Source organism: Natrix helvetica (assembly GCF_964273705.1).
Source record: "Natrix helvetica genome assembly, chromosome: 4".
NCBI lineage: Eukaryota > Metazoa > Chordata > Lepidosauria > Squamata > Natricidae > Natrix > Natrix helvetica.
Window position 1 is genome coordinate 57,379,268 of NC_138550.1, and position 58,120 is coordinate 57,437,387.

Here is a 58,120-nt window from a genome sequence, read left to right on the forward strand (position 1 = left end):
TACGTACCTTGTTTTTTAAGGCCTTTTCCTCTGAAGACAGATGCAAGGTAAAAGAATGGAGACGCATGACTCACATTTTGAAAGAGGTGATGCAAAGAACTAATATTCAATGTCATATTTTGAAATTCTGGATTTCTATGAATAATTGAGCATTGTTGTAATTATGAAGTCACACACACTAAACTCATAGAAGTGAAAAATGATGGGACATCCAGCTTTGGGTTTTTTTTAATATTACTGTAAAGAGTGTAGGAGAAGAGCTGTGTCAACAATAGCAAAAAATAAAATAAAATTGAAAGATTTCTTCTAGCTTCTTTTCCAACACATTTTATTAAAACACGCAAACTTTTGTGAACTACTGTTCACTTCATCACATTCATTAAGAATGGATACAAATATGATCATGGCTCAAAATAAAGACAAAGTAATATCAGAACATCTCAATCTCTCAAATGATTTATTGCAGATCTCAAAGTGACAATTGGGGGAGGGATGGAACTTTAGCAGCACCATTGGTGGAGAATGAGCCTGAAATCTTTGAGGCATGTGAGTTCATCCTACCAATCCTGATCCTCCATCTCTCAATTTCAATCCTACATTAGTTGAGCCAGTTTGTCTATCTGGTAAAGTGAACTGTAAATCCCAGAAAGTTTATGCCTTTAAAAAGAATGTCTAGGAGGGAAATATTGTATTAGTCAGATTCTTTACTGGAAAGAGGAACAAGAGAGGGAAGGAAAAGTGAAAGGCAAAACGTGGAGGTAGTTTAGGGAATCCATGAAATACCATAGATGGGTCAACTGGAGGCAGTTTTAGTCTATGAATAAATAATTCATCAATATATAGGCAGATCTTCTTTAAGGAAAAACTCTTCTTGTGCAGTCTTTCACACTTCTGCACTGCTGTGCTTCTCCTAAGAGATTTGCTGGTTAGGAAAAATGATAGTCTGTGAGTTCAGTTTTATTTTTCCCCTCTCTTAATCATAAAATGAACTTAGGCAGGCCAGTGAAGACTCAGTATTTAAAGCTTGAAGGAATAACTAAATTAACAAATATGAAATAAAACAGGTGCTCATGTCTCTACATCAATGTTTCTCAACTTCAGCAATTTTAAGATGTGTGAACCTTAACTCCCAGAATTCCCCAGCCATCATGCTGGCTGGGGAATTCTGGGAGTTGAAATTAACCCATCTTGAAGTTGCTGAGATTGAGAAACACTGCAGTGGTGGGATTAATTTTTTTTTACTACCGGTTCTGTGGGCGTAGCTTGGTGGGTGTGGTGTGGCTTGTGGGCATGGCAGGGGAAGGATACTGCAAAATCCCCATTCCCTCCCGATCAGCTGGGACTCGGGAGGCAGAGAATAAATGGAAGCGGGGCCAGTCAGAGGTGGTATTTACTGGTTCTCTGAACTACTCAAAATTTCCGCTACCAGTTCTCCAGAACTGGTCAGAACCTGCTGAATCCCACCACTGAAACACTGGTCTAGAAAAAGGGACACTCCTATGACACTGCATATCTGGATTTAAGGCATTCCTCTTTAATTTACAAACAGTTCCTTGATATACTATCAACCTTTGCAACACTCTTTTCCACTGACAGTTTTATTAAAAAGCTATGCTAATGGCTAACTTTGTTCCTACAGGTCCCAAAATGCCTGAATAAGCTTACTGTTTGAACATGCTCAGGATTTTCTGTGGCAATGAAAAAGAATGTTGATTCATTATTAACAACCCTGTAGGCAAATCTCAACTCTTTCATTCATAACCTTTTTGTTGCACAATCTGGACTCTGCAAGACAGGTTTACCAGAAAAACCAGACTCATGCAAGGTTGTTTTAAAAACCAAGATACCGTGTTGGAGATCTTGGTGGAGACTATAATATGCAAAGGCCACCATTCAAAAAGCAAGATAGCAGCCAATGATGACAAGTGAAGAAGGGAAACAATTATTAGAGTTATTTATGTGTACTTCAAGGCTCAGGGAAGAATGAATGGGAAATATACTTTCTTTAACATGGCCCATTGCTTTTGCAGCAGCTTGTTCTAGTTAACATTAGTCCCTTTGTCGACATTTGAACAAAGTATTAAAATGACAAGCATTTTCATCAAAGTATATAAAATAAAGGAACTTTTCTATCATCCCACTAAGGATGTTTCACACTTTTTATGTTAAGCTGGTTTTATATTTTTAAGGACAATTTTTTTCCGCCTTTCCTAAACATTTCTTTATATTTAGGAATTACAACTGATTCTTTGAGCTACTTATAAGCAACCAACACAATTATGGGATATATGGACATATATCTAAACTATGTGCATTATGTCTTAAGTTAGTACTAACCGTAATCTATTACTTACCTTCAGTTCCACTGCTCTTGTAACTAAAAGATTATATTGATCAATTTGGGGGTCCAGTTTGATCTACCTGAGATCTTCCCCTCCCATAATCATGAGTTTATTGGCATCAACAATGTATCATAACAACTCTGTCTGGCACCAATTGAAGCAGCAACACTCTTGCATAACATGTTTAAGCAACTGGTGACGCCATGTAACTGATGAATAAGGCAGAGTGCCCAGAAATTTCAGTCTTGGAAATTACGTATGCGATGAGAATTAGGGAATAGGTCTTCACATAGGAACTTTCTACATTGGTGTATTTTTCCCACCACAAAGTTAAACGTACTCTTGGGAAATCCACAAGATGTTTGCTGAAATTAAGCAGTTATTGTACTGAAATGTGAAGCACATGCCTGATATTATTAAAGATAACCTAGAAATTTATTCACGAGAAATTTAATCCTTCCATAATTGACAGTATGGCACCATTCCTTAAACCCAATTTAAATTTTTAACACCCTCTCCCCAATCCTATACTAAGCAACAATAAAAACAAAGCATAATCTTTTTTTTTCAATTACCATTTTATTTAAGAGGATGTTGAAATTCATAGTTTATTATGAGCAGTCTCCACGCAGTCTGCTGCTTTCTATAGCTAGTATTCTTGAGTAGCTAGGAAAAGATCCAAACTATCACTAACCTGCTGACTCTTACTGGTGGCAAAATAAAATGTGTTTTGTTAGGAACAGCATTCTCACATTTCCAAATCACTATTCAATCAGCTAACTGAATTCTTGTTAAACCAAAGATGAGAATCCATGTAGTTATATTGTTTCTAGCTGATTTGGAACAGCCTTCCTAATCTGATATATTCCAGGTTTATTGACTATGACCAATATCACGCTTTTATTGTGTGTATATATTGTTCTTGTCTTGGTATAAATGCCCAGTTTGGTTTAAGATGGGTGGCTATATAAATGTCTTAAATAAAATAAATCATCTCAATTGAACCATTGGCTATACTGGTAGGGCATATTAAGAATTATAATCAAACATATTTGATTAGTGGGGCACCAGTTTTGGAAAGTGATCATTAGAGCATACAATGGACAGTCAAGTCTCATTCTATAAGGCGGGATTATTTCCTGGCAAAATATTTCTGGCAGGGATGTGTTTATGATGTAAGGAAACAAAAATAAAGTTATAACACACAACTGTTCTTTAAAAATAAATCACAACTCTTTTCTCAAAAGCCATTTTGCAACTTATTTTATTGGTAAAACAGATCAAATGTGAACTTCTGAAAACAATGAACACTACAAAAGGTGTATTAAAACATACCCAGACCTAAAAAGCCTCCATTTTCTTCTGTAGAAAAAAGAGCATGCAATGTCCTAAATTATATACACAGTATATTTTTATATTAGTCTATTATACATGATACATCTATTTTGTAGACATTGCTATACCTGTGGTTCAGTAATTTACACACTTGAAAAGAAACATACAGACACAATCTATTCTTACATTTAATGAAATAAAATGTTCATGTGCTTATGCACACTTGTACAAATGTTATTGTACTTGTGCTATCTTCCATTTAATCACATATTGAATGTTGAAATATTATGCATATACACTGTATATATACAGAAGCTGGTACTGCATATTAGAAATGATTTTCTAATTAACACAGGGATGCTCACAATTGTTATTGTAATCATAAGCTGATAATAACGATCATGGAAAAACTGACCATCAGAGAACTAGAAATGTGTAGTTTTGAAATAGGCACTAACTTTTTTTTCAATAATAAAACTGGGATTTTAATTTCTATGTGACTTTAGGACAATTATCCCTGCAGTACTTTTTCAGGAATGCAGATACTTGTATTGATTCATGCATCTTGCAAATAGTCAAGGAAAAATCAATTTTAAAAAAAACATTCGAGTGACAATTAAAGATACCTCACCCATTGAATGTAAAGAATGATTGAAATATTAGAAACTGACTTTACACTGAAAAGAACAAGGGATAACCCTCTCTCTTTTTAAAATCTCTTCGTATCATCTTTCCAGTGAGCCAACACCCATGTTGAATTATGGGGAAAGAACATCATGTCTTCACCGAAGGCTTACTCAGCGCTCCTTTACACGGAAGTGTGAGATCGAACCCAGAACCTTATGACTCTTACTCCCTTGCCTGCTCAGTTTATTAGACAGAATTGCCACATCAAGAAGTAGCTTCTGTTAACATGAAAGTCAGACTTATATGTGAAGTTGAAGCAGGTACTCATGCTACGGTCATCATTAGCCTGTCCTACACTTATTAGAAAGCAAACACCTATCTCTGGCTGAGCAGTGTGATAATAGTGTTGCTCCCATTTTGTTTAGCTAACTGCAGTGGGGTCTGAAATGCAAAGTTCTGCATACTGATGCAGGCACCATGGTTTAGCAGAACTTCAGCTGTTTGTGTGTGTCCACCTTTTGCAGCAAGATGCAGAGCCACCAACCCTTCCTCGTCTGAATCATTTATATTTTCTCGGTTGACAAGGACCTTTACCACCTCATCATGTCCATTTTCAGCAGCAAGATGCAGTGCTGTTCTGTTTAAAGGACCCCTTGCCAGCATATTAGAACCTTCTTCCATCAACAGCTTGGTTGTGGATACATGGCCATTACGAGCTGCGAGGTGAAGGGCAGTACAGCCTTCTGCTGTTGTTGCTTCTATATCTGCCCCACGATTAAGAAGCAGCCTGGAAGTGCTAGTATGGCCAGTTTCAGCAGCTACATGAAGGGCAGTGTGAAAAAATGCATTTCTTATGTTGACATCTGACTGCAGTTCTACTAGTATTCGAGCAACTCTGTAATGTCCTCTCTGGGCTGCCAAATGAAGAGGGGTCCTTCCATCTACAGTCTGTGCATTCACATTGACTCCAGGCTGCTTGGCCAAAAGCTTCACAATGGCTAAGTGGCCTTGCCATGCAGCGTAATGCAAAGGCACCCAATTATCCTTTCCTCTGACATCGACATAAATCCCTTTTCTCAGAAAGATGCGCACTACAGTCTCTTGACCATGTTGGCAAGCAACATGGATTGGTGCTCTTCCTTCAAAGTCCACTTCATTCAGCAAGGCATTCTTCTCAAGCAACATTCTTGTGATTAGTTCATCCCCATTTTGCGCTGCAAAATGAAGAGCTGTCCACTGATCTTCATCTTTGGCATTCACATTAATTTTCCTTGTGAGAAGCAGCTCAATAATGCTTTTGTTCTTCTTCTCTACTGCAATATGGAGGGGTGTAGAGCTTTTCCTATTCGTCAGATTGGGATTGGCATTGTTCAGAAGTAGCCACTTTACACATTCTTCTTGGCCTGATTCAATGGCCAAATGCAGAAGGCCACCATTCCCATCCAAAATGAGGTCTACATCTTGAGGCTGAAGAATCTTCATCAGTTTACTAGTATCTCCAGATGTGATAGCCTCAGCCAGCTTTCTTTTCTGGATATCTGTGGTACCAATGTCTGGAGAAACAAAAAACAAAATGTTCTATTTCAGTCCAGTTTTCACAGAAGCACAAAAGGCCCAAGTGTTCCATTAGATAAAATATGAGAGTTTCTTTGCAGGTACTTTCAATTGAGAAATTCTGTACTAATCCACACACTTTTTTTGAACTCTGGGCAAATTTTCTATGCTTTTATCTCGCTATTCATTCTTTTTGGCTTGTTGACCTCTATATCCTCAAATTAGTTTGCACATGGAAGAAGGCACACGCTCACCCACAGAACTAAAGTTAGTTTAGCTTTTTGATACATTCTTAAATATTGAAGTATAAGTAATATTCTAATATTCAGTATTTTTCATTCAGTTGTATCCAATTCCCAGAAACTAGTGGGACAAGTCCCAGCAGTTTTCTTGGCAAGGTTTTTCAGAAGAGGTTTGCCCTTGCTTCCTTCCAAGGGCTGAGGGAAAGTGGCTAACCCAAAGTCACCCAGCTGGCTGTGTGCCTAAAGTAGAACTAGAACTCATGGTCTCTAGCCTGATCCCTTAACCACCACACCAAACTGGCCCTAAATATTCAATATAGGTAAACATTTGATCAGAGTTACGTTTTCTTCATTGTTTGGTGCCTCAAGTGTCTGTTTACAGCCTTAGCTGGAAAACCCATATATTGCATCGATCGTGAACAGTGCTCTCAAAAACTAAAGAAGAAACTACAACATATCTGATATATTTAAATTAAGTAGTTCAGGCAGCAAACCTTAGTAACTACCCCTATTTTCTTAAAGGTATGGAAAGCTAATATAGAGACATTTGACGTAAATCAATATATAACCTCTCCTTGCATTGAAACACTTTTCCTATAACTCCTATTTAGCTAATTAATTGCCAAGATCATAGTCCATAACATGACAGGAAATGCATTTAGGAATTCATATGCAACATGTCAAGCAATTCATACAGCCAGCTGTCATGTTAAAAAAAAAAAAAGACCAGAGGGTGCTTTGTGCTGCCTCCATCATACCGGTTACCATCTCTTTCTGAATTATTTTGCCCCTAGTTCAAATATATACATCGGACTACATTTTGCCCAACAAAACTTACCACTTCCAGAATTCTCTCTCTCAAACGAGAGTGACAGGGAACCTCGTGAAGAAAAGGCAGAGTCTACAGAAGACACTCCTGACAGCCTCTTGTCACTGGTGGCAAGCCTAGATTCAGATGCACTGCGACTGAGCTCCTCCGTCTGCTCCGTCTGTGAAATTCCCGAGTCCAGCTGGGACAACAATTCAGACAGGCTGTAATCTTTAACTGATGCAGGATCAGGTTCTTGTTTTAGCTGGGAAATACTGGACATCTCCTGGGAAAAAAGGAGGTGGGGAAAAGAAAACATTTCCAATTAAAACATACCGTAAATTGAGTGAACGATAAGAGAACATATTAAAGTTCACCCTGTTTTTGCTCGAATAAATACCTTAGGATAGGTCTGAGAAGCCTTTGCGTCCTCCTCGACGGTCATTTCCTTATTCTCATAATCTGGTTTTTCACAGAGCTCTTCTGTTTCAGAAGTAATTTCTAAAAAAAAAAAAAAGATACAATTTATTTTCTTCACACTTGCTGTAGGCCTCCCTTTTCACTAAAGAGATATTTTACAGATAATTCAGATAATGGTCAGTTTTTGGCCTTGCCTAGTAGCTCCCTTCACTTCTCCAATAACAGCAAATACACAAAGGAACAGCCATTTTCCCAGCTCAATACACACCTTCCCACCATTGCTTATTTTAAAAAAAATCCCTCTCAACACAGAACAGTGAAGAATATCTGCACTATACATATAATACAATGCAATCCTGATTTATTCAACTGAAGCAAAATACTGAATGCCAATTCCACATTTTAAAAAGAAATGTACAGCCATATTTTAATCTGTTCCACAAACTGGGGATCAGGGAAGATCGATAATTGCAGAAGCATCAAAGTTTATTTCAACTTTAAGCATTTTTAGAAAGAGGTAATACTGTTAGAAAAGTATTTAGAAATACTTTTCTGGCTCTTATTCCCGCTCCCCCCTCAAAAGATATTTGAAAGATAACTGCAATGCTAGCTTTCTGTCATCCAGAATGAGACAGCTGCCCTGGGCAGCAGATGCTGCATTTTATGGAGGAGGCAATTGTGCAGCTCCCTACTTTTCCTTTTAATTGAAAAAAAAGATAGACTCAAATGCCAATTAAGTACATGGATTGGAGGGCAAGAATCTCACCTCAGGTTTGTTTGGCCCTGCTATGGCATCTCAATGCTTTTTAAACATCTAGAACTAATTGGCACCACTGAAGCCAGAATCATAAATAAGGCTTCTAATATGTTTGCTTTGTGTTGAATATATTGTAGCAAAGCTAATTCAGATTAGAAAGTTCCACCCTAGGCAATAATATGGGGAGTTAACTAGATTGGTACATCATCTGATGCCTAAATCAACTATTCATGTTTAGACAAGTTCTCCTGTAATCCTTTTCCTGTAATAGGATGTTCCCTGACTATTGCCAGCACAATAATGCATTGTGTATATTTTATATTTATCGTTTTTAACAAGATTTTGGTGGGGCACCACTGGGGATTAATACAGGCTTTTACCCTAAAATGACTCATTATTTTACCAAGGAATTTGATTAGAAGCAAAGTTTATTTATTTATTTATTTATTTATATTTGGTGCTTCTAGACCGCCCCCTCTCCCAGAAGGGACTCTGTTCTTTCTTTAGACATTACCTTTAAATGTTGGCCTCTTGCTAGGGTCATCTTGCCAGCACTTTTGCATCAGTTTGATCAAGTTATTACATGCACGAGGTCTGGATTTGGAGACAGGTGGAAGTTCTGGGCGATGACCATTAACCACTTTCACCATAATGTGCAGAATGTTATTTTCTTCTACAGATAGAAAGCAGAAAATACATATCTGGTAGGTGCTTCCTTTTAAGATTCCCAGTCTAGTGCTAGGGCAGACAGACATTTTATCACCCATTAGATTCTTTTTTTTTTTAACCTCTAATCTTTCAGCATGTAGTAACATGCTATACATGTTACACTATCTATAAATAGGCTGTTCTGGATAGTTTTCTTACCCTATTTGAACAGGATGAAGCAAAATGATGAACAGTATTCATGGCTGTATTAAAAGAATCAGAGGCTCAGTGTTGGAGCCAGAGATGGAAAATGCACCTAGTGCAGTGATGGCGAACCTATGGCACGCGGAGCCATTTGTCAGGGCATGTGAGGCGCTGCCCTGTCAGCTGGCCAGCGCACATGCCAGCTGAGTTCATCCTTTTTTAAAGCCATTTTTCGCCCTCCCCAGGGTCCAGAGGCTTTATAGGAGCCTGGGGAGGGCGAAAAGAGCCCCCCCGCCCCCCCACAGGCTTCATGAGCTTCCCTGAAACCTCCAGAGCACAAAAAACTGGCCCTATGGGCAAACCGGAAATTCAGGAATGCATTTCCAGTTTGTTCAGAGGTCATTTTGAGAGCTCCGAAGGCTTCAGGGAAGCCTCTTGACAGTCCCTGAAGCCTTCGGAGCGCTTAAAACGACCCTCCGAGCAAACCGGAAGTGACTTCCGGTTTGCTTGCAGGGTCATTTTGAGCGCTCCGAAGGCTTCAGGGAAGTCTCTTGACGGTCCCTGAAGCCTTCGGAGCGCTTAAAACGACCCTCCGAGCAAACCGGAAGTGACTTCCAGTTTGCTTGGAGGGTCGTTTTGAGCGCTCCGAAGGCTTCAGGGAAGTCTCTTGACAGTTTGCTCGGAGGGTCGTTTTGAATGCTTCAGAGGCTTCAGGGAAGCCTCCTGAAGGTCCCTGAAGCCTCTGGAGGGCTTCCCGGGGGGGCGGGTGAGGCTGTTTTCACCCTCCCCATGCTCCTATAAAGCCTCTGGAGCTTGGGGAGGGTGAAAAAAGCATGCAAAAATGGAGGGGGTCGCGCCTGTAGTGCGCGCATGCGCACTGGGTGTGTGTGTCATGTATTGCCTTATGGGTGCGGCAAGCCTGCACACGACCCCCCTGCGCTCCCCCACTTATGGCACGCGAGCCAAAAAAGGTTCGCCATCGCTGACCTAGTGCATTTCTTTTCAATAGCTGTAAATCACAATCCTTAAAGTAATAAGGTCTAGAGCTAACACTGATGGCAGAAGTCACTTATTTGGCTTTTTTACATGCTATCCCACGTTATGAGCAACTCCATATAATTCAGCTGTTCTTTCTTTAGAGATTTCATCTCATATACCTCCATGTCTAGCATGAATGGTAAAAGCAATACTCCTTTCTGGAATTTCTTTCATCTGATTGCTCCCAGGATAGGTTTTAAGAGAAAAGCAATAGCAGGAAAACCATTCTCATATGATATGGACAATATTTTAGTAGTTGGAATGGGTGAATGCAATCAGTTATTACTGCTGGATACTTTGAAGAGTAAACATATCACAATAAACACATTTTGTCCAGGGAGGAATTCTGCCTAACGTAGTCATTTACACTTATGATTCACAAGAAGAGATGTTTTGCTTACCTGAAAAAGGCTTCTTCTGTGTCAGAACTCCCCAGATAACAATGGAAAAGCTGCAAAGACAAAATCAACACCTTTATAAAACTATTAATGCATATTGCATGCTGTATTTACAGTTACATCCTCTAAAGCTCATTACATCTGATTATCAGATCCGAAATGGCAACACTTGTCAAGATTTCAAGAACGTAAGAATTCTCTTGCAATAGTCTGTATGGTGGCCCTTCCAGTTCAAAGATGACATGCTGGTGTGCAGTTCACTTCTGGAAACAGAAATGGCTCTACAATCCCAGACTGCAAGCACAGAGTCTAATACAATGGAGGCAACTGGAAATCCACTGTTGCAGTAACTATGGGTGTTATTCTGTGATTCCAGTCACAGTTTTTAAATCAGCTTTTGGAAGCAACTGTCTTCAAAGCTGGTGAAGGTTTCATAGCACCAGGCTTGCTACAGGTTGAATTATCCCACAATCTATCCAGCACAGTTATATTTAATTTAAGATATGTAGGCTGTGGCTAGCAGCTACCAATGAGAAATAGATACAACAAGGAAAGAAAAGGGGAAAAAAACAGAATACTGTAGACACGTACCTATATATGTCATGTGTTGTATCAAAGTATCTATTCTTCTCTTTAATTCGTTCTGGAGGCAGATATGCAATAGTGCCACAAAGTCCATCCATGCTGAGATCATGAGAATGAGAAAGCCCATTGCATTTGGCCAATCCAAAGTCTGAAATCTGATAAAAATGAGAGGTTTCATTTTTTCCAAATATTCTACCTTCCTATTTTGCATTCCTAGACTACTGTGTAAAACTGGAAAGCAAAAATGTGAACCCAACCTGTTGCCATGACGTCCATAATTGGCAAAAACCAATCAACAAACCAACTAAAGTAGATGACTAATAGCAGAAATAGCCTATTCAAATAATTATCAAGCCAATGTTGTCAAAAGAATAATTTTGGTTACTTCCTAGTGTGTTCACATTTTAAATTCTTCTGATAATCATAGGGAATGTTATAGTTCCCATCTTATTACAAGGCAAACGCCTATGAATATATCACAATATACAAGTATACAACCCTAACCCAGCGCTAAACTAAGATATATAGAATGCTGATAGATGCATATGTATTCAAGTCAAAATACAATAATGCCCAGTTATTTATCATCAATGCATTTTTGCCTTCCACATAAGACAAAAAGGCAGTGATAATAACCTCCCATCAAAAATGAAAATATCCCTCCTTCAAGTGAAGAACACTTAAACTTCTGTACTGCTGCTATCTTAAATAAAGGAACCCCAAGCAGAAATTTCAACATAAAATAAGTGAGCTATAATTTCTCAAACAGGGACAAAGGTTGTGTGTGTATTTTATTACATAACGTTACATGAGTTAATCAGCCAATCAATGCAAACATGCATGTTTGTGATTTCAAAGTGCAATGGTTTTGTAAAAAGCACCTACCATTGCCTTTTGCATTTCATTTCCCACACTTCCAGTTTCTTCCATTTGTCTATTGTGTGTGTGTGTGTGTGTGTGTGTTTGTGTGTGTGTGTGTGTATACACACCATCCAGAAAACCATCCAGGCAGAAAACCATATTTTTATTTTTAATGTTGCCTTTTTATATTTGTGTTGTATTTGTGCTGATAAAGTCTCCCTTTATGTATTTATCAGCACAAATATAAAAAGGCAACATTAAAAATAAAAATATGGTTTTCTGCCTGGATGGTTTTCTGTGATGAGCCGAAGGACAGAAAGAGGGAGTAGTGAGCTTCCTCCCATATTTGGGCATACCAGGGGTTGTAACACAAAAACACAAACACACACACACATATATATGTTGTATTTGTGCTGATAAATAAATAAAGGGAGACTAGTATAGATCTATTTCAAGCTTGAATTAGATCTATACTAGTCTCCCTTTATTTATTTATCAGCACAAATACAACACAAATATAAAAAGGCAACATTAAAAATATGGTTTTCTGCCTGGATGGTCTCCTTCAGTGAGCCGATAGACAGAAAGGGAGAGTAGTGAGTTCCCTCCCATATTTGGGCATACTAGGGGTTGTAACACATACATACATACATACATACATACATACATACATACATACATACATACATACATACATACATATATTTTTTTTGTGTGTATGTGTGTGTTATTTGATGTAGCTTTTCAAGTAATTGGTAAACTAGCAAATTATACAATTTGTCCTTGTGATGCCAAAAATGTTTCCCCCCTTTTACCACAACAAGCACATCTTGTCCAGTACAAGTCCAGCCAAAATTAAAACAGTTTTTTGAAGGGAGAAATCAAATACTGAGATTATTTGGTCTTAAATGCTTAATTTTAGTTAGATTCCCAATTTCACTCTTCCTCAAAAATTAATGCTGCTTTTTCCCTCCAAGCAATAAGCATTTCAAAAACACATGACAGATTTTAAGAGGTTAAGTGAATGGTTTGATTAAGAAAAGATCAACTTAGAAGGATAAATTTTGCCTAAATGGTAGCCTTATTCCAGAGAATAAACAAAAAGTTTTATTATAAGGAAAAAAGAACTTCCTGCCCCTCTATAGCCAGCCCAGTGTCAGAGAATTATTTTGTAAAATCTGAACAATATTTCTCCAAACTTGTACTTGATTTCTTTAAGTTTCAAAATAAAAGTATAATCTGTGTTCCCAATACAGAAGATTTTTTAAAGGTGAAAAAGAAACAATTCAGCAGTCTCAAAATAACTGCTGTTAATCGTCCATGCTTCTATAACCATTGTGCAGAAATATTGCCCTTTACATTCTCTATATCCTAAGAATTTGTTTACTAAAGCTCTCTGCCAGCATATCAACTAATGGTATCTTGTACAGCTTTCTATTTCCTGAGTATATAAAGAAATAAACCCTTCTTATAAGACTCAACTATAAAGTTAAATATTTAGGATAAAATGATGTGCAGAAGTCATACCAGTAAAACATGTCTATTCAGAAACCCTGTGAAATTAAATTCAACTGATTTCACATACAGTTGTTCATTTTGTGACTGTTCAAAAGCTATAATGGCACTAATAAAAGTGATTTATTATCATTTTTCACAATTAATGAACTTTATAGCATTCCCACGGTCACATAATCCAAATTCAGATGCTTGGCAACTGACACATATTTATGACGGTTGCAGTGTCCCAGGGTCATGTGGTCCCCTTTTGCGACCTTCCGACAAGCAAAGTCAATGGGGAAGCCAGATTCATTTAACAACCATATTACTGACTTAACAACTGCAGTGATTCACTTAACAACTACGGCCGGAAAGATTGTAAAATGGGGCAAAACTCACTTAACAAATGTCTTGCTTAGCAACAGAAATGTTGGGCTTAATTGTGATCGTAGGTCGAGGCCTACCTGTATATGTATGGACTGCAATCTGGAGGCAATAAGAGTCAGAGACGAGAAAAAACAGAATGTTCTGGCAACTGCTGATTAAGGACTATTTATTCTGACTTGTAATTAATCATCCCAGTTAGGATAAATAATAATATATATACATTATTGCAAATCACTTAGCACATAAAACTTTGTATCAGAACAAGGGCATCTTTGTCACCACTAATCCTTCAGAAAATAATGTTTAAGATATTTTCTTAATTTATTTACCTAAGATATGGATTTTTTAAAGTTAGCCAGATGTTAGAAGAGCCATTATTAGCTAATGATTAAGTGCTGTTTACAGAGTAAATGGCTTGGGGAACTAAAACACATTTAATTATAAATGAACAACAAGAAAGTAGCAAATGTAGTGAGAGCAGAAAGGAAGAAAGGAAAGAGATAATGGGTATAAATATATTCGAACTTCACTGTTTTTGTAAAGAGTTTAGATTATAAAAAATGATGAGGAAAAATTAGAAAAAAATTAGGGAAACTTAAATTACATTGTGCTTCTGGTTGGTGAAAGAAAGAAAAAGGATTTAAAATGATATAATCCCCCCCCCCGCGCTTTTGCTAGTTAAATAGCAAAAAAATAGCCTCATCAAAAACACCATGAAATTTGATTCCTACTCAGAACAGAACGCGTACAACCAGTTATAGTGGTTCATATATTTTGAGAAAGCCATTAAGAATCATTGAGCATTTACCATGAATCTATATTTTAAAGCACAGGCTTGTAACATGTGATTCCCAAGCTCAAGTTGGACATCCCTACATATCTAGATGCACTGACAAATGAAGCACGTGAAGTATTCGGTGTCTTTTGTAATGCACCCACACATTAACAAAAAGAGCAATGTCCTAAGGGACATTGGGAACCATGGCTGGCTCAGGAATTCTGGTGGTTGACGTCCACAAGTCCTAAAAGGACCACAGTTTCTTACCCCTGTTCTAAGAGCTCTGTAGTTTTAAAATTGGTTGCCTTGAATATTTTTCTTTTATAGTATATGTATTTACACATATATCCCCTGTTAAGAGTAGGCGATATATGACTGCCTCTCTTTCTCTCTTTCTCTCTCTCCCTCCCTTCCTCTCTCCGTCTCTGTCTCTCTCTCACACACACACACAATTTAAATTAGACTACAATTTGACAGAGTCAAAAGCAGTGATTCAAGATTTTGCATTCAACATAAAATACAAGATTTCCAAATTTTACTCAATAGCACAATTCTTTCAAAATGAGACCAAAAAAAATTATTGGAAGAAATATGATGATGCAACCTACACAATGTACTAGATACATTATTCATATACAATGGAAGGAAACCTATCACATAAAACTTTATATCAGAACAAGGGCATCTGTGTCGCCACTAATCCTTCAGAAAATAATTTTTAAGATTCTTAATTTGTTTACCTGATATCATTTTTAAAAAGCCTGAGTCAGTTTTCTACAAGCTCAGGATGGACAATATGTCCCCTCCAAATGTCCCAAAGATGCAACTGGACTTTCTGTTTTTTTTCTTTGAAGATGTTTCGCTTCTCATCCAAGAAGCTTCTTCAGCTCTGACTGGATGGTGGAGAATGAAATCCTTCCATTCCCCACCATCCAGTCAGAGCTGAAGAAGCTTCTTGAATGAGAAGTGAAATGTCTTCAAAGAAAAATCAGAAAATCCAGTTGCCTCTTGGAAAAAAGCACCTTTGGGACAACCGTGACCTGGATGACTAAGAATCTTCATAGACATCCCCTCCAAATGTTACTGAACTACAAATCCCAGCTTCTTTCATCATCTCTCAGTCACTCAGATAGAGACAATAGAAAATTGAGTTCAACCATACAAGCTTACTTAAAGAGGAAGTGGTTAACAATTCTAGACATCAACTAGATTGCTGTTGGGAAATACCAGCTACATCTTAGTGACTCTTTATATAGGATTATAATGAAGGAAGTATTGTTTGGCAAATAATAAACTTTGATTAAAAAGTAAGCCGTTGCTATGACTTCTGTTTATTTAGTTGCCAGATATAACTACGCAAATGAGAGATAGGGCATAGAATTGGATCCAGGATCTCGCCTGCTTCCTTTTCTCTTTCAACTTTATTACATTCTTGTAAATGCATATTTCCATTTTTTTTTTTACTTGCATTTGTGTTCTGTTTTGAAACTAGAGTTTTCACAAACCCAAGCTAGGCCAGACAAAATGCACATGTGATGACTTTAATTTATGAATATCCCCATTAATGTAATTTTTCAATTTTAACAATGGCCTGGACAGTAAATATTCAACAAATTTAAAGGCTAAGGCACTTAGTGGGGAACAACAGGCATCAACTGAAGCCTTGAGTTGCTGTGAGTGCGGGGCTCTTTTCTCTCAAGGGCTTTAGCTTCTTTGGTCCTGGATGGGGTTGCAGTGCCCCAGTTGGACCTAGTGCACAATTTGGGATCCTCCTAGACTCACAACTCCTTCATGTTGTGGGTCAATTGCATCCTTTCATGTACTGGGAACCCTTTCTCTTTGTCATTCATGCCCTGGTCATCTTCTACATGGATTACTGCAAGATGTTCTACATTGGAGCTACTCTTGAAAGGTTTCCAGAAGCTGCAGCTGGTGCAGAGCTGGTGGCATGCATAGTTATGGGTATCACTAGCACTGCACATGAAACACCTCTGCTGTGTATATTTGTTTTGAGTGCTGGTTTGCTTCCAGGTCCAATTCAAGGTGTTGGTTATGACCTTTAAAGCTCTTCCTAGCATGGGGCCAGATTACTTGAGGAACCATCTCATCTCAATCACATTGAACCATTTTACACAGGCCAGCAAGAAGGGCCTCATCAGCTGAAGCATTTTGACTGCCAAGGCCTAGGAGGAGAGCCTTTTCTGCCATTGGGCCCTGTCCTATGAAACACCTGGCCCTTGAAGGTAAGGTTGGCGCCCACTTTTGCGGTCTTCCAGAAGAACACTAAGAGCTGGCTTGGTGTCAAACTAGCATGGGAATTCAATAGTGGTAAACAGCCCTGGGAATGGTTGGTGATTTGACAATGCTCTCTCAGATTTTTATATTTGGTAAGGATTTAAATGATTTTTTTTTACTTGTCAGCTGCTCAGAATCACTTATATAGTGAGATTTACACAGTATAAATTTGATCAATAAATACAATAAATACATTTTTTAAAAGATGGTGGTAAGTGAATGTGCTTTTTCTTCGGAATAAATGCTTTTATGGGCAAGGTAAATGCCATCCTTTTTTTCACTCCAATTTATTTTAATTAATTTGTAAAGTAACTGTAGGTGTTCTTAGCCCATTCATTGGTTTCTTTAAGTTTGCTACTAAGCTTACAAACAAGTGTTGCATGACAACTGCAAATTTATATTAAGCGAATCTTCCCTCTCATCCTGAACCGATTGGTAAAAAAATGGGGAATCATATTCTGAAAGACTGTGACCTACCTTAACATGATAGTGGGCATCAAGCAGGATGTTTGCTGGCTTAAGATCCAGGTGAAGTAAAGGTGGAGACATGCAGTGAAGGAAGTTCATGCCTACAGCTGTTTCGTGAATGATTCGAAAACGTAGCTCCCAGGGAAGCGGTTCAGAGGCCAGGAGCTTCTCCAAAGATCCCGTTTCCATGTATTCCATGACCAACCCTACAGGCTCTTTACAAATGCCATACACTGGAAGAATGTAACGAAATTTTGCCATTTCCATTTTCTTTGCTTCCTCCAATAGTTCCATACGCTCCCTAGACAGAAAATGCAAAATGCACGATTTAGTTTACCGGTATGGTACTTGGTTTTTAGTAGCTTTGATATTTTGAATAAAACTTTTAAAATTTTAATGGAAATTTCATCTACAAAAACAGGGACTTATTCATTCATGCTATTATTTAAAGAGCCGAACATCAAATGTGGTTGATAACCCAAATCTAGCTGCAAACTAAACCCATAAGTCCATTCATCAATAATAAATTCTGCTGAAACATTTTGTCTGTATCTGTGTTTAGATTTGGAAGAACTTCGTCCAACTTGAGAAAGGGCAGAAGAGATTTAAGCAAATGACCATTGGCTTACCTGAAGGGTCCTTTTCTGTACACCGCGGGAGAGTCCAAGCAATGGGTTAATTCAGTCTGCTTGCCCTTAGGACTGAGGAACTATTTTTCCTTAAGCCACACCTCCTCCTGGTGTGCTCAATCCCCCAGAATTCTTTGAAGGAGTCAGTTCGTGCGGACGGAGCGAAGCGTCCAAGATGATGTACTGTTGACACGAGGAACCCGAATCCCGGCCTTGAGAGCCAGGGTGGGTTGGACTCTCCCGCGGTGTACAGAAAAGGACCCTTCAGGTAAGCCAATGGTCATTTTCCTGTACACCGCTTGGAGAGTCCAAGCAATGGGACATACCAAAGTTATTGTCCATCTGGGTGGGCAGAAGAAGGCTCCCGGGATTCGGTCTCTGACACAACCGCCTGGAGCACACGCCTGCCGAAAGACGCCTCAGCCGAGGCGAAAATGTCCAGTTTATAGTGTCGCACAAATGGAGAAGGAGAGGACCACGTAGCGGCCCTGCAGATGTCCAGGATCGAGGCCTGGGTGGCCCAGGCCGCTGAGGTAGCAGCACTTCGTGTGGAGTGTGCAGTGATGCCGCGCGGAACGGCCTTGGATTGACTTTCATAGGCAGTCGCAATGCAAGCGCGAAGCCACCTGCCAATTGTGGAGGAAGTGACCTTCTTCCCTAGGGAACCGGGCTGGAAGGAGAGAAAAAGAGCCTCTGACTTCCTGAATTCCGCAGTACGAGCGATGTAGACCTTCAGGGCCCTCCTGACATCAAGATTGTGCCAGGATCGCTCTCTGGGATGCGACGGATGAGGACAAAAATTTGGCAACACAATGTCTTGCGCTCTATGGAACCATGAGTTTACTTTGGGGGTAAAGGTCGGGTCCAGCCTCAAAATGACCCTGTCAGGGTGGATGACGCACAGATCCTGGCGAACAGAGAGAGCCGCCAGCTCCGAAATCCGGCGAGCTGACGTGATGGCAATCAAGAAGGCCGTCTTCAGCGTCAGGAATCGAAGAGAAGTAGTGCGTAAAGGCTCGAATGGGGGGCCAGAGAGGGCCCGCAGGACCACGGACAGCTGCCAAGTAGGGTAGCGATGAACGGTGGGAGGGCGAAGGTTAGAAGCGCCCTTGAGGAAAAGACGCACCTTCGGGATTTTGCTGAGAGGCAAAAGGTGGTCGCCCGACCAGACAGTAGACAAAGCCGCCACTTGACGTCGAAGGGTGTTCGGGGCCAGGCCCCTGTTGAGTCCCGCTTGAAGGAAGTCAAGCACTCTGGGAACAGGCGCGGTCGTCGGCTCGATGAGCAGCTCCTCACACCACTTGGCGAAGGCGGCCCAGGACGCATCATAAATCCTAGTGGTTGAAGGGCGTCTAGCCGCCTGAATGGTGTTCACTACCTCCTCCGACAGGCCTTGGCCTTTCAGTTGGTCCCCCTCAAGTGCCAGACGGCCAACTGGAGCCACTGGGGCTCTGGGTGAATCACGGCCCCCTGGCTGAGGGAGATCTGGTCCGGAGGAATGCGCCACGGAGGAGACACCGACAGGTGGACAAGGTCGGCAAACCACGACCTGCGGGGCCAATGCGGGGCCACGAGAAGGACCTCTGCTCCCTCTGCGATGACTTTGGAGATGAATTGAGGAAGGAGAGGCAGGGGAGGGAAGGCATACAGTAGCTCGCGGGGCCACTTGCAACGCAGAGCGTCTGTCCCCTCCGCCCCCGGGGTGAAGAACCGGGAGTAGAAGCGGGCGAGCTGCTTGTTGTCCCTTGACGCAAACAGGTCTACGGCCGGAGTCCCGAATCTGTCGGACATCTGGTGGAACAGGCGAGGGTCCAGTTTCCACTCCGCAGGATCTATGGTCGTCCTGCTCAGCCAGTCGGCCTGTGTGTTGTCCACTCCGGAGATATGGTCGGAGCGAAGGGATTCCAGATGGCGCTCCGCCCAGCGTCCCAGGGACTCCGCCTCTCTCATCAGTGCTCTGGATCTGGTGCCGCCCTGGCGGTTGATGTGGGCCTTGGTGGCCACATTGTCCGTCATCAGAAGCACATGTTGGCGATGGATGGGCCGGCTGAAATGGCGCAGGGCCAGGCGAGCAGCTCTCAGTTCCAGCAGGTTGATGCTGTATCTGGATTCCACTTGGGACCACTTGCCCTGAACAGCCAGGGACCCCATGTGGGCTCCCCAGCCGGAGAGGCTGGCGTCTGTGGTGATGATCAACCTCTCGGGTTCCTTGAATAGGTGGCCCTTGAGGATGGCCGGAGACACCCACCAGCGGAGAGACCTCTTCACGTCCGGGGGAACTCGAATCGGCCTGGTAGAGTTGCTCCTGGATGCCCTCTGGTGCGGCAGCAGCAGCCACTGGAGAGACCTGGAATGCAGGCGGGCCCACGGCACGATGGAAATGCAGGAGATCATTTTTCCCAGCAGCTGCGACAGAAGGACCACTGGAGCCTGCCTCAAGCTCAACACCTTGTGGGTCATGGACCTTAGACCGGTCAACCTGTCTCGGGAAAGGAAAACCCTGCACAAGTTGGTATCTATCACCGCCCCCAGGTGTACAAGTCTGTTGGTTGGGGTGAGATGGCTCTTCTCTATATTTAGAGAGAAGCCGTGGTTTCTGAGGGATCTCATAGTGGTTTGGAGATCCCGAAGGGCCTGCTGCCTGGACGACGACTGGATCAGGATGTCGTCCAGGTAGCACTGGAGCCTTATGGGCCTGCGTCTTAGCTGAGCCGCCACTACCGCCGGCACTTTGGTAAACGTCCGAGGAGCGGACGAGAGGCCGAATGGAAGAGCTTTGTACTGGAAGTGGCGACCCGCATAATAGAAGCGCAGGAACTTCCTGTGCTGAGGACGGATGGGGATGTGGAGGTATGCCTCTTTGAGATCTATAGATGTGAGAAGATCTCCCTGTCGAATCCCCGCCAGAATGGACTGCAGAGACTGCATCTTGAACCTCCGGTAGGCGATATGCCTGTTGAGGTTCTTGAGGTCCAAGATGGCTCTCCACCCCCCCGAGTTCTTTGGTACCAGGAAGAGGATGGAGTAAAACCCCTTCCCCTCTTCGCCTTGGGGAACTGGTTCCACGGCCCTGATGTCCAGGAGATGACGGACTTCCTGGTCCATACGCTGCCTCTTTTGGGGGCAGGACGGGACAGGGCACCGGATGAAGGTCCGGGGGGGAAGGGACAGGAATTCTAGGGAGAGGCCTTCCCTGACTGTCTGCAGAACCCAAGCATCCTCGGTGTTCTGGGCCCAATGAGAGGCGAACAGCTGGAGGCGACCCCCGATGGGCGCCAAGCCCTGGCAGTCACTTTGACTTACGGAACGGCCTGTTGGAGGCCCCACCGCGGTTATACTTGCGGAAGCCGAACTGCTGCCTGCCTCTGTCCCGAAAAGGCGCTCTGTCTTGGGACCTGTCGCCCTGCTGGCCGAAGGACCTATTAGAGGGAGAGAAGGAAGAGGCAGAGGTGGAAGGCTCGGAGGCACGAAAGGACTGCCTCCTAGAGTAGGGAGCGGCCTTACGTTCCTGCTTTTTATTTAAAGAAGGTAGGATCTTCCTCTTGTCCTTGGACTCAATGAGGAGAGGATCCAGGGACTCGCCAAACAATTTGGACCCCTTAAAGGGGGCGGAAGCCAGTTTCCATTTGTTTTTCTGGTCCGCTTGCCAATGTCGGAGCCAGATCAGTCGACGGGAAGTTATGTTAGAACCGAGGGCCCTGGAGGCAAATTTGGTGGCATTGAGGGACGCGTCAGCGGCATACTGGGAGGCCGCGATTATTTTTGACACGTCCTGGTGGAGACGGATGTCTCCCGCCGGGAGCTTGTTTAGGAGCTCGCGCAGCCAGATCACAGAGGCCCTATTAAAAAAGGAAGCGGAAGAAGAGGCCCTGATGGCCCAGGCAGCCGCCAGATGGGTCTTGTGACACGCCTTTTCCGCCTTCTTGTCCTCCGCCTTAAGGCCTTCCAGGAGGTCGGCCGGTAGCGAGGAGTTGGAAGTGAGCGCAGCGATGGGCGGGTCGACAGTGGGAAGGGCCAGAAGGTCCTCCAACACTGGCTCCATAGTATAAAGCTTCCTATCTACCCCACTGGGAGAGGATTGCGTGGCTGGCTGAGCCCACTGGCGCTGGATTAAGTCGAGGAACAGCCCCGGGACCGGAACCAGCTCTTGCTGGGGCGCTGGCACATCAAACATGACCGCATTGGGATTAGCCGGAGGGGCATCATCCGCCGGCGCGGTCGGCTTGGGCTTGATCCCCACCCTGGTGGCAGCCTTGACCTTGTGAAGGACCGATTTAAAAAGGCTGGGCTTAAAGAGACCCGCAAAGGCGGGCGCTTCGGGGGGAAGGTCCTCGTCGTCCGAGAGGCCTAGCACCTCCGGGTCAGGGTCCTCAATGGCAGAGGCCTCGCTGACCACCGAGGATTCCAGGGAAGGATGGCGAGCACGCTTGCTTGGGGGCGGAGCTGCCTGATCGGGTTTGGGACCCCTAGGGGCCGCTGCGGTAGGACTTTTAAATTTCATGGCCTCCGTGATGCCCTTGGCAATGGCACGGGCCATTAGCTCCTGCATGCGGGGCGATAACTCCTCAGAGTCAGAATCGGGATCCAAGCCCTCTACTAGGGGGGGTGAAGCCTCACCCTGCATATCGTCTATGCTAGCATCCCCAGGGGGAGGAACCTGTTCACAGGCCCAGGAAGGGACCGGGGAAGCCGGCTCTGCAAATGACCTATTAGGGGATAGGTCCTGGGATTCCACCTCCTCGGCGAGGACCGACTGGAGATCTTCCCGGGAGGGAGGGGCTCCTGAAAGGGACTGCACCCTGTCTGCCTGGCGTCTGGCCTTCTCGAATTGCTTGTCAAGGGCCCGCTGGCGCCTTTCAGCATCCTTGGCCTCAGCTACCGAAGGGGTTCTGGAACGCTGTTTCCCAGAGCTACCCCCACCACTCTTGCCCGCACCCCCACTCCCCGAAGAGGAGGAACCCTTGCTAGGGGCCTGCGAGAGGCTCGGCCTAGCGTCTTGGGAATCGGGAGGACTGGGCAGGTCCATAGTCAATGACCACACAAGATGGAGCAAGGCTATGATAAGGCAGAAGGATAGATATAGACTGGGTGCTGTAATGGGAAACAAAACGAAATGATCGTTAAAATTGCCATATATACAATTAATCGAATCAATACTATGAAATCATCCCATGTTTCACACCAGTCGGAGGCCCAGGGGTAGGATTGGGGCCTGCACCGGGGTGCAAGGCTCCGCAGGAGAAGCAGGGAGGAGAATGACTATAGAAAAATTCTTTAGGCCTGCTCTTACTTAAGGCCTCCTCCCTGAGCCGGTATGATGACCGTTGGAATGGCACAGGAACCAGCGCCGCTCGCAAAAATAGACAAAAGGCGAAGGTGGCGATCCTAGCCCGAGAAACCCTTGCTAGGCCCTGCCACCTCCAGCGGCCTCCTGAACAACGAGGCTGATGCAAAATGGCGGCCATGGCTGGGCGCGCTATTTTCGCGCCTAAAAATGGCCGCCGCAACAGCGTGGGGCTAAGGGAGAGCGAGGGGCGAACGCGCCTCGCAATGGCGACGATCGCCCACTCCTCCCTGCGGCAGAGGTCCTCTAGCAGGCCGGGGAGCGAAAAAACTTCGACGAAAATAACAAACGAGGGGCCTGGGGAGTTAGGAACCTCGCCGCTGCAGCCGCGCCGTTTTAAACGACAAGCGGCAGGCCTCCGAAGCCGTCCCAAGAGGATCGGCTGAGGGGCACCCCCCACCACCTTCCAGCTTACCTCCTGGCCTTCAAGTGCAGATTGTACTGAAGAAAGTCGCAGAATTTAAGAGAGAAACGTCTCACGATGTTGGAGGAATAGTAGAGAAAAACTTTAAACGTAATTTGAGAGTCCAAGCCAAAAAAAGGATCAATTTAGCTCAGAGCTCTAACTAAATACGTCCAAACGGGCTGACTGAGGAAGAATTCTGGGGGATTGAGCACACCAGGAGGAGGTGTGGCTTAAGGAAAAATAGTTCCTCAGTCCTAAGGGCAAGCAGACTGAATTAACCCATTGCTTGGACTCTCCAAGCGGTGTACAGGAAAACAAGAAAGCCTCTCTCATTTCTTTAAAAAGAAGTTCAATATCAATAATAAATTATAAATAGTTAAGTCAAAATTTGGAGACTACACTTTGGCTATAAAATAAGTGATCACTTAAAATTAGGTGTACCAAATTTGGGGTTCAAAATCAGGGCCACCATTAAATAATAGTTGTCGACATTTCTAGTGTCCAGATCTGTTAGCTCTATTCAGATATGGCTTTTAACAACGGTCTTAATTATTCACCCTCTGGATTTCAAGGACTTTTACATTTCTATCTGACTTTTTATTTCAAGGAGCACACAAAGGCAGATATCCCATTTTATCCTTACTGCAACCCTGTGGATTAACTTAGCCTGATGAAAGAACAATATTCAATAAGGTTAGCAAGTAATTCATTGTAATAGAGAAGTCTTCAAAAAAGCAGAAAGCAGCCCCAACAGACTCCAGAAGATGCCTGAAGTCTTTAGAAATGGATGTATCCATTGAGAAATCCAGGCCAATCTATTCATAAACAAATCACTTTCAGGTCCAGCTGATTGGATTAAGAAGGACAGGACAGGACTTTTAGGATATAATTGAATTAACTCACCACCAATCAAATAATAAAAGCGCACAAAGCAAACCTCAAAATTAAAAAATACTGTAAACTGAATAGAAATCCTTGCAGTCATTAAGCTAATTAGTCAGCTGTCCCAGAACTGCATGTTGGTTCAGGTCATCAATAAACCATTTCTCTTAAGCAGCCTCCATTTTATTCCCAGCTTGGAACTTGACCTAGTTTTCCTTTCAACACTACCATGTAACTCTGGAGCACTGGATAACACATTAGCAATCAGCTATTTACTGTGAGTTACTGTATTTACTCTTCTGAAAGTAAGAACACAAAATAGGCTTGTATGAATGACTGATACAAAAAGATAACGTTTCTTTTGAGCAACTTCAAGTCCTGATCGACTTGATAAACACTTCCATGTAGTATTCTCGGAAAGAATACAGAAGTGGTGTCCCATTGCTTTTTCCAGCAGATTTTTTTATTTCCCAATCTAGCCTGAAGCACTTACAGTATAGTTCCTAATACACTAAACAAAACCAAGTAGAGAATTTGTAACTTGGTTTTTCTGGCACTAATGTTAAAAAAATAGTCTTCCCTAATAAAGGGAAACCAACTCAAAGAGATGAACATATAAAAAATGTAACAGCAAATTAAATTTCACTTCACCCAGGCATTATTATTTCCTGCATCAAAGCAAAGATTCAAGGCAATTTCCTTTGATAAACTACTGTGTTTTTTGGAGTATAAGATGCACCAAGGTTTTGAAGAGGCAAATTTGAAAAAAAGTAGGTAGGTAGAGAGATAGAGAGGGAGAAAAAGAGAGAGAAATACAGTAGGTAGGTATGGAGAGAGAGAGAGAGTAGGTAGGTAGGTAGGGAAAGGGAGGGAGAGAGAGAGAGAGAGAGAAAGAGATAGAGAAATACAGTAGGTAGGTAGGGAGACAGAGAGTGTGTAGATAGGTAGATAGAGGGATAGAGAGAGAGAAATAGAAAGAGAGAGAGAGAGAGAGAAATACAGTAGATAGGTAGGGAGAGAGAGAGAAAGAGTAGGTAGCTACTTAGGTAGATAGAGGGAGAGAGAGAGAGAGAGCACCTAAGACTTTGTTTCTGCTGGCACAGCACTTGATCAATCTAATTCTCATCAATCAGTTAAAGAGCTTTCCAAAAGGGGAAAAAAAGGTTTTGCACTCTGCAAACCTCCCAAAAATGGCCCTTTTTCGCAAAAACAGGCCCATTTTTTAAAAAAACGGATGAATAGCCGGGGGGGTTGCAGAGTGCTCGGGGGGGGGGGGCAAAAACAGTTTCATTTTTGTCAAAAAATTGCATGCCTAGCCTTAAGGAGGCTTATAGAGTGCTGCTGGGGGCTGGGGGGCAAAAAACAGCCTGTTTTTTGCTCATTTCTGCCCTCCCCGGCCCCCAGGAGCTCTCTGAAAGCCCCCATAAGGCTATGCACAGCCATTTTGGTGAAGGGGTGGGGCTTTGGGAGGCAAAAAATGCTGCATTCGGTGTATAAGATGCACCCAGATTTTCAGCCTCTTTTTTGAGGGAAAAAGGTGCGTCTTATACTCCAAAAAATACTCCGTGGAAGTTTTTGGTGACTGGCACTTGAGAGACTGCTTTGGTTCAATCTTTGTTGAAGTGAACATTCCTTTCAAGATTTGTACTGCCCTGGTATACAACAGCAGAAAAACATCATCCCTTCATCTAGCTGAGAGCCTTTAGTTATAGCACCGAGCAAGCCAAATAATAAATAAGAAAACATGGGATAGGATCTTAGAAATAAATACAGAGACTATTGTATGCAGGGTCATAATAAACACTTATAATACTGGTGGAATTACAACCTACCACATAAAATAGGGGCCTTTAAGAGGCAATGCTACACCACTCTTCCTACAGTATATAGTCAATTTGTGTACACACACACACACACGGAATGGTCTATTATGCCCCAGGAAAGAATTTCATGGGAAATAAGTGAAATCAGCATTAGTCATTCATATTACGGTACACGGTAATTAACTAATAAGTTCACATTTCAAAGAAAAATATCGAGTAGAGTGCTGCTGTTTTTAGTGTTGATTAGTTATATCCTTCTTGATGACTTGATAAACAAGCTTTCTTAAGACTTAGACATCCCCCCCTTTAAAAAAATTCTTTGTCACACCAGTTCTTTACAAAGTGTGAGAACAGATGGTGGTTCTTTTTTTAGTATTTAGAATGACTGCTTTTTTGCCCTGAGGCAAGTATTCTTTAAAAGAGATGTCTTCAAAGAGAAATATTACAGTGCTTTGACATGATATGAAAGAAGGGAGTGTCTCTGAATATATAGAGCAACAGTTCTTCTCCCTGAGCACATATAAATCATCAAGCTCCAGCTACCTTAGGATTCATTATCTTGATTTCTTTCATATTGAAATGAAGCTTAACTAAGGTGGTCGGACCAGACACCGCCCTAAACTAACACAAAAATGAAGCAAGTCATCAAGCCAAGGACCAGGTTGTAAAATAAATTCTTGTAAGACACAAACAAAGTTCAAAATGTTAAGGAAGCTGTGGATAAGATTACTTCAATCTTAACCCCAAAGTCCCCCAGTCTGTTTTGTGCTCAGTCTTCCTTCTGAATATGCACCCTTCAACGGGTGCCATCATTACCATTTCTTGCTTGTTCCCTTAGGACAGCAAAAACAATAAGGGGGTCTTCAAAGAGTGGCAGGATCCCCCTAATGCAGCTGTGGGACTTGGTCAATGTTGGTTAGCAACACTAACCCTGGTAAAGACATTAGGTTATACTGCAGATTTATAGTCAACCTGTGAAAAGTTGTATTGTTAATTTTCATTCAATAGGAAATTTGAAATTTCTGGTGACAATACTGTGCTATCTATTGGGAAATCCCTCCCCTGACCTGTATGCACTTGACAACTTTCTTCTAACATGGGATTGTCAGGACTCAATTCTTTCTCCATGTAAACCACTTTGGAAAATCATCTATCAGTTCAAGATAAGCTATTATCAGTATGCTGACACTCAATTACATATTGCCACCCTGGACTGGGCTGAAGATGCTATACAAGTCCCGAAGTGGTATCTGGAGACTGTGAAGACTGGATGAAGGGAAAGAAGCCCAGACTAAATCCTACCAGACTGGAGCTATTTCCATTCATAAGCAACAGGCAATGCAATGACATCATTCCTGATAGTTGTTCACAGCGGGCTCTTGCTGCCCCCGAAGGAATTGGTCAATACTTCAGGATCCTCTCAGATTCTTGGCTTCTACTAAAACATCAGGTAGAAGCTGTGGTCTAAGGAGAGTTCATGAACCTTTGGCTAGTGCATTAGTTACAATCCTACTGGGACCAATATTTGAGGGGCTGTCAGAGAGAAGGTCAACCTTTTCTCCAAACTATCTAAGGGCAGGACAAGGAGTAATGAAGATTATTAAAGAGAAATCTAACCGAGAATTAGGAAGAAATTTCCTGACAGTGAGAACAATTCAATGGAACAGCTTGCTTCCAAAAGGTGTGGGTGCTCCATCAGTGGAGGTTTTGCTCTTTGCTTGAGCAAAGAGTTGGACTAGAAAACCTTTAACGTCTTTTCCAACCTGATTATCCTATGTTCTATGTTTTTAACTCACACTTTATCACAATTCAATTGAACAGCTAACAGTACAGCTCATGCCGAAGCTTAGTGGCAGAAGTACTCAGCTGCCAAATCCAGGTTACCTTATTTGTCCAATTAGTGAAGCACCACAAAAAAGTAGAAAAACACTATTAAAATCTCAGATTCTACGCATAACCACTTTCTGTTCTCTTAAAAAAAGGAAGTCAAAATCATAAATGTAGATATGATGGCTTCTTATGGGGAAGGGAAAAAAAGACTGTTTTCTGATTTAGAAACTAATATTTTACACTGATTTCCCATTATGAGGCTATTAAAATAAATGATCTATGAGTGATAATGCAAATTCTCTATCAATGTCAATTATTGATTTACTCAAGCTCAGAAGATACTGTAATACCATATTGTATTGTATTATCTCAGTACAGACTCCAGGAAGTAATTAGGGACTTGCGTTGACTAGTCTGAGCATTTATGATGGAGCAATTGTACATTAACTCCTCTCAGATCATTAATAATCTAATCTTACTATGAAACAATTCAGATCTCACCCAAACAGTGGGCTACCCATGAAAGAGCCCCATGCTATCTACTTTTCCCCCTTCGGCTACAAAATAAATGGCTGATCTCTAATTTAAACTTTAGTACATTATAATAATCACCAGAAGAATATTCCTCTCAGCCAGAGGTAGAGTCCTACTGGTTCAGTCCAGTTCTACTGAACCAGTAGTAGTAGTATGGTGGCCTGGGTCTCTGGAACTGGCAGCAACCAAGGCCTGACACACCCCTGAACCGGTTCCCTGTTCACCACCGCCATCTTGCTTTTGAGTTCTGCGCATGCGCAGAATGCTTTTAATTGAACTGCGCATGCACGCATATCACGCATCCAGCGCGTGCACAAGCGAACCGGCAGTAAAGCCGGCCAGAACCCACCCCTGCTCTCAACCTGTTATCACAGTTCACAGAGAGACTTATTTCTAATACAATGTTGTAGTTCAGTGATATGGCCATAGGCTTTTTATAATAGTCCTTAACATGCTGAATGTTTCTCGTGAACACCAAAATGTAGGTTAGCAAGCCATCAGTTAATTTCTTTTCAAAGAGATTACTGTTTGGCAATCTTTCATTTCAAGAACATTCACTGTCTGCTTGCTGGAATGTCATGTTGCAAACTTAGTTACACATGGCTGGCTCTAATTTGTAAGCAGGTTAAGTCTGATTCACATATAACACTGAATTACAATACAATGTGATCAAGCTTGGTTTAGTATGATATGCAAATCCATCCTTAAAAAGGGAAATACATTTTGTTTTTTTACAAATCACAATTCAGAAACATGGATTGCTATTCATTATTTTACACACAGTTTTGCCTGAGCCCATTTAATTCTGGTTTATTTTTCTATTTTGCCCAGTTTGTTTCTGGGTACTGGCAGAAAAGAATGGTAAAAACCAGGACTGACTGAATAAACCATAATTATTTTTCTCATTTGAAAAACTTCAGCTTGTTGCTGTTTGATTCAATAAACCAAGGCAAAAACAAATCATGGCTTTGGGAGGTGGCTTATACATATTTTATGCACAGGCTTACTTTAGAAAAGACAAGCACTGGGAGAATTCAGACAGACATTTTTCTACTTTTCATGTGGCCATGAAAACGTATGCTTCAAATTTAAATGTAGCTTACTGAGATGTTGAACTTGAATAATCATTTATCTTAACTATAATTAGGTAAAATAATGCAGTTTTAAAGCTGATTTACTCCAATTAATCAAGATCAATCATTTTTAGGATCCTGGTGCCATTTCTTCCAAAATGTTAAAAGTGCTTTTTGGAGTAAAAATATAAATTAAAGATGTGGAAAAATTAGATTCAGATTTCACATGACAGTGCATGATGCTGCAAGAATTGGCTAACCTATGAAAACCACTCACTGCAATCACAGATGTCTGACCAGCCTACATAAGGTAAAGGTAAAGGTTCCCCTCGCACATATGTGCTAGTCATTCCCAACTCTAGGGGGTGGTACTAATCTCCGTTTCAAAGCTGAAGAGCCAGGGCTGTCCGAAGACGTCTCTGTGGTCATGAGGCCCGCATAACTAAATGCTGAAGGCGCACGAAACACTGTTACCTTCCCACCAAAGTGGTTCCTATTTTTCTACTTGCATTTTTACATGCTTTTGAACTGCTAGGTTGGCAGAAGCTGGGACAAGTAACGGGAGCTCACTCCATTACACAGTACTAGGGATTTGAACCACTGAACTGCCAACCTTTCTGATCGACCAGCTCAGCGTTTTAGCCACTAAGCCACTGATCCCACATAACAGCATTTTGTTGATTTAGGATTAGAAGTAAGCATGGCTCTTGTTCTTCAGAATATGCATAACATAAGACAAATGAACTTTCTGCCTCCATGTAAGTTGCTTAGTGGAAAATTGCCATAGCAATCACAGAATCTCAGTGTGCAAAATCAAATTTCAGTGTGAAAAGAGAATAAGAGTTATTTCGGGTTTCATAATTGCTTGATCACTATGATCCCCACAGGTAACAGGCATCTGCCAAGAGCCAATTTCTTCAGAGTTTGACACTGGAGAGAGATAATGTTTGGATTAAATACACCAGACGTATTTTTGAATAAGTCTCATTGCTGGAGAATTCCAATATCTGACTTACCTTGGTAAATTTGCTTGCCACATTTAAATGCCACTGCCTATTTGTTTTCAGTTGCAGAAGTTCAAACATCTAAAAAAGATATATCTTAAGAAATATGGACATTACCAGAACTATGATTTGGTAGCTAGCCATGCACTGCCTTATCAGAAAAACTTTAATCTTCAAAACAGTTATTTGAAAGTTAGCTTTTAATAAAAACAAATCAAACTGCCTAAAAGAATCTGCTGTTTAGCCATGCTGCCTTAGAGAGAAAAAGTTATCTTTTTTTAGATCATGGTCACCCCTGTTCAATTAGGAATCATTCTTTACATTCTTCCCCTAGTATTAAAAACAAACACCCTCTAATAAATAATGGCCCCATAGTTATTCTTATTTTATGGATTACTCAGATGAAAGCCGAAGTATTGTAAAATAGTTTCAAAATATTCAGAGTTAGGGTTACTCAAACCTACATACAATTATTGCATTCATGATCTGATTAAAACCATAATGTGGTTTGTTTTCCAACTTATGTGATGAGTGAAAAGAGTGTGAATACATTGATTCCTTTTAGGCAGTAATCCACTGCTGAAATAATGCTTTCTTGCTATCTTCTGACTGCAACTCTTGCTTGAAACAAAATGCAAAGAGGCATTCATGGTTAACTTGTGGTTCCCTGATTTAATTGAAGGTTATTTTTATGTCCTGTCCAACTTCCAAACTCCAGTGTGTTCAACAAGTCAGAACACAACATTCTGTGTGATGCAAGATTTCTAAGAAAGAAGAGGGTTAAATTATTTGAATAAAAATATTTGAACATGAATAAACTTTGCTCTGATAACTGAAGTAAACAGCTAACACTAGTAAAAGGTGATAGTTAAACAGACTCACAAATGTATATGGCAGTTTCTCATGATAAATGCTTTGGAGAAATAGTTATATTCTTTTTTTTTGTTATATACTCATTCATTTATATTTTAGACTATATTACCACAGTGGGAAGAAACTGACACTTTTATTTGCCCCATACAAAATCAAACTATTCACTAAATTATGAGACTGCTTAAAGCTTGTGCTTGTGGTTTGTACTCTTTTCTTGATTATGACTCAAAGCAAAGAGATCAAAAGGAAAATAAGACTGTATATAGCATCCTCTAAGCTACCTGGTGAAATTGCTCTGTAGAAATGAATGCTTTTTTAAAATAAAACCACACAACGGACAAAAAAAATGGAATGCACTCTGGTGAATGTACTTCTCCAAAATCATACCAATCTATTTTATTTAAATGCTCATGCCACTCCTATTTACTAAACAATACTATATTGGGAGAAATACAATTAGCAAGATTAGTCTTTTGAAAATAGTCATAGTCATCATAGAAATAAAGACTCTGTAGGTTTATTTTCTGTTATCTGAAAACAGTCACCCTCTATTCTTCCCTGGATCTAATACTTCATATTGTAGTGTGACCTGCATTAAATTTTTCACATTTCACATACTCCAACAGATGAAAAATATATGTACTTTGAATGTCTTTATTACGTATAATATTTGGATGTTATAAAGGGTTTGGACCACCATGTGAAGGGTGCTAGAGCAGTCTATTTACTAGCATTTTCAGAAATGCCAACACCCTCTGTATAAGGCAGAATAATACTATGGTTAATAGTTGTGAAGGAGCAAGGGTTATCGTTGAGTGCAAGGCAAGACAATTTGGGTGGAGTTCTATGGCACACAAAGCTGAGGCTGAGCTTTCCTGTTTTTCTATGTTGGGAAAAGCACATTTTTATTACCTTAACTGCAATAAATGCAAAAAAAAAAGGAGATTCAATTAACACAGAGAACAGATGTTCAGAGTTCACAAGCTACAAGATATCATTGTATTTGAAGCATTATGTTAATTATCCCCAGCAGCTTGGATAAGTCAAGCCAAAGTTAATCTTTCTAGTTTTTATTGTTGATTCAATTACAGGTGGGCCCAAAATTTTTGTTGCTAAGTGAGACATTTGTTGTGAGTTTTGCTCCATTTTATGACCTTTCTTGCCCTTGTTTAGTGAATCCCTGCAGTTGTTAAGCTAGTAACTCAGTTGTTAAGTGAATTTAACCTGCCCACTGACTTTCCTTGTGAGAAAGTTGCAAAAGATGATCACATGACCCCAGGATACTGCAACCATCATAAATATGACTCAGTTGCCAGGCGTCTGAATTTCAATCATGTGACCATGAGGCTGCTGCAATGGTTCTAAGTGCGAAAATGGTCATAAATCACTTTTTTCAGCACCATTGTAATTTTGAACTTTCACTAAACAATCTGCTGTAAGTCGAGGACTGCTGCGTAACAGTTATAACAGCACAGCAGGCACCCAAATCTTTCTCTTAAAAGATTACCATGGTGAAGGTTTCAGCTACAACTTAGTTTATCCTCATTAAAAGGTAAATTCTTCTCTGAATATGACTCAGCTACTGTTGACCCCATGACCATGTTGTTTTTGTAAGAACAAAATGGAAGTAATTGGCCACTGCTTCTTCTGAAATGCTTTTTCAGCTTCATGCAACTTCCAGGGGTTTTCTGGCTGTTTCCAAGGGCGTACTGGGTGTGTGTCTGTGTCAAAAAAGTTAATATGTTGGATGCAACCTAAGCCCCTATCTCTTTTTACCACACTGGACTCATACCTTTAAAAGATTAGGTCTTGGATTTTGCCATTGTATACAACATCTTGACCTATCCTCAAGGAATGTCCTGTGATTTTCCATCCAGCAGTAATCTGAATTTACCCTTCTTGGCTTCTGAAGTGCAGCTAGTGTCACCAGATGCTGCTACCTGTAGCAATTTTCTAATGATTAAAACACTCCTGCTGAGAAGCAGGCTGTGTGGTGCTTTAAGAAATTGAAAATGAGTAATGCCTTATATCAAGAAGCATACAGTATATACTGTACTGAAGTATAAAGATAGGGAAAGGGCATGGGGAGATGAAATGAAGGGCCATGAATAAAAGGCAAAATAATTTTGCTTCATTGGAGGGCGATACAAACTGAACCATAAAGATTCAGTGGGGAGGGAGATCTCAGATATGTGAATAAATGGTACTACAAAACTGATCTAATTAAAAGTTTATAATGTATGCAAAACTAAAGGCAAAGGTTTCCCTGTCCAGTGGTGTCCAATACAAAACAGGAGATTGTATGAATTCAACATGACATCCTTGAGCAGCTCAAGAGAATAAAACTGAAGTGAAAGAAAACAGTTCATTAGGAATTAAACACCATCTTCTCTTTCTTGGTTGACAATTTTAACGCTTTGCTTTAGATTTTATTTTCTCACTGCCCACCACAATTCCACTAGGTAATAAAAAGTCTGGGAGTATACAACTGGGAGGGAGAATAGCCACAATAATTGCCTCCCAAGGTGCTGTGCTGTATTACTCACTTGTGGAAAATGTGTGCTTATCCAACAAGTAAAGGAGACCAAACAGCAGCCTTGATCCCTGGGTTGACACCTAAAATTCCAATTCACATACTATACAATCTAAGCCAAGTATTTTGGAATTAAGCAGACAACTCTGAGAGAAATGCAAATATTCTGACCCCAGACAATCCTTACAACTTGGCCTAAAAAACTAAGCCAAAGAACAGGTGCCAGAGACATACAGTAGTCTGTTACCAATATTAAGAACTCTTAAAAATACTAATTGCAATAATATGATTCTCCTACCCTCCCTGATAGTTCTGTCACCTCCAGATAAATTGCAAAGTACCAATTACCTTCAGCAATTGCAACGAAAGATGGAAGAAATATACTTTGCATTGTGTTGAGTTTCCCAGATTCCAAAGAACATACAAAGATAGAATTTGGTTCATAATCAAGCATTTTCTTAGTAAGCCATTTGTTATTAATCGTATGACTGGTTAGGAATGATGGGGCTTGATTTTGGAGGTCAGGAAATAGGGAAAGGTTGGTGTTTTACTCTCAATGTTTACTGATCACAAAGAAATCCCTAGCATGTAGATGTGAACTCCCAATTGCATCAAACTGTCAACACACAGGAACTCTTGGAAGTTATATTTTACATATTGATTTATGTCTCTCCATTTTTCAACAGTAAATTTAGCATCAAGAAACAGATGCAGGCTCTCCCAGAGATAGGAACAGAATCTATAGACCCTTGAATTAAAATACTATCCATGGAAAATCAATTCACACTATGTAAAACTTCCAACACTGTATATATCAGGGCTGTCCAAACTTGGGAACTTTAAGACTTGTGGACTTCAACTCCCAGAATTCCCCAGCCAGCCATGGAATTCTGGGAGTTGAAGTCCACAAGTCTTAAAGTTCCCAAGTTTGGACACCCCTGGTATATATTAACAGTTGTTTTAAAAAATGTAGTTGAAGACTCTCCTGGATTAGAGTATTAGCCATGCAAATTAATCTATTAATGCATTAATTAATTTGTGTAGTTAAGATTTGGGTTTTTGCTTCCTACCATATTCCCACAAGTACAGGAACTGTTATTCTACCTCAATTCCAACAGTCTTAAAATGACATATAAGGTCTATGCAATAAATATTTCTCCAATATATCCAGACTTGAAGTCTTACTACAGGCCTCAAATAACACACATTGTTTTTTTTAATTACAACAGATCTAAGATGATTAATTCAAAGATATAATTTGAATTTCAAAACAAGGCAATTTCCTGCTTCTGGGCTGCATATTTTGACCTCTACAGCATTGTTTGATTAGTAGCACAAACCAACACATAATTGATCATGTGTTGGGCCAGGAAGATATGCTATTTAACTAAAGAGACTGGTGATATGTAGCTGTCTAGAATGGTTAGCGCTCATAATCAACACCACCAGGCCCACCCAGTAATTAGTAAGCAATGGGCAATACCATTGGAGTTGGTCCTTTTTTTCCTGCATTAAATATTGCACAGGACATTTAGTTGCAAGCAACAAGTTTAACAACAATATTTAGTCATCATTTATGAATGAGGTAGATATTTCTATTCATCATGGCTGAGGTCCAGACACATTGTGGCAGAGCTGCACAAAGCTCTTCTGTTTTGCATAGTTGCCTCAACTCCAATTGCTGGAACAATCCATTCTGAGATGGCGACTGATGTGGAAAAGTGGGGTGCCTTGCCTCAGTGCCTCCAGCTGGACAGTGTTAAGAAGGACTGCTTAACTTTCCCCATCTACTTCTTTGGAAATATTTTCTGGCCCTGGGCAAAAGACCATTGAAGATCAACAAAGCAGCCAACATGATGTGACATGGCAGCTCTGAGGCAATGCTTTATTTACTTATTTATTTATTACCAAAACAGACCGTTCCATTTTAATCCAAAGGTAGCTTAAATCTCTGCAGCTAGATAATTTTAGAAAGAAAATACCCATTGTACCTCTTAGAAGTACAAATGCTATTACAGAAACAATCACATTCCAAAAAGCTAGTTACCCCAAATTCCTTATTTTTATTTAGATCTGTCTAGACAAAACTGTACAGGAAAACATATCTTAACTACCTTCATGGAGTGAGCTGATTTTCATGCCACCCTGCAATCTTTAGCATCCAAATATATACAAGAAAAGGCAGATGATGTTTGTCTTGAAATAGAGCAGAGTACAAGACTAGGTGCTGTACCCGTTTTCACACTTGCACACTGTTCACTTAAAGAAACTGCTCCCCCTTAGTTCATGCATTGTGTCAAGTGCTTTTGCTTTATATTTATTTAACAACATTTCTGACCACATTTAGAAGACTCCATGCACAAGATCAAAAACCTCATGAATAAGACTGATAATAAATTCTCAACGCTATTATACTCAATTGGGTGACCTTTTTCCTCTATAACTGTTTTTGGGATATTTTGTAGCTTTTGAACTTCTACCAAAACAGTAGCAACCAATTGTTTTCCTACAAACCAAGTTTATAACAATGGTGAAATATCATGTCACTCCAGAGTAATTTATGTGACCAACTGCTATAGTTATAATTCCCACTATTTTGCAAGTCATTGGACTTGATAAAAGCTGCTTAGAATATTATAGAATACTACGGCATAGAATTATTATACCCAACAAACTACAAGAATAAATACCGTGCATATTCTATTGCATAAAGTATACAATTTAACTCTTGAAGCTATCTTAACCATAATCAAATTGTAGTTTCATTCAGCATGACACACACTTTAGATTACGTAACTCAGCTACAGCCTAAACCCAGGCAGAAAAGTGAATGAAGGGTCTCTCAAAATAGTCATTAACCAAATTCTACCAGGACACTTTATAACTAGATTTGAGAATATCCACATTACTGAAATTTAGCTCGATTTATTACCTGATATTTTCAACATATATAAGCAAATATTAGTTATTTTAAAAGATATACCTTGCAGACAAATTGATTCTACAAGAGCTTTTCACATTTCCTATGTGGATAAATGGTATTACATTAAATCTCAAAAGCCTGCAAACTAAAATATCTAAGAAATATACATATAAGATCAGTATGCCTAGTGCAATTTATACATATATTATTCGCCACCTACAGGCCGCAGAGGACATGAAGTGTATTTATAGAGTGCATTAAAGGTATGGTAATAGATACATAACATGCAAGATTATATGTAAATTGTCACCACTTTGGTCAGTACACTTGGACCCAGAAAACAGGCATGAAGATATCAATTAGGTTAAACTTTTATGGCTAAGAGAATAAGGTGGCCAGGAGGGAGAACCTCAAATTATAAAGCAAAGTACATATAGATCCGAAAAACAAAAGCCAAAATAGAATATAAAACCTGAGTTGGATCAACCAAATAATTATCTACCTAAACATTCTGTTCCCATGATGCCCAATCAGATGCCAAGAGAAAGCCCATAAGCAGAAAGTAAGTGCAGTGGCACTTTTCTGTTTATCTGCCCCAGCAACTGTTTCCTATAACATATAGTTCAAGCAAAGGTTATAGAGACATTTGCTGGATATGCTTTAGGGCAGTGGTTCTGGCTAGGGAATTATGGGAGTTGAAGTCTGAGAAACAGAAACAGAGTTGGAAGGGAAGGGACCTTATAGGTTTAGTCCAACCTCCTGCTCAAGCAGGAGATCCTTCACCATTTGAAGGATAAATGGCAGTCCAAGCTCTTGAAAGTCTCAAGTGATGAAGCTCCCACAACTTCCGAGGGCAGGCTGTTCCATTGGTTGTTTCTCATTGTCAGAAAGTTCCTCCTTATTTCTAGGTTGAATCTCTCCTTGGTCAGTTTCCATCCATTATTCTTCCAGGTGCTTTGGAAAATAGCTTGACCCCCTCCTCTCTGTGGCAGCCCCTCAAATATTGGAACACTGCTATCATATCTCCCCTTCTCTTTACTAGACTAGCCATGCCCAGTTCCTGCAACCTTTCATTTTATTTTCATTTTATTTTCATTTTTTTAGGGGATTCTTGCACTGAGTGGGATGTAAGTTTTAATGGACCTAATCTGTTATTGACTCAACTTTACACGGGAAAAGACCCGAATACAACAAAACCAGCATACCTACACCCGTGAAAATCTACAAAAACAAATATATATACATACATACATACATACATACATACAACTATTACATAGTAGCTAGTTTTCATATATGTTAAATCATAATGGGTGGTTTCAGCTATCATGCAAAGTCAACAAGATAAAACAAGCAAATCATAATGTGGCTTCTTCTCAGATGTTTAATATTAAGGCCTGTTTTGACATTAACAGTAATGTCTAATATTACATGTGTCTCTCTCCAAGGTCCTCTGGCTGAGCATACATTTTTCTAGCATCCGTTCTATGATCTTTTAACCAAAGCACATGATCTAACACTCACTACAATCTAGGGGAAAAGTGACACCTTGTGAAGGATTAAAAACACTCAATGCTTCTTTGTAAAAATATTTCTAGAAGTACTGGTTGGCAACCTCCAAATGGCAGAGCAGAAAATTTGCAGATAATGGAACAGTACTATAATCCAAGGCACTCTGACAGTCCAAGGTGGCACTGACTGCATTCACAGGTCACACTATGCTAGTGTGAAGATCAGTGTAAAGTCACTAAGGCTGAGAAAGGCAGCGCTACACCATGCAGTACATTGTTTAACTACAGTCAATAATAATTGACTAGGTTCGTATACTATGCCAAGATATGAATCATGGCTTTCAAGTCACACTAGCTGGGTTCAGATAAGTTAGGCCAAACACAAGCAAACCACAATAAAAACACAATTCAGGATTAGCCACCCTAGTCTCAGAAATTCAAGAGCAGCCAATAAACGCAATCCCACCATCTTTATATCAGAAAACCACGCAGACCTCTCCCTTTTCCTCTTCGCACGCCGCCACCCTCCCCCTTTTGCGGAATAACTAGTCCTTTCCACGTAATTCTGAAGCACACCCCCGAAGGAAGAGCAGGGCAAGAAGAGCGCAAGCAGCGACTCGCCGACCGCTTCCAGCGTCGCAGGCAGTTCTGAACTCGCTCTGCTTGCACAGCCTCTTTTTATCGGGTGCATTACAAAGGAGCCATTAGATGATTAGAGCAACTCTAGAGGCAAATTCGCCTCAGTGTGTAAACGCGTCCTTTATAATCCGATGTAAAACGGCACCGTATAATGAAAATAATCGTTTTGCACTCTGGGAGCAACATCCAGAGGCACAAGAACTGCACCGAGTAATGGGGGGAGTTGCAAAAAAGGAACCGTGGGAAGCTATCTCGGGTGCTTTGATACAACCAAACGGTTAAAGAACATGAAGTGGGATTGGGGAACTTTAAATCGAGCTGAGATGCGTCTTCCTGCATTTCTCGCGTTCCGTTCCTTTCCTTCACGGTTGCTTTGCAAGCCAACATTAATCTTTGTAGCCTTACAAGCAAGCCTTTTCACTAGTCCGCCTGGATGCTCAATGGAGCTTCCCAACAGCGCCAAGGAATCGCTATTTTAACTCGCTAAGAACTCTTAATTTGTAAAAAAAACAAAAAAAAAACACCTCACAGATTAGCAGAGAAAACTCCTGCGTTAAGACTAATTGCAAGCAGGTTTCAAAGCATGATATTCCGAATTCTGCAAGTAAAGGTTAAACAAGAAAAGAAGAAAAAGCACGAGGGCTTCGGGAATTCCCTAACTAGCCCCAAATCGTTGCAGTGACATGAAGAACGTCTCCCCTTAACTTTTGGAAACCTTACAGACTTGCCGGGTTAGAAAATTCGACGCCAGATGGGCAAGCCCTTTTGCAACGAGCTAGCTAGCCGTTTGACACCTATGGAATTTCCCCAGAGTTCAAAGATCCGTTTTTCTCTGGGACTGTGTCGCTGTCCTCTTTAAACATTGCACGGAGTCAATTTCTAAGCCCTCCTGCCCCCGAACGGAACTGTCACCAAATCATATCGAGCGCGTCCCAGCCCGCTTGCAGTGCCCTCAGTCCCTCGTCACGGGCAGGTTTGTCCTCTGGGGGACTCGGTTCATGCTTCCTGCAGCGCAGGCTTGGGCGCGTTGGCGTGCCAGGGGCGCGCCGACCAACTCGGCTCTTCTCCTTCGGACGCAAAGCGGGCACTTACTTCTCATCCACATGCAGGCTGGGCGAACACTTGATGGCCAGGCATGTTTTCCACTGGACGTGGCGGGCTTTGTAAACCTGCCCGAAGCCCCCGGAGCCGATCTTCTCCCAGCTCACGAACTCGCTGGAGTCGAAGGTTTTCAGTAGCCCCATGGCCCACGAGGAGCGACCCTCCGTTTCCATGGGGCCCTTGGAGCGCTCCCCAGCGTGGCAGCGGCACTCTCTCCTCAGGCACCGAACCCACTGCCCGCCTCGCTTCTCGCCACTGTCTCTTTCTCCAGGTGACTCAAGGTGTACTCACGCACCCAGTCTGACATCACTTCCGGGGTTCGCTGCTCGCCGCTTCGTCGGCAACGTAATCTGAGGAGTCCCGGGAGCTGAAGTGGCTGTTGTAACAAGACAGCTGTTGCACAATCGCCTGCTGGAGGAAAAGACGGTTTTTCCACTGAAAGGCGGGGGCGTCGGGGTAGGGTTACTTTTGGCAACTTTTAGAGAAAATGGCCTTTTTATCTTCTTTTTTTTAATCAAAAGAAAAGAAAGAAAGCGGCATGAATTGAGTGAACAGAGAATCTTTTTTCAATTGAATATTCCTTTCCAGTGTGAAAACGATCATTTTTTTAAAAATTCTCATTTAACAGATTAAAAGAGTTGGAAGGGACATTTGTAGGTCTTCTAGTCCAAACCTACCACCACCACCATCAGGCTGCCCAAGCAGGAGATCCTACATCATTTCTAACAAATGGCAGGTCAGTCTCTTATTGAAAACTGCCAGTGGTCAAGTTCCCCCACTTCTGAAGGTAAACTGTTCCATTGGTTTGATTGTTCACCTTGTCAGAAAATGTCTCCTTATTCCAGTGTTATTCAAAAAGATCTGAATGATATAGTCTCCTGCTTGAATAGGGAATTGGAATAGAAGACACCCCCCCCCAACAGTTATTCTGTTGCCTGTGTGTTTTGAATGGTATTAATTACACCAATAACAATAACTAGCTGATAAACCTTACTCAGCAAATGGTCCTTAATGGTACTATATCTACATGGAGGGAAGTAACCAGTGGGGTACCACAAGGTCTTAGGTCCAGGACTCTTCAATATCTTCATAAATGACTTAGATGAGGGAATAAATGGGGAACTCATCAAATTTGCAGATGACACTAAGCTGGCAGGAAAACCAACACCCCAGAAGACAAGCTTAGGATCCAAAAAAATCTTGACAGACTTCAACAATGGGCCCTATCCAACAAAATAAAATGTAACGTTGAGGAAAGTAAGGTTTTACACTTAGGCAGGAAAAACCAAAGGTACAAATACAGATTAGGTGAAACCTGGCTCAAAAACAGTAACTGTGAGAAGGACCTTGGAGTCCTAGTGGACGATCACTTAAAGAGTCAGCAGTGTGCAGCAGCAGCCAAAAAAGCTAATATAATCCTCGGTTGTGTAAACCGAGGCATAGAATCAAAATCATATGAAGTATTAATACGACTTTATAAAGCCTCAGAAAGATAGCACCTGGAATACTGCATCTGGTTTTGGTCACCACGTTACAAAAAAAAGATGTTGAGGCTTTGGAAAAAGTGCAAAAAAGAGCCACTAAGATGATTAAAGGCCTGGAGATTAAAACACATGAAGAACAGTTTCAGGATTTTGGTTTGGCTAGTCTAGAATAAAGAAGGACTAGGGAGGACATGATAGCAGCATTCCAGTATTTCAGAGGCTGCCACAAAGAGGAGGGGGTCAATTTATTTTCCAAAGCACAAGAAGGCAGGACAAGAAACAATGGTTGGAAACTAATCAAGGAGAGAAGCAACCTGGAATTAAGGAGAAACTTCCTAACAGTGAGGACAATTAACGAGTGAAACAGCTTGCCTTCAGATGTTGTGGGTGGCTTCATCATTGGAGGGTTTTAAGAAGAGACTGGACAGTCACTTATCAGAAATGGTATAGGACAGGTTGGCGAACCTTTTCTGCACCAAGTGCCGAAACGGGAGTGCACATGCGTGGGGGAGGGAGAGCACCAAAAACCAGGAGAGCAGTTCCCCGGCATGCATGCTAAGCTTCTGGTTTCTGGCATGCGCATGCACGCCAGTAAGCTGGTCTTCTGATTTCTGGTGTGCATATGTGCACAAAGACCAGCTGACTGGAGTGCATGTGCATGCCGGAAACCAGAAGCTCAGCTTCTCAGCATGTGCATGTGCACCAGAGAGTTGCTCTTCTGGTCTCCGGTGTCCTGCGCATGCGAAGACCAGCTGGCCGGTGCACATATGCACGCCGGAACCCAGAAGAGCAGCAGGCAATGGCTGGCGTGCCCAGAGAGATGGCTCTGTGTGTCACTTCCAGCACGCGTGCCATAGGTTTGCCATCACTGGTATAGGATCTCCTGTTTGAGCAGGAGGCTGGACTAGAAGTCCTCCAAGGTCCCTTCCAGCTCTATTATGATTCTGAGAGATATTATGTTATTAATAGGGCCGCGGTGGGTCGTGTAGTTAGGACACTGAGTCAAAAGGCTGTTGAGAGGTTGAGAGCTTGGCAGTTCAAAACCTGAGAGCGAGCCCAGTCAATTTGCCCTAGCTCCTGCCCACCTAGCAGGTCGAAAGCATGCAAATGCAAGAAGATAAATAGGTACCACTTCAGTTGGAAAATGCCAAGGACATGAAAAGAGCCCCATTGGGTGTTCCCTGCTTCCACTCAGCATCTGCCACTGCAGATGTCCAGAGTGACAAATCCCAACCCTCCCTTTTCATCCTCTTCCGAGGTCTTCTTTCCTCCCCCTCCACACATGCTGTCACAAAGAAAACTTAGTTTTTTGCTCAATGATACCACGATCAATATATTTTGATCTGAATCAGAATAAAAAGCCCATTTTGTTTCATTTCCAAAATAAAAGATTGGAAACATGCAGATTGAGAACAGACTATTCAGACTCATGTAGACATGGAAGGTTTAATGCCCAGAACATTGTACATACCTTTATGTTTATCTTATATTCGTGCATTGGATTTATCCTTTGTCAATGAAGAATTTGCATTTATTTCTATTACATTTTATCCTGTTTTATTCCATTTCTCCATCAAGATCATCCTGAAATATATTTCCATTTTCTGTTGTATTTAACAAGGACCTATGGCAGAATGAATTGGCTGAATTCATACATCATATTAATCTTTAAACCATGATTTATAAAACCATAATGACTCAGTTCACATAACATAAGAAATTTAACTGATAGAATGTTCAGTGAGGAAAAATTAACTTTCTAGATTTTTTTTTTAAATTGCACTATTTAAAATATTTCAAAAAGAAGTATTCAATGAAGATAAATGGAGAAAAATATAATTAAATCATTTATACAAATATTTGATTTACCTCTATACCAATTTATCCTTGGAAGCCACTTTTACTGCATTTATCTTATCTACTGATTCATATTTTGCTTTTCTTCTTTAAACTTTTCAGTCTTCTGGATGATGTTGTTGTTGTTAGTTGCAAAGTCATGTCCAACCCATCACAACCCCATGGACAATGTTCTTCCAGGCCTTCCTGTCCTCTACCATCCCCCGGAGTCCATTTAAGCTTACCCCAACTGCCTCAGTGACTCCTTCCAGCCATTTCATTCTCTGTCGTCCCCTTCTTCTTTTGCCCTCAATCAACCCCACCATTAGATTTTTCTCTGGTGTGTCCTTCCTTCTCATTAGGTGGCCAAAGTATTTGAGGCCTAACTAGACATCCCTAAAGAGCAGGGTCAACACCGCAGTGGAGATTGGTAGTCAGACAGTGAATTCTGTTTGGGGGAATGTCCCTGGACAAGAAGAGACTGAGGGATTGCCCACCTGTATTCTAGCCAGCTGCTGCTCCTCATAAGGAGATTGTAGGAATTGTGTTTTTTGTAGTCAACCTGTGAGCTGGGAGTCAAAGGATTTCAGTCACACTGATAACTGCAAACCAGTCTGTAATGAACATGAAATTTGCAAAACTCTTACTTTATTAATCACTATATGACATAATCAATTTAAAGTTTAAAAGATCTTCCAATCAGCAGGCTAAAGAAAAAAATCACTTGGTGAATCAAGCTTCCTTCTGGATGAAAAAAAAGTGAAAGGAAAATGTTTTAAAGAAATTTAAACTACTGTACTATCAAGGATTTGATGAAGTATAATTTTCAAAACATATTTTTGGGTGAAAGTGCTTTTAAAAATCTTATCACTAAAAACTTTTGTTTGAGTGCTGTTTAAAGATATTAAAAGAATGCAAACAATTGAGGAATTTTATAAAACAAGAAGATAAAGGAAGTATGAAATAGACCATATGAGTTTAACTATGGAGTGTGAAATGAGACTAAAAATTTGACATACTGTAAAAGGCCAAACGGGAAAAACAGCGGGAGGATTCTGTCGTTTATTTTTTCCCTTGCAATTGAAGCATGTTTACTTTTGGATAATAATATTAGAATGGCACAATCAGGAAAGTGGCAAAAACAGGAGGAGATGATCATTAGAGCAACCTACAGAAATGGAAATGATCCCAGAAATTGTTTGAAGAATTGGACAAGACGGTATCTGAATCAATTAATGCTAATTCAGCAGTTTTTGAAGAGAAAATGGAATAAAGAATTGTAAAGAGGAAAGAGGAAATGAAAAAAATTAAGAATCTTTAGGACAATTGGCTAATGATAAAGTGGACATTTTGAAAAACAAGAAAAGTTATAAGTGGAGATGAAAAACTATTTGGCACTATTAGAATTGAGAAAGCAGTAGAAGTGAATTACATCTTTACTTTTATGCATGTTATTTCCACTTCATCAAGTTGACGATGATATTCATTCATTCATCAGATAACTACAATTACCTCTGTAGGTGGAGTTCGATAGTGAGAAATCTAACATTCTGATAATTTGAATAAACTTCAAATCTTTCAGAATGCATCTTTGTTCATTACAGAACCACAAAGATACTACTCCAGTTGGTAGTTATCCACTGTTGTAGCTGCTATATCAGCATTTGCCAGAGTAATAGTGAAAAGCCGACGGGTACTTGGTTAAAATGAGATCAATACAGTGGAATACCATCCATATATATATATATATATATCTGTTCCTGCAATTGTAATCAATCCCAAAGATGGCACTTCTCAACCATTTTACATCAGAAAGAAGGAAAAATGTTTTAATGATAAAGATATTCCTACAGTGTTTCCCCGAAAATAAGATCCACTGAAAATAAACCCTAGCCTGATTTTTGGGGTGGGCCTAATATAAGCCCTACCCCAAGAATAAGCCCAGGGGATGGGCATGGTCAGCACAAGAGGCGGCAAGTGGAAGGGGGCCAACAGTGTCCAGCATTAGCCGCAGCCCATTGGCCACTTGCTACAGAGCAGATAAGTCCAAGTGCAGAAGCAGAGGTAGGGGGGAGGGACAGGTGATCCGGATGTGCTACATGGCTGCCTGGCTCACAGGAGGCTTGTGGGAGGCTTGCACAGCAACACTGGCAGCAGGTGGAGGCAGATGCACGTGGGGAGGGGGAGGCAGCTGCATGCCCGCTCCCTCCCACCATCTGCTTGTCCACAGTAGCGATGGCTTACAGGGCTTCCCAGGGTAGATGCATTTTTCACCCAGACAGAGGGAGACTCAAAGCTTTGCCTGTTTACAAATGGAACACTTTGAAACAGAGCAATTAGCTCGATTTCAAAGCATTCCATTTGCAAGAAGGCGAAGCTTCGTCTCCCTCTGGGTGAAATGTGCGTGGCAGAGGCAGGCAGAGGCACCATTGGGTGGGGGTGGGGGTGGGGGCAGGCGATCCCAACATGCTTAGCGCCATTCCAAAGTGCCCCATTTCCAAGCAGACAAAGCCTTGAGTTTCTGTCATTTCTCCATCTGAGCAAAAAGTGTGTCTGCCCTGGGAAGCCCTATAGGCCATTGAGGTCCCGGGCAAGCAGATGGTGGGAAGGTGGCCGCAAAACAAGACACCCACAAAAATAAGCCCTTGGGGCGCAAAAGAAAATAAGGCCCAGTCTCATTTTTAAGGAAAGATGGCATTACCATAGCAGGAAATGCAAAACACGAGACACAGGACGTCGATGCAAAAAATTATACAAAAAAAGGACTATCATGAATATGATGGCTGAGCAATGTGGAACCTGCCTGATGTTTGACTACAAAACCGTCACTCAAAAATATCCTATTGAAAGGTCAGAGGATCAGAAGAGGGGATGTGAGGAGTATTGAGAATGTTTCTGGCTGCTTTATCTCATATCCCTGCTCTATGCCTGTAACTTGGAGTTAGTCTACGAGGTGAGGGATAATGCAGAGTGATTGATAATGAGTAATTATATGGCCCTTACTTTATCAAAATATTAAACTGCTAAATTGTCCACAGGTCGTTTCTACTTTTAAAGAGACCAAAGATGTATTTTGAATGAGCCTTGCAATATCAGGCAATACCAACAAATATCAGAGTTCATTCTTAATTTTGTTTTTTAATTAACTGATATGACCTCTTTGTAAGAAACAAAATTTTATAATAAACGAGGGGTATGTGCAAATGATATCAAACAACAGTATAAGAAAATACAGACAGAAATTTCAGAATCTTTGCTTTGTTTGGGCTCATGTACAGTATATTATTGTCTGTAGAAACATGTATACGGTACATTTATAATCTGTCAAAGCTAATTTCACTGTATTATTAATGTGTGTTCTTTTGTTTTACCTACAGGTATGCCTGATCCAGGAAATAAGAAAGCATAGTTCTCTATCTCACAACTGTCTTAAGGTGAAATGCTATGGGTTTCAACATGTTTATGATGATTACAAGCCCTCTTAAAACTGCAGAACAGGAAAGAGGAGACAAATGGCTTTTGTACTTAAAACAAAAGCAAAATAAGACCAGCTGTTCCCTGAAGGCCACTAGTTCTTATGGGGCTTTGATCATTACAAGATGCTAAGAATATGGAGGTAGAAAATTAAGGGGAAGGGGGCTCTTTCAACCCAGCTACAGTGCTGAATGCTAGCTTTCAGAATACAAGCTGTAGGAAAGGATTATTTGGGATCAGGTACATAGATGGAAAAATATAATACCCATATAATCAGGTCAGAATTTGCTTGTTGTCTGAAGACCAAACTAGATTTAATGCTCAACTCAGATTTAATGCTCAACTTTCCTTATTTTAAAAAAAGGAACACTGCCCCCATAGAAAAGCACCAAGTAGAGCAAGAATCCAATAACTTCTTCTAAATTGGGGGGTGTTTCCCTTTGGATTAGGTTGGTAATTGTAATCCAAAGTGAGACGCCTCCCAAGAACCGAGACACAGAACAGGACAATGGCATCGCCCTCCTCCCTTACATCAAAGGCACCACAGATAAAATCAGCAAAATTCGCCACAAGCACAATATCAAGGCAGCCTTCAGCATTGAGCAAAAAATAGCCAACATCTTAAGAAACCCCAAAGACAAGATCCAGCTAGAAAACCAAGGAGTCTACAAAATTCCATGCAAAATCTGCCCTGCTACATACATTGGACAAACTAATAGAAGAATAAATGCACGCATCGCAGAACACAAGAATGCAGTCAGAAAAAAAGAAAAAACTTCCTCCCTTTTCCAGCACCTTAAAGCAACAGGACATGAAATTGATTTTGAAGGAACCAAATTAATCTCCAAAACAGAACACTTGAACAAGAGAATAATTATGGAAGCCATCGAAATAGAGAAACACCCCCACAACATGAATAAACGTGATGATACCTCCCGCCTAGCAGACATGAAATCAGCCCTCGTCAACAAACGAACCCCACCCACCACCCAGGTCGTTACAATACAAAAGAACAATGGACATACAGCCAGCACCTCAGCCACACAGGATGATATGAAACAGCCCACCAATCTACAAACATCAACTCCATCTACCAATCAGGATGCAACTACACAGCCAATCAACCCACTTACAGCAACAAAGCCAGCACTCCACACACACCCATCAAAATTTATAGAAAGATGACAGCTCTGACCATGCCTTACTCACACAAGCACGAAGCTGAAAACACCAGCCTGAAGATGGCGAGTGGGACCTCACCGAAACGTTGCCAAGACAATCTCAATGTTAGACGGGAAAAGACCTGAATACAATAAGACCAGCATACCTACACCCGTGATATATATATAGGATGGAAGGTTGAGTCAACCTTGAGCTGGTGAGAATTGAACTGCTGAATTGCTGGCAGCCAGCAGTCAGCAGAAGTAGTCTGAAGTACTGCATTCTCACCACTGTGCTACCATGGCTCTGGTGCAGATGTCCTGGATTCAAGACCTGAGCACCACACAATGGGATGAACTCCACATTTCTAGACCCAGCTCCTGTCCACCTAGCAGTTTGAAAACATGAAAATGTGAGTAGATAAAATAGGTACCACTTTGGTGAGAAAGTAACAGTGTTCCATGCTAGCTACATGACCACAGAAAATGTTTTTGGACAATGCTGTCTCCCTCCACCAAGACATGAAGAGGAGCCTAGGCCCTAGAGTCAGACATAACTAGATACAGAAACTATTAAAAATATTATTTTAATGTCATGACTTCTAATGGAAATTTACCTTCATTTCTTGTTTGGATATTGCAGTTGACTAGGGATAATATAGTTTGCAGATTGGGAAAAACTGTGGCAGAAGAAAATGCTCTGTATTTCTGTTCCTAGGAATCTGTCTGTCCACAAAATTAATCATAACTTAATGTGAAAATGAAATTACTACCCTATCAAAATGATCTTCATTAACAATATTTTAGCATTTCCTACCCAAATACTACTTGCATTAAGCTGTCTCCTGAATTAGTCATTTTAAATATGAAATCTCTTATTATGATAAACTTGCAACACATGTCTTCTGTTACAAAATAGGTCAATCCAGAGAGAAAATAATGTTACATTATTATTATTTTGTTTATATAAACAAATCACTACAGTGGGATCCATATCTCTCAATATTATCTCAATTCAAATTTAAGAATTGATGTCTCGGATACACTTTGGAAGAACTCCCATTATGATCGCTATCAGCAAATATCAGGAAAATTATTTAAAGTAATGATATGCATTTATCAATGTCTGATTCATTATACCCCATTTAAGTTGATAAAATTACTGGGAAAGGCCTACCGTATTTTTCGCCCTATAAGACGCTCCGGAATACAAGACGCACCCAATTTTAAAGGAGGAAAATCTAGAAAAAAAAGATTCTGAACCAAATACTATAGTAAAATATTTTATATCAACTGTATAAAGTTAACAGCAGTTTAAGAACAATTTTATGTCAACCATGTAACATATTAAGAACTATCTTTACTCTCATTAACAGTCAGAGCAAGAAACAGCAAGAAATCCAGAAATGAAAGAACTGTCAATATTACCAATATGTTCTTCATTTCCCCTCCCCCCTTATATTTCATCTGGTGCTCTCTTATCCAGCCATATTTCATCTAGTGGTCTCATAACCCCTCATATCTCATCTGATGCTCTCTAACCCCCATATTTCATCTGGTGGTCTCGTAACCCCCTCATATGCATCTGGTTTGAGTGAATGCTGCTGGAAAGGAGATTGTAAAAAGGAGATTGTTCCTTTTCCCTTCCCTTCCTCCCCCCTCCCCCCAATTTCTCCGGATTCTCAGGAGCCTTAAAGCAGCCCTCCTTAAGAAAGAAAGTGGGGGAGAGAGACACAAGAAAGAAAGAAGGAAGGAAGAAAGGAAGAGAAAGGAAGGAAAGAAAGAAAGAGGGAGAGAGAGCCCTGACCGCCAGTTCCTCCATACACAGCCCATTCCCCCCCCAAAAAAAGACCGTTTTCTTTTTAAAAAACGCCTCTGCAGACGATCTTGAAAACCTGCGAGGTTGCTTTCGGAGGGGAAAGACGGGCAGCTGTGCAAAGGCTTGTTTTAAAGCTTCAGGCTCCAAGGCTGCAGGTGCCCAGGGAGGGCAGCAGGGGCAAATGCTGCCGCCTGCCCCCTCCCAAAGCAACATCGCAGGTTTTCAAGATAGTTCGGACAGGTGTTTTTTTAAAAGAAAACCCTGAAAAAGCCGCAAGATCTGGAGAGAGATCCGGCCAGCCCGACAAGACATTTCTGAGAAGAGATGTCGCCATTTTTTGCATCGGGGCATGCTGCAAGGGGGGGGGGAGTGAAGACCTTTTCCAGCTGGCGCAAAGGACTTCCCCGGACTTGCTTTAGTGAATACGGGCCCGCACCTCCACCACCACCAATCCGGAAAAGGTCTTTGCTCCCTCTCTCTTGCAGCAAGCCCTGATGCAAAAAAACGCCAAGGACTTGCGAGTGAGTGACAGGGGCGGAGCTTCCGGGTTCATTGACCAACGGGCAGAAACCCACCACTGCCCACGTGGCTACATTCGGCCTATAAGACGCACCCAGATTTTCACCCTCTTTTTTGGAGTAAAAAAGTGCGTCTTATAGGGCGAAATATACGGTATATATATCAGAAAACTTAATAAAGGTAGAAGATATGCTTACTGTTATTATTTAGTGAAATAATTCAAAGAACTGAAAATATAACTGTGATTTGTGATTGTTGATACAAGATTGTTGCTGTAGCACAATATTGTGAAAATTCAGAAGCTCCATCAGATGTCTGGTAGAAAGCATTATGGAAGTGTTCTAATGAAAAAATAAAACATATAAAAGATGGAAGGTATTGGGATATATTAGAAAAGTTTCCTTTGCTTCTATTAGAGAAAAAGGAATCCTTTTTTTCAAAGCAAAATACTAACACTAAATAAGCTAGGAAATGTGTTTTGCAATCTTCTCATTTAGATGAACTTGGAGGATAATATAAACCACACTAACATGATTTTTCAGATATTTAAATCTGGATATCACTTCAGAAAGCAGGCCCTGAAGCAGAGCACCCACACCACTTGTGTCCTATGAAATGACTCTGCTTGATTGATGGGACCTGAAGCAACCCCCTCTGCCATATCTTGCCAGATGCAGAGAAACAACCAGACAGAGGTGATCCTGATGAAAGAAATATCCTTCTGGGTTCATCTCCAAGTGGGGAAAAAGACACTGATGGAGGCTGCTTGGAAGGATGGTTTTAATGCTGGACAGGACCACATGGCTTGAGTCCTGAACAGAAAAAGTGATCACATGCTTCAATGTTGGTGGAGAAAAAGAGAAGGGAGGCTGAGAATTCCTGGTTTTATGCCCTCTCTGGCCTTTGATCTTGAGCTTCTAATTGGTTGTCACACTCCCATGGGGCCATGCAGGGGAAACTCTCTAGGCTGCGTTTTGAATCCAGGTTTGGTTGAGTTCTCAGATGCCATGTGGGGAGTTGGGTAAAGGGCCAATATTACCATGCCTTAATGCCATCCCCCTGGAGCTGAAGGGGAGACCTCTTTATTATGTAAAGGGACTGGCTTGGCCACCTTAATGGCCCATTGACAAAGTGGGTGGAGGCAGGAAGCTACAAGGAGCTATTCTCTCTTTAAACATGTTTCTTCCTTTTTACACCCAGGGAAATGTAATATTCTGCTTTTTCAATATTTCCTAGGATATTTCATTTTTCTGGGAGGGGGCTGGGTGATAACTTTTCACAGCCCCTTGAATAATTACGGCTATGTCATGAGAATATTTTCCTGTACCATCTGGGTATTGGAAACTGCATGTTTCTGTTCTATTCCTATTTCCTTTTTCTCTGCGCTCCAGCAGCTATATTGAAGGATTCCTCAAAACCTTTTTTAAAAATCTCCAATCCTGTCCATTATCCATGGGATGCCACTGGAGTCAGTCATTAGGAGTTTTGGGGGCTTAGCATCATCAGCATTAATGCAAAATTAGATTCAGCTTTATTTGTGCATAACTTCTGTATCAGGAAAGGCTGTGCTTGTCTAAACACAACAATGGGATGGATAAATCCTGACAAGCAGAGGCTTTGTTTGGAGTATGGTTTCTGTTAGATCGGGGCAACGAGAGAACAGACTGCGGACACGAAGTGACTTAACAGCTCTTTATTAGTAGTAGTAATGATCCAGCTTGCTCTGTGGTTGGAGGGTTCCCCTTTTATAGGGATCGGGTACGCCCCTCGACCAATCAGAACGATACCTGTTTCCCGCTGTAGCAGCGGACCAGAGAGGAGACTTTCCCCGATATATGCTAATATCTAACACCCCTCCCCTCCTAGACGGAACGTTGCGGTTAGTAACATAGTCTTTTAGGTATGTTGGGGTTTGCCTTACTCGGTAGGAGCGTCGCAGTTCGGGTTGGTTAGAAGTGGTTGCAGGATCGGGTGCCTTTCCTGTTTCACGTTCGGGAGGTTTCGTGCCTTCGTTGCTAGGGCGTTCCGGAGTCTGCTCGGTTGTGTTGTCTGGGGTTTGCTCTGCTTCATGCTCGATTTCTTGTTCTGACCTGGGTTCGCAGGTGTCGTCGTTCTCTATGGTGGGGCTCTCGAGTGGCTGACTTGGCAGGAAACTCTCGTCTTCGTTTCGAAGGTCTGAGTGTGCTAGGCGACCCCGCAGTTGATCGATGTGCCTTTTCCAGTTCCTCCCATCTTCCAGTTCCAGCAGATACGATCGTGGACCCGTGATGCCAATGACCTTTGCCGGCATCCACAATGTTCCCCCTGCATAGTTGTGGGCGTATACCGAATCCCCTATGCTAAATGACCGAATTTTGCTTGTGGAGTCTGGGGGCGCTGTGGCAGAGTAATTTGGGTGAAGACGGTCCAGGTGAGACCGTAGACGGCGGCCCATGAGTAGTTCAGCGGGGCTCCTACCCGTCGTTGCGCTTGGGGTAATGTGCTGAATTAAGAGGTAATGGTCAATGCGTGTTTGCCAATCACCTGGACCCATCCTAGCGAGGGCCTCTTTTGCGAATCGCACCATTCTCTCCGCCTGTCCATTTGATGCTGGATGGAATGGCGCGACGAGGGCGTGCCGAATTCCCTGACCTGCTAGATATGTTTCAAATTGCATGGCCGTGAATTGGGGCCCGTTATCGGAGACCAGGAGGTCGGGCAGGCCATGAGTGGCGAAAAGTCGCCGTAGAACCTTAATGACTGCCTCTGCCGTGGTTGAAGTCATTAGGGCTACTTCTAGCCATTTCGAGTATGCATCTACAACTATAAGGAAAGTCTGACCTTGGAATGGCCCTGCGAAGTCGATGTGTATTCGCGACCATGGTGCTTTAGGCTTCTCCCATTCTGTGGCGGGCGCTTCCGGGGGTGCTGGTCTTGATTCCTGGCATGGGTCGCAAGTGGCCACCCACTCCTCTATTTCTTTGTCCATGTTTGGCCACCAAACGTAACTTCTTGCTAACGCTTTCATCCTAACAATCCCCGGGTGACCCACATGTAAAGCATCTAATACATTTCTTCGTAACGCATACGGAATAACAACTCGATCCCCCCACAATAAACAACCTTGTAACACTGAGAGTTCATCCCGTTTCGACCAAAACACTTTGAATTCCGGGCCCACGTTTCCCTTCGGCCACCCCCTCCAAACCCAAGTTTGAACTTGTTTTATTAAATTGTCTTTAGAAGAAAACCTTGCAACGTCGTAGGAAGAAACCGGTCCTGAGTCCAAACAGTCAATGAGCAGCACCGGTACTTCGGGGGTGGGGTCTGGCAAAAGGTCCGGTAGTGGGCAACGGCTGAGTGCGTCTGCGTGTCCGAGAGTGGAGCCCGGATGAAAGCGTCGCAGGTCAATACCAGCGGTAGGATCTGGCTGTATTGGACTAGCAGTGAGTCAGTGGTGAGCAGGCACTTTACTCCGGCGAAAGCTGCAGCTTCGGATCGTCCCCATTTCCATGGTGCGTTCCTCTGGAGTAGACGGTGTAGTGGCTCAGCAACGGTCGCCTTCTGCTCAGAAAAACGCTGTAGAAGTTAAGTAGTCCGAGGAAGGCCTGCAACTCGGTCTGATTTCGTGGTGTGGGGGCGTCCTGGATCGCCTTAATTTTCTTTGAAGTGGGGTGTATTCCCTGACCATCGATTCTATAACCCAGGAATTCTATGCTAGGCACGTTAATTTGGCATTTTTCCTTTTTGAGGCGGAGACCCTTTTCTCTGATTCTGGCCAAAACAGTTCTGACTCTTTTATTTAATTGCTCCTCGTTTGCAGCGGACACCAAGATGTCGTCAAAATAGGGGACGACTCCCGGTATCCCTTGCAAAAGTCGTTCCATGACGCTCTGGAACAATCCTGGAGCAATACTCACACCGAATTGTAGCCGGTTGCATTTGAATGCTCCTCTATGCGTCACTATAGTTTGGGCCTCCGCTGTGGCGCTATCTACGGGCAACTGCTGGTAAGCTTGTGCCATGTCTAATTTAGCAAATACCTTTCCTGGCCCCAACGAGGGCAATAGGTGCTGTACTACAGGCACAGGATATGCGCTTTGTTGTAGCGCGACATTAATTGTGCATTTATAGTCTGCGCAGATGCGGACTGACCCATCTGGCTTTACTGGGGTCACAATGGGAGTTTCCCAACGCGCGTGATCCACCGGCTCAAGGACTCCTTGCTCTACTAATTTATCTATCTCCTTATCTATTTTTGGGCGGAGTGCAAAAGGCACTCGTCTCGGTTTAAGTCGGATTGGCGCCACTTTGGGGTCTAAATTGAATGAGATTGGTTTACCCACATACTTACCAAGACCGGGGCTGAACACATCCTCGAACTCCTTAAAAATCTGCTCAGCACTGCTGTTCTCCACGGCGTTGATTCCGGTGACTTCTAGCCCCAAAGATTCAAACCAATCCAGTCCTAGGAGGTTCTGTAATGGTGCGCTGGCGATGGTCACGGGCAGCTGGGCTACGATGTCCTTGAACCGGATCTGGAACGTGCCTTGGCCCACGATGGGGACTCGGTTTCCCTGGTAGTCTCGTAGCAGGATGTCTGGAGCGCGTAGTTGGCTCTTTTTGAGGCTAGGGATAGCCTGTTTCATGGATGCCCATGAGATGATCGTCAGGGACAATCCTGTGTCAACTTCCAGCTCGCAAGGTGAGCCCTCCAAGAGGACTGTGACTTTCAGCTTTTTAGGCCGCTTGGTGCGGACCTGCCTTATTGTGGTGAGATACGTTCGCAATTCCTCTCTCTGGGTCAACTCTATCTCAGCATCTGTATCCTGAAAATACTCTCGTTGAGCGTCTTGGTAGAACGCTCTCTCAGCTCTTTGTGTGTAATCTCTCTGGGAATACGCTCGCTCAGCTCTTTGGGGATTTTCTCTCTGGGTAAACACTTGTGGATTTCTCTCTGGGCGCCCTTTTTGATTTTGCCAAGCCCCTGGGTTGGGCTTCTGTTGGCGGTACGTAGGTGGCTGCCGTGAGGCAGGGACTTCGCTCCGGCACACTCGTGCGATGTGCCCAAGTTTGTTGCAGTGCGAACAAACAACGTTCCTGAACCTACAGGTAGACCGGGGGTGATTTCCTCCGCAGCTTGCGCAGGGCGGCAAACGGAATGCGGGTCTCCCCCCAGGCCTCATGTGACTGCTCTGCATCAGGTGACTGTCCTCGAACTCGGGATCCTCGTAGTCGGGGTCTGTGTCCTCGTAGTGAACTCTGGTTTGCCTGGGTGCTGGCTGGCTTTCGCTGAAACCGCGTTGTATGGTTACCGATGATTTCTCTGCTGACTCTGATGCCCTTGCTTCGTTCAGTGCTATCTGTAGGGTTAAATTTGGGTTTGCCAACAGCTTCTTTTGTAGTGAAATGTCTCTTAACCCACAGATAAGCTGCGCTAAGATATGCTCGTCCAGATCCCTGAACTCGCAGTGAGTTGCTGCTTTACGCAGGGCTGCAACATATTGATTGATTGATTCTCCCGCTTTCTGGTTCCGCGTGTTGAATTCCTTGCGACAAACATGGCGGGAAGGTTTTGGCGCCTAATGAGTCTGTAGGGCCTGTTGCAACGCCGTCCATGTTACTGCCTGTATCGGCGTAGGCGCGGTGAGGTCTCTGGCCGTGTTGAAGACTTCTTTCCCGCAGTAGCTGAGGAAGATGTTTTTCTTCCGGGCGTCGGTGATCCCCGTGTATTCGTTCGCTTCGAGAAAACACTCGAAATGAATCATGAAGGCTTCCCACTCGTCGTTCGCTGGGTCGAATGGAGCGGGGGGAGTGTGCATCGCCATCTTCTCTCGTTTGAATTTGCCGCGCTGCGGTGATCCGAGATGGCTGCCGGAATTTCTGCCGAATTCCTGGGCTGGATCAAATCCGGAGATTCTGGAGTAGCCTTCTTCGTCCTATCTGCCTCTCGATCCCACCTTCGTCGCCAATGTTAGATCGGGGCAACGAGAGAACAGACTGCGGACACGAAGTGACTTAACAGCTCTTTATTAGTAGTAGTAATGATCCAGCTTGCTCTGTGGTCGGAGGGTTCCCCTTTTATAGGGATCGGGTACGCCCCTCGACCAATCAGAACGATACCTGTTTCCCGCTGTAGCAGCGGACCAGAGAGGAGACTTTCCCCAATATATGCTAATATCTAACAGTTTCTGGGTATAGGAACTGGCTAGGTTATCTGTTATAAATGTATTTTCACTATTCCTGGATTCATTGCTGTAATAGGAGCCTCAATAACCTCTGTGACCACCTATAGTGGCAAAATACCTTCTCTTGTAACCTTTAATATCTGACAAAGACCAATCGTTTCATGTACACGTCTGCCCACTGTGAGAATGTTCTGTTTTTATCAAAACTGTTAATATATATTAACAATGATATGGTAAGAAGCTTGAATATATGCTCATATAAGAAGGTATAAAAAAAATTAAATGGGAAAATAAATTATATCTCCTGCTGTTAGATGAGCTAATAATATCAGCATAGCTATTATGTCAGACTGCAGGCAAATATTTCTGAAATCTTTTTATATAACTTTGCTTACACGTTAGCCAACTACTAATACAATTCTTGGTGGAAAGTCTGAACTAAGAAGACTAAATAATTCAATTTACTATGGTAGCTGACATTTCAATATCCCGTTCCCACTTTTGGTTTGTTAGATTTTGTATCTTGCCTTTCTGTTGGAAGCTCAAGGTAAGCATGCATAGAACTCTGTTGTTCAGTTTTTCCCACAGTAACAACTTCATGAGATTGATTTATCCTTCCAGCATTTTCTGAATATTATCATTTTTTTATTGCAGGTTTATTCAGAGAAATTGTAACAATTTATCTAAAAATCATATGTTTGTATTTCAGATTATTGAAAAACAAACTATCACTTTGAAGTTCTGACCATTTGATAACCAAATCTTAATTGTTCAAATCAAAGTGTTGTTTTAGCAGAAATTGACAATTAAAGTACAAATAAGTGACAGCAGATCAGTGTTGAAAATGATCCCACCTTATCTCGTTAATCCTTTTTACTTCAAGATTCTATTTTCAAAAGAACTGATAAGGAACAAAGGAAGGAGATAATAAATGGCCTTGGACAAGATTCCACCTTTCAGCTAGCATTTGAATATTGATCTCTGAAGATCTAAAACACTAATAAATAGTCAGAGAATTAAGGTTTTACTTTTTCCTGCCTTTAACTTTCTAGGGCAGGCAGGAATTAAGCATAAAATAAATTTTTGCCACTATCTCTCAGCAAAGAAAAGAATATATTTGTGCTTTGCAGAAATTAAGCCCTACTAAGAAAGGGTCTAGTTACTTAAATATCTCAACTATTGCTGGAGAAGATAAAATATATTACATGTTTCCTAGTGAATAGTTCTTCCATCCTTGAAAATGGTAGGCAACACAATTTTAAAAGTCATATGTACAGAGTAATACTATCTAAATCCATCGAATTTGAACAAG

The 58,120-nt window shown here is 41.8% G+C and overlaps 1 protein-coding gene and 1 long non-coding RNA gene across 5 annotated transcripts; one reads left to right on the forward strand and one right to left on the reverse strand.

Annotated features, from left to right (window-relative positions):
* Positions 1-3,588: 3,588 nt before the first annotated feature.
* Positions 3,589-40,668, reverse strand: RIPK4 (receptor interacting serine/threonine kinase 4). Of its 4 annotated transcripts, none has more exons than XM_081951311.1 (8): positions 40,341-40,668; positions 17,254-17,545; positions 10,965-11,113; positions 10,377-10,426; positions 8,600-8,758; positions 7,309-7,409; positions 6,939-7,194; positions 3,589-5,857 (listed from the first exon to the last, which is right to left on the reverse strand). In XM_081951311.1, the coding sequence occupies exons 1-8, from the start codon at positions 40,520-40,522 to the stop codon at positions 4,680-4,682; spliced, it is 2,367 nt and encodes a 788-aa protein (XP_081807437.1). In that variant the 5' UTR covers positions 40,523-40,668; the 3' UTR covers positions 3,589-4,679. The 4 variants fall into 4 exon arrangements, with proteins under 4 accessions (XP_081807437.1, XP_081807440.1, XP_081807438.1 ...); XM_081951314.1 differs by lacking the exon at positions 40,341-40,668 and adding an exon at positions 39,773-39,909; XM_081951312.1 differs by lacking the exon at positions 40,341-40,668 and adding an exon at positions 39,556-39,625.
* A 25-nt stretch (positions 40,669-40,693) lies between these two features.
* LOC309391160 lies at positions 40,694-51,478 on the forward strand. Its single transcript, XR_014175230.1, has 3 exons — positions 40,694-40,805; positions 47,047-47,103; positions 51,184-51,478. It is a non-coding gene; the product is annotated as an uncharacterized lncRNA (long non-coding RNA).
* The last annotated feature ends 6,642 nt before the right edge of the window (positions 51,479-58,120 follow it).

Coding starts and splice junctions, on each gene's coding strand:
- RIPK4 (XM_081951311.1), bottom strand. CDS start 40,522: ATGGAAACGGAGGGTCGCTCCTCGTGGGCCATGGGGCTACTGAAAACC. Junction 11,114..17,253: donor ATGCCCACTATCATGTTAAG/GTAGGTCACAGT, acceptor CATTTTTATCAG/ATTTCAGACTTTGGATTGGC. Junction 8,759..10,376: donor ACAGAAGAAGCCTTTTTCAG/GTAAGCAAAACA, acceptor TTCTATCTGTAG/AAGAAAATAACATTCTGCAC.